Raw genomic sequence first — 72089 nt, 5'->3', positions numbered from 1 at the left:
CTCTGTTGTGGAGTATAAACTCCAAGACAATATGCTCTCTCATGTACAATCCCGAAATTTTAATTTTACGCAAATCGAAAAATATCTAATTAATATCTAGTCACCCCAAAGGTAAGGAAAATTGCTCTGAATATATTCTGTTAGAGAAAATATACAATGCCTTATTCTACTCTGTTTTGGAATATATAAACCAACTCACTATTCTCTCTCATGTAAAATACCGAAATTCTAATTTTACGTGAATTGAAAAACATCTAACTATTTTCTAGGCACCCCAATGTCAAAAACAAGATTGCTATGAATATAATCTGTCATAAAAAATATACAATGCCCTATTCTACTCTGTTTTGGAGTATTACACCAACTCCATATGCTCTGTCATGTAAAAACAGAAATTCTGTATTTAAGCGAATCGAAAAAATCTAAATATTATCTACGCACCCCAGTGTTAACAGCAAAATTTCTCTGAATATAATCTGTTCAGAAAAAATATACAATGCCATTTTCTACTTTGTTTTAGAGTATATACACAAAGTCAATATGCTCTATTATTTAAAATATGGAAATTCTAAATTTACGCGAATCGTAAAAAATCTAAATATTATCTAGGCAACCCAAAGTTAAAAGCAAATTTGCTCTGAATATGATCTGTCAGAAATAATATACAATGCCCTATTCTACTCTGTTTTGGGCTATATACACCAATTCAATATGCTCTCTTGTGTAAAATACTGAAATTCTTAATTTACGCTAATCGAAAAAAATCTAAATATTATCTAGGTACCCCAATGTTAAAAGCAAAATTGCTCTCAATATAATCTGTCAGAAAAAATATACAATGCCCTTTTCTACTGTGTTTTGGAGTGTATACACCAACTCAATATTCTCCCTCATGTAAATTACCCAAATCCTAACATTACTCTAAGTATCTCATAAAGTGCACAAGACCCCCTTGATGTTGTTTTTTATAACTAGGGGATTACAGATGACATTACTCACGATATGACTGCAGCTGTTTGCCGGTCCTGTGATAATGTTTCTAATATACAGAGAAGGAGAGGGGAATGTTTCTGCTCATAGGCAAATCCTCTGAATACGGCAAGATGAGTACACCGTGCTGTGATATTTTCACTAATGTAAATAAGAAAACAAGTATATTGAATTAAATATTGCAAGGTGTTAACCCCCCCTATAATTTTCCTTGTAATTTCAAGGGGTTGAGGAGTACATTTTTGTCAAAATGGCGGAGGTGTAACTTCAGCTATTGTCTACTATATAATAAAAAACGATAAAATTATTATTTACATATGATATGATTGCCAGTATCATATTACACCACATTTTCAAAATATCTGGGCCCCAGCAGCTGTGGGCATGGCAGCCAAGCGAGGGTGTCCCTATGAAACCAGGTTGGGCATTGCAGCTGCTACAGGCCCTTTGTGATTTGTCTGGGGGCTGCTTCGGGCCCTCTGGCGGTGGCTGTGGTAACAGCCACATAGCCAGAGGGTCTCTCAGCATCCAGGGAGGGCCTGGCGGCTGCTACTGTCACTCTGGCAGGGGCTATGGGCACAGCCACCTAACCAGGGGGTCCCTACGTAGCCAGGGTGTGGCTGGAAGCTGCTATAGGCCCTTTGGCGGGAGGTGTGGGGATACCCTGCTCTTCACAGGTACACAGTTTGCACCTATATCTACGTGTGTAGATTGTTTACATAATGGACACATATTTGTACACATGTACATATAATATTATCACAATAAACATATGTACATAATATGTGTACAATAAATATGTACTTTATACGTACCTAATATAGACAATATGTACTTTTTGGTGATATTATGTGATATCTACATATTATTGATTATATATCTTATTGTGATAATATGTATGTTACCACTGAAATTTTTAGAAGGGTACATAGAGTACACTTTATGTACCTATGCATTGTGTACACATTATGGAAATAAATAGGTACATATTTTACAGATTATGTACATTTTTTCTAAATGTGTATTTTGTACACATATGTACAGCGGAGTAAATGTACAGACTATACCTATTTTATACATTTATTGTGATATGTCAATAAATGTACACATGAGTACATTCTGGGATATAATTTTTAGCATATTAGACAGGAATTATACCGGTGACCAAAGTGGGTTTACACCCAGGTGCGCACATAGTTTATACATGTACATGTTGTGCTTATTATGTACTCATGTACAGAATGTACATGTCTACATTATATATACAAAGGTGTACGCAGCATACATAGGTACATACTGTGCACACATATGTACACGTGCATACATTGTACATCTGTACATAATGGGTACATGATGTACATGTGTACACATCATATCACAATAAATGTAAATATACATGTTTGCAATATGTACGTTTATATTATGTATTACGTTTATTGTGATTATATATGCTGTTGTGATATGATATCATTGTGACATTACAAATGTACATATTATACACATTATGTACCTATGCATTGTGCACAGATTATAGAAATAGAAAGAAACATATTTTACAGGTTATGAACATTTTATTTACTTGTGTATTGGGTACACAGAGTAAATGTACAGATCTTACTTTATACATTTATTGTGATATGCCAATAAATGTACACATTATGAGTACATTCTGTCATATTACATTTAGAATATAAGATAGAAATTACTCTGGTTACCAAAGTGGGTGTAAACTTATGTGTGCACATATTTTGTACATGTACATACTGTGCATATTATGTACTTGTGTACAGAAGGTAAATATCTATATTATATGTATGTATGGGTACAGAGTGTACATATGTACATACTATGTACATATATCTACACCTGAATTTATTGTACATCCGTACATAATGGGTCCATGCTCTACATGTAAACACATCGTCATACCACAATAAATGGTAATGTACATAATGTGTGAAATACGTACATTTATATTATGCATTACATGTGTATTGTGATTGTATATGCTGTTCTGATATCATTGTGATATTACAAATGTACATATTGTACACATTATGGACATACCTGTTGTGTACATATTATGTACACATAAATGTACATATTGTACAGATTATGTATATTTATTTTACCTCTGTATGGTGCACACATATGTACATCACAGTCAACGTACATATGGTACATATTCTGTGCATTGTTTGTAATATTTCAGTAAGAGTACACATTATAAGTATATTCTGGGATATGATTTTTAGTATGTTAGATAAAAATTACTTTCAATATCAAAGGGGGTATACACTTATGTGTGTCCCTTTTGTGATATTATCCATCATATCCTGAGTAGGTGTTTCTCTCATTGTGAAAGCAGGTTTACACTCTCGGATTGCTCCAATATCAAGGCAAACTAAAACTCGTCTGTGATGTAGTTAATAATATCCTGAGGACAAAGGATGACCATACCCTGAATATCGCAGGATGTGTACACCACCACTGTAGTATTGTTTCTAATGTTCAAAAACGGAAAGGATATTACTCCAAATATCTCAGAAAGCACACAAGCCCCCCGTGATATTGTTTCTAATAACTAGAGAGTTACAGATGACATTACCCACGACGTGACTGGGGCTGTACCCTGGTCCTGGAATATTGTTCCTAATATCCAGAGAAGGAGAGGAAAATGTTGCTGCCCACAGGGAAATACTCTTAATACGGCAAGAGGTGTACACCATGCTTTGATATGGTCACTAATGTAAGCGAGAAAGCAATTACATTGAATTAAGCATTGCAAGGAATGAAATTCCCCTATGATTTTCATTCTAATGTCAATGGGGGTGAGGATGACATTTTTGTCAATATGGCAGAGGTGTAACTGGAGCTATTGCCTAATATACAAAAAAAACAGAATAAGATTATCATTTTTATATAATATGGCTGCCAGTATCATATTACACCGGATTTGCAAAATAGCTGGGCCTCAGCAGCTGTGGGCAGAGCCCACAAGCGAGGGGACCCCTAAGCAGCCAGGGTGGGCCTGGGGGCTGCTCTGGGCTTTTTGGTGGGGTCTGTGAGCACATCGACCCAGCCAGGGGTCCCCGAGCAGCCATGGTTGGCCTGGGAGCTGCTACGGGCACTCTGGCATGGGCTGTGGGCACAGACACCTAGTCAGGGGGTCCCTAAGCAGCCAGTGTGGGCATGGGGGCTGCTACAGGCATTCGAGCAGTGTTTGTGGGCACAGCCCAATTGCCAGGGGGTCTCTAAGCAGCCAGGCTGGGCCTGGGGGCTACTATAAGGGGGGCTTTGGTAATAGCGTGCTGTGCATCGGTACATAGTTTGCACCTATTACTACATGTGTAAATAGTTTTAATATCGGGCATATATATGTACATGCGTACATATGGAGTTATCACAATAAATTTATATTTACATAATATGTGCAAAATACATATGTACCTAATGCATACCTAATGTGTACAATATGTACTTTTTTGTAATATTAGACAATATATATTACTGTGATTATATATCTTATTGTGATTAAATATATTTTATCACTAATATTTTAAGGAATGTGCATAGTGTACACATTATATACCTATGTATTGTGTACACAATATGGAAATATATAGGTACATATTTTACAGATTATGTACACTTTTTCTACATGTGTATTGTGTACACCTATGCACAGCAGAGTAAATGTACAGACTGTACCTATTTTATACATTTCTTGTGATATGCCAATAAATGTACACATTATGAGTACATTCTAAAATATAATTTTACCATATTAGAAATTACTCCATTGACCAAAGTGGGTGTACACCCAGGTGTGTACATAGTTTATACGTGTACATATTGTGCATATTAGGTACTCATGTACAAAATGTACATGTCAACATATGTATTTATGTGTACATAGTGTGCACATGCACATACTGTTCACACATATGTACATGTGCATATTTTGTACATGTGTACATAATGGGTACATGATGTGCATGTGTACACACCGTGATACCACAATAAATGTAAATGTACACGATGTGTGCAATATGTACATTTATATTATGTATTACTTGTGTATTGTGATTTTATATGCTGTTGTGATATAATATCATTCTAATATTACAATAAATGTACATATTGCACACATTTCTTACATACCTATTGTGTACACATTATGTACCTGTAATTGCACATATTGTACAGATTATGTACGTTTTTTGTAAATCTGCATTGTGTACACATATGTACATAACACTCTATGTACATATGGTATGTATTCTGCACATTGATTGTAACATCTCAATAAGTGTACACATTATGAGTATATTGTGATATATGATTTTTAGTATATTAGATAAAAATTTCTTTCTATATCAAAGTGGGTATACACCCATGTGTGTTTATTTTTTGATATTATCCATCATATTTTAAGCAGGTATTACTCTCATTTTGAAAGCAAGTGTTCACTCTGTGATTGTTCCAATATCACAGGCAAAGTACAAGGCTTCTTTAATGTACTACCTAATATCCTGTGGACAAAAGATTATTATACCCTGAATATCGCAGGAAGTGTACACTACCACTGTAGTATCGTGTCTAATATCCAAAAACGGAAAAGATATTACTCCAAGTATCTGATAAAGCACACAAGACCCCCGTGATATTTTTTCTAATAACTAAGGGATTACAGATGACATTACTCACGATATGACTGGGGCTGTCCGCTGGTCCTGTGATATTGTTCCTAATATCCAGAGAACGAGAGAATAATGTTGCTGCCCATAGGCAAATCCTCTGAATACGGCAAGAGGAGTACACTGTGCTCTGATATGGTCACTAATGTAAACAAGAAAACAATTATATTAAATTTAACATTGCAGGGGGTGAAACCCCCTTATGATTTCAATTCTAATGTCCAGGGGTGTCAGGATGACATTTCTGTCAATATGGCAGAGGTGTAACTAGAACTATTGCCTAGTATATCAAAAATCAAAATAACATCATTTCCATATGATATGGTCGCCAGCATCTTATTACACCACGTTTTCAAAATAGCCGGGCACAGCGCCCTAGCCAGGGGGTCCCTAAGCATCCAGCGTCAGCCTGGGAGCTGTTACAGGCCCTCTGGCGGGGAATGTGGTTACAGCTCCCTAGCCAGGGGTCTTTAAGCAGCCAGGGTGGGCCTTGGGGCTGCTACGAGGGGGGCTGTGGTAATAGCCTGTTCTGCACAGGTACATAGTTTTAATAATGAACACATATTTGTATAAGTGTACACATGGTGTTATGATAAATATATATGTACATATGTGCACAATACATATAGACCTAATGCGTACCTACTGTGAACAATATGTACTTTTTTGTGATATTACATGATATATATATATTACTGTGATTATATGCGTTATTTTGATTATATATATTTTATCACTGATATTTTAAGGAATGTGCATAGTTTACACATTATGTACCTATACATTGTTTACACATTATAGAAATATGTAGGTACATATTTTACAGAGTATGTACATTTTTTGTACATGTGCATTGTGTACACATATGTACAGCAGGGTAAGTGTACAGATTGTACCTATTTTATACATTTATTGCACTATACCAATAAATGTACACACTATTACTACATTCTGAATTATTATATTTTGTATATTAGATAGAAATTTCTCTGGTTACCAAAGTGGTTGTACACCCAGGTGTGTACATTGTTTATATGTACATACTGTGCATAGAATGTACTCGGGTACAGAAGGTACATATCTACATTATATGTACACATGTGTAGTGTACATATGTACATACTGTACCCACATATGTACACTTGCATATATTGTGCATCTGTACATAATGGGTACATGATGTACATGTTTACATATCATATCACAATAAATGTACATGTTTGCAATATGTACATTTATGTTGATATTACATATTACATGTGTATTGTGATTTTATATGCAGTTGTGATTACATAACATTGTGATATTACAATAAATGTACATATTGTACACATTATGTGCATACCTATTGTGTGCACATTTTGTACATATATTCGTACAAATGATAGTTTATGTACATTTATTGTACATCTGTATTGTGTACATGTATGTACATCACAGTCAATGTACATATGTTAAATATTCTGTACATTGAGTGTAATATCCCAATAAGTGTACACATGATGAGTTTTTTCTGGGTTATGACATTTAGTATATTAGATAAAAATGACCTCCAATATCACAGTGGGTATATACCCATGTGTGTCCATTTTGTGATATTATCCATCATATCCTAAGTAGGTATTTCTCTCACAATGAAAGAAGGTGTACACTCTGTGATTGTTCCAATATTATAGGCAAAGTGCAACGCTTCTGCGATGTAGTTCCTAATATCCCAGGGACAGAGGATGAGTATACTCTTAATATCGCAGGAAGTGTACACCACCACTGTAGTATTGTTTCTAATATCCAGAAACTAAAAGGATATTACTCCAAATATCTCCAAAAGCACACGAGACCCCCGTTACATTGTTCTTAATAACTAGGGGATTACAGATGACATTGCTCACGATGTGACTGGCGCTGTAAGCCGGTCCTGTGATATTCTTCCTAATATCCAGATAAGGAGAGAAAAATGTTGCTGCCCGTAGAGAAATATTCTGAATACTGCAAGAGATGTACACCGTGCTCTGATATGGTCACTAATGTAAACAAGAAAACAATTATATTGAATTAAACATTGCAAGGGGTGAAACCCTCCTATGCTTTCAATTCTAATGTCAATGGGGTGAGGATGACATTTTTGTCAATATGTCAAATGTGTAACTAGAACTATTGCCTAATATGTAAAGAACCACAATAACATTATCATTTCTGTGTGATATGGTTGCCAGTATCATATTACACCACATTTTCAAAATTGCCGGGCCCCAGCAGCTGTGGGCACAGCGCCCTAGGCAGGGGGTCCCTAAGCAACCAGCGTGGGCCTGGTAGCTCTTATGGGCCCTCTGGTGGGGTCTGTGGGTACAGCCCCCTAGCCGGGGGTCTTTAAGCAGCCAGGGTGGGCATTGAGGCTGCTACAAGCAGAACTTTAGTAATAGCCTGCTGTGCATAGGTATGTAGTTTGCACCTATTTCTGCATGTGTACATTGTTTAAATAGTAGGCACATATTTGTATACGTGTACATACGGTGTTATCATGATACATATATATTTTCATAATATTTGCACTATACATATGTACCTAATACATACCTAATGTGTACAATACGTACTTTTTGGTGATATTACACGACATATATGTATTAGTGTGATTATATATCTTACTGTGATTATATATATTTTATCACTGATATTTTAAGGAATGTGCATAGTGTACACATTATGTACCTATGCATTGTGTACACATTATAGAAATATATAGGTACATAGTTTACAGATTATGTACATTTTTGTACATGTGCATTGTGTATACCTATGTACAGCAGAGTACATGTACAGATTGTGCTTATTTAATACATTTATCACAATACGACAATAAATGTACACATTATGACTACATTCTGGGATTTTATATTTAGTATATTAGATAGAAATCTCTCCGGTTACCAAAGTGGGTATACACCTATATGTGTACCTAGTATATACGTGTATATATTGTACATACTGTGTACTCCTGTACAGAAGGTACATATCTACATTATATGAACATATGTGTAGTGTACATATGTACATACTGTGCACACTTATGTACACGTGTATATACCGCAAATCTGCACGTGTGCATGATGTACATGTGTACATATCATATCACAATAAATGTAAATGTATATAATGTGTGCAATATGTACATTTATATTGATATTATGTATTATATGTGTATTGTGATTATATATGCTGTTGTGATTATATGAAATCATTGTAATATTACAATATATTTACATATTGTAAACATTATGTACATACCTACTGTGTACACATTATGTACATATAAATGTACATATTGTACAGATTATGTACATTTTTTGTACATCTGTATTGTGTACACATATGTACATCACAGTCAATGTACATATGGTACATATTTTGTACGTTGATTGTAATATCCCAATAAGTGTACACATTATGAGTATATTCTGGGATATGATTTATAGTATATAAGAAAAAAGTTACTTCCAATATCAATGTGGGTATACTCGCATGTGTGTCCATTTTGCTGTACCTTCTATTAATCTTTGCCATTGAACATGATAGTGAGAGGTGGTTCTTTTCTCTAACAAGGTTTTCTGTTAATATAAGTCAACTCTACTACCTTGTGGCCTCTGTATCTTCCATTGTAAATTGTAATTTCCTATAAAAGAGAATATTTTGACATCACGCATCTACCTCTTGGATCCATCAGCCAGAGGCCTAAAATAAAAAAGACATTCACCCCACGAATGGTTATATAGTGGTTGACAACCCCACTTTCTTCTAGGTAAATAGTATCCTCTCTTTAACAGTAGCTACTTACAAGATTTGTGCATAAAGAATGTGACTTTTTTATCAGTATCTAGTTTATTCTTACATCAATTTCTAAAATACTGAGAGAATATTCTGATCATTGGTTATGTACTATTTTAATTTAATTTTTTCCTCTCAAATTTTATCTTAACTGCATACTCTACCCTGTTTATAAGACTGTCCTATGGTTAAATTTAGTAGGTAGTAAATTATCCTGAGCACACAGAACAATTCTTTTTGTAATCAACTCTGAAACATCATTGAAAGAGCAAGGATATGGGAATGAGATTTATCTGGCTTTTATTTCTGGTACTTACTTGCTCTCTGACCTTGGGCAACTTATGTATTGCTCTGAGTCTCATCTTCTTCATCTGTAAAATGATCATAGTAATACCTAATTCATATGCAGCTTGGAAATGTGTAATTTAGTGATTGATATAAAGTTCCTGATACAATTTCTGACAAAATAATAGACACCCCACGAGAGATAACCATAACAATCAGAGTTTATATTCACATTAACTGGGATAAAATTGATCTGAAAATACAGCATAAAAAAGCAGCCAAAAATTCACAAGCATATATTTCGCTTGCCTTTTTATACAGAGCTGGAAAATTTCTCATCATTATCTCATCCATTGCCTGCAGCACGATCCTTCCAAAACTCCTCCTAAGACCGTCTGCCAAGGTGGAACACACTGAACCGCATGTGACTCTGCCTTTTCTGACTATTTTTGCAAGATTTTTCTCATAGAGTATTATTAACAGAAAATGGGGCTGTTATCAAGGTGACTTGGAATGGTGCATCTCAGTTCAGGCTCTGATGGAATGTCTACTTGATCTGGTGCAACTCCAGCTGTGCTCTTGGCTTTCCTCACTTTTGTGGTTCCGAGAATGCAAATATTCTCCCATGGCTTCCTTATTTTGTCTTTCTCCATGAGGTCTCATTCAAGTATAAACATTCCCTTCAATTTTCTCAACTCATTTTATATTGTCTGAATAACCTAGATAATTTTCCCTTTCCTAAAGCTATAGACCTTCTTTTTGTGTGTAAGAACAGATTACTCACAAATGTTTACTGTCCGCTAAACATTTATGTGTAATCGGTCCTTAATTCTACACACAAAATATCATCTCTACCAACATTTTACAACTATAGTCTTTCTGTAGAGAACTATGAAAGGAACTTGCTCTAAAGGAGAAACTTCCAGAGCTAAACCAAGGGTCTGACAATTGTTAACAATATGTTATTCAGTAAAAATATTTTTTCAGTTAACAGAGAAGAATGCCATGGACAAAATGGCAAAACAGAACTTTTCAGCACTTATTTCTTCACAGAAACATCAATTTGAACAGCCATCCGTGCATCAAAGTGTCTTCAAAAGAGACAAGGAATCCAGGTGAGAGGTTATAGCACGTTTGTGGAGTAGAAAAGTAAGAAAAACGGCATAAAATAGAGTATAAAAGAGAGTTTTATATTATCTGCATTACCCCGCCCCTAAACCTGGGTAGTGCAGCATGGAAAGAGATACTATGTATGTGCAGAGAGGAGAGCAAATGTAACACCTGACTTCAACATCAACTCCAATGCCAGGCACAATTCAGTGAACTCAACACCAGGCAGGTTTCTATAGGCACAGGCTATGGGACAGACCCTGTCAACCCAAGCTCCAGGCCTTCCCCTATGGCTCTAAGATCTAATGCCTCCAACCTCCATGGCTCCTATAGACATAGGCTCCAAGCCTTCGCCACAACCAGGCCATTTATGGCTTCCCCAGGCTCCACACTGGTTACTATAGACTCGTAAGTGCCTGGATAAACAAACCTCTACATCGACACAGTGGAATATTATTCAGCAATGAAAGCAATAATCTTTGAATGTGGCTTTTGTTGCAGAAAAAATGCACGTGAGCTATGAAGCCATTAAAAGACATAGAGGAAACTCAAATACATACTACTAAGTGAAAGAAACCAATCTCAAATGACCACTTACTATATGAATCCAACTATATGACATTCTGGAAAAGGCAAAACTATAGAGACATCAAAACGTTCAGTGATTGCTGGGGGTTGAAAACTGGGAAAGGATAAATGGGCAGACCATAGAGGATGTTTAGGGCAATGAAACTACTCTGTGTGTTACTATAATGGTAGACACATGCCATTGCACCCTTGTCAAAACTCACTGAATATACGACAGCAAGAATGGTCCCTAATGTCAATTTTAAACTATGGGTGACAGTGATAAGTCAATGTTGGTTCATCCATTGTAACAAATGTACCTCTCTAGTGAGGAAGGCTGATAGTGGAGGAGGCTCTGCATTTGGGGAGGTGGGAATGTAGGAACTCTCTGTACTTTCCACTATGCCTCACTATTAACTTTACACTGCTCTAAAAATAAAGCGTATTTGAAAAAAGATTGAGCTGTTGATATAAGCCCAATGTCTACTTTGACGTCCAGAAATGTTTCTTTTATAACGCTAATACACAACTTCCTGGAAGAAAATATTTGTTAACAAATTCTTTTCTAGAACAATTATTTTTGTGGGTGTTCCTGTCACAACTATACATAAAAATCAGAATATGCAGCAACATCTTGATACTCTAAAAACACAATACCAAAAACGTTAAGAAAATCATTTCTAAATTTGATCTAAGCCAAAATGTGGAGAAGCAAAAGGGAAGAAAATTATTTCTGTATAATGAGATTATAGGTTGTTTCTCCGAACTCCTCTACAGTTTTCAGTATTTTCCAACTTCTATCATGGAGATATATAAATATAGAAGTAGATATGTAGATATATAGTCATTATATATATATTTATATATAATAAATAAACAGATACCATTTTTATTATTTATTTATTTATTTATTTTTTGAGACGGAGTTTCGCTCTTGTTTCCCAGGCTGGAGTGCAATGGCGCGATCTTGGCTCACCGCAACCTCCGCCTCCTGGTTTCAGGCAATTCTCCTGCCTCAGCCTCCTGAGTAGCTGGGATTACAGGCACGCGCCACCAAGCCCAGCTAATTTTTTGTATTTTTAGTAGAGACGGGGTTTCACCATGTTGACCAGGATGGTCTCGATCTCTTGACCTCGTGATCCACCCGCCTCGGCCTCCCAAAGTGCTGGGATTACAGGCTTGAGCCACCGCGCCCAGCCTACAGATACCATTTTTAAAAGATATATTTATGTATTTTATATATTTATATAATATATACATGTTCATATATACATCATGTTATCACCATTATGGATATAAAGAAGGACATTAAAATAGTGAAAAGATTAAAATAAAATGTACCAAAATGGAAACAGTGATTTAACTCTGCCTAGCTTTATGTGATTAAACAAGGTATTTTTCAAATCTATTTTTCTTTGCTTTCTAGAGGCTTTATAATAAATCTGTATTTTTATATTTAAAAGCCTAATTTTTATTAAACAAATAAAAATTCAGCAACACTGTCTTTAGAACATTTTTTAAATCAACTTGAGCATGAAGAAAATGTTATGACTATGGTGGTGAGCATTTTGAAAGATTAGCAGAAGCAGGGATAATGTGACACTTAGCTGATCTTTCAAGGGAAGCTAGACAAATGACACTTTTCGAAAAGAAAATAGTCACTAGTGTTGAAACATGGTATTGCCAGTATGATTAAGAAGGAAAGTGTCAACTTCTTCTGTGGAAAATCCTAACATTACCAAACGTAAGAAGGCAAATACTTCAACAACAGAAATGAAAAAGATCTTGATTCATTTATTTAACACTTTTTTAGAGTTTAATCCCAAAAAGTCTATTTTGAAGAAAAGAAAAAATCTTACTCGTGTATATTACCCTTTGCAGTGAACTGGCCAAATAAGTCTATCCAAGGTACGTTGAATACCGAGCATGCTGGAAACATTTTTATTGACATCATCTCTAATCCCTACAACAGTAGTGCAAGGGAAGGTTTAACATCTTCTTTTTACAGAGAGGAAAGCTGAGGCTCAAAGAGGTATAGTAGCTCATTTAACATTACACATCTAATACGTGGTGGATGTGGGACCTATACTTACATCTGTCAGACCTTAAAGTCTGTGTTCTTCTTTCTACCTCTCTGCCTCAGTCCAACAATTGGGATCTTTGCCATGATGCCTCACGAGTTCACGAGGCACTTTTCAGGAAGTTTTTGACTCAGACTTTATCACTCAGCAAGATACCTCAACTAATTTACAAAATGTGACTTGAAAAGCAGGTTGTAATTCCAAAAGCAAAAATCCAACCACAAAAGATAAAGTCTTAATCAGTAGAGCTTTACAGAAGGAAGTAATGTAGGTAGTAAGGGCACTTTCGGAAATGTCTGGAATCAGAGGAGTCGATGTATCACCTGTTAGAAATTGTACTCGCTTGGTAGCAAAACTTTCCTTGTGTTCACTTAAAATAATAGTCTTGTTGTTTTAAAACCAACGCACAGTCAGAGGGTGACTTGGATGTTTATTTTTTATTCTCTTTGCCTTCTTGTTTTAAGAATGGATTTTTCCTAAATTCTAATTATTATTGTGACTTACATAAGTGCAGCCGATTTTGCTTTTAGGGATAAAACTACATTTAAGTAGCTTTGTCTGGATTATCAAAACCAGGCCCTGAAGAAGTGAGTTCCTAAAGGGTAGGAACTTTGCTTATGTCTATATCTCAGTTGTGTTAAACAGAATAACTGGCGCAAATTAGCAAATGATGCACTGAGGAATCATAGAACAAAAGACATTATGAAGAACTAAGTTTCAGATTCAGGGTGACGCTAAGGAGCTAGTGTACCAGAGGATGGTATGCCTTCTGCAATCACAAAAGCAGCATTCAGTCTGATCTGGGCTCTAAGAAGTGCTCCTTGAGACCTGACATTTTATCCTAACACTGCCACTAACAGGTTAAGTCAGAAAGAGTTCACTTCCCAGAGCTTTCGATTTCTGGTTTCCAAATCAGCACAATGAGCAACTGAAAAGAAGGAAAGAGGAAAAAAAGAGAGGGTCAGAGATCCCTCCTGCTTGTACAATGCCATGATTTGGACACAGGGTTTGGGCAACCATGGCCCATCCACCAATTCCTGCCTGTCGTCTCTTGTCAGACAGCTCATGAGCCACGAATGTGAAAGAATTCAAAAAAGTAACAATATCTTGGGACATGTCAACAATTATATAAAATGCAATTTTCAGTTCTCATAAAAGTACTTTGGAACTCAGCCCCACTCCTTTATTACCCATTTCTATGGCTGTTTCACACCACAACCGCAGAGATGAGTAGCTGTGACAGAGACCATATGGGCTGCCAAGCCTAAAATATTTACTGCCTAGACCTTTCCAGAAAAAAAAAAGGATTGCTGATCTTTTACACAGACAATCAAGCAAGCGATCACCTGAGAACATTAAAATCTGTGTCTAGGACAAATGGGGCCTATATAAACTAGGGAATAATCTTCCCCACTACTTATGCAAGAACATTCACCCTTGAGAGAGCAGGCTACATGGCTTGGCAGCACTACTGCCACCAGTCCAGACTTCCCCTCACCTGTGCCCTATAAGTGACCAGCATTTCTAGGCATCCGTGGAGCAGCGGGGTGCATTCTCATGGCTGGCCCCACACCTTCCCTTCCTCCTGCTTCCTCACATTCTATTTTCTGAGTGGTTGTCAAAGGAACGCTGAATTTTGCTGTCACTTTTTCAGACCCCAATTCCACTTATGACGGTCTTGGTACCAGGAAGCATTCCGAGCTCCTATCTCATCACCACAACCGCCTGCTTCTCACTTAGTCCAGACGAGCTTGCCACAGTGCACTTGCTTTTTAATCGCTCTCTCTCTTCTTGCCTTCACCTCCTCTTTCTCCCTCTCTCCCTGGCTCTTTCTGTCACACGGCTGTGTGCACATACACACGTTCCGATTAGATAAAAGAAGAAACACTTTTTAAGTTTCTTTCTAGGCCTAATAGAAAATTCTTTTTTTTTTTTTTTTTTTTTACAAAAACAGAGCTGTTTTTTTCCATTGCAAAAGTGTGGGTGTCCTTCCTTTTGGAGAGTAACAATCATGTTCTACATGGCCTTCTGACACATTGCATGTTGTACATATGTGTGTGTGCACATGTGCATATGAGTGTTAGAGTATGTGTGTGTAGGAGGGAGGAAAGAGATGAAGGAGAGTGTGTATGTGCATGTTGGTTCACATGAGTGTGAGTGTGTGCATGCACGTGCCTGTGTGTGTGCACGTGTATGAGCATGCTTGTATTTGCATATAAGAATGTGCATTTGAGAGAGAAAGAAAGAATGCGTGTATGTGTGAATGTGTATGTGTGTGTATAGCAGGGAAGAAGGGGATGAAGGAGAGTATGCTAAAAAGAGAACACCTCAGAACAGTCAAATAAAAGATTCCATATCAACATCATATCTTGTTAAAATACAGGATTCCCAAGTCAGTCACCTTCAAGCTGGAAGCCTGGAGTGTAAAAAGAGTGGGTGTTCTTCTCTGACAACTTATTGTCTAAGACAATTTTATGATCAAAAATATATTCTAATAAAAGTACCGGAGAAAAGTACATAAAGAGAATATAGCAAAATGTTAACAATGGTTTTCTTTGGGTGAGAGGAAGAAGAGGCAGGTTGTGGTTGATCTGTTTCTTTTAGTTCAACTATTCTGCATTCCTCACTTTTAAATTTTGGATATTAAGCTGGAGAGAAAGAACATGAATATAAAGATGAATTCGCTGAATGGAGTAACGAATGCTGAGTTAGCCAAAAATGTATGGCTACCTTCTATATCTAATTATCTGAGGGCAAATCAAAAAACACCACTTTCAGAAAATTTTTTTTTTTTTAGAAATGAAGGTTCGCTCTTGTTGCCCAAGCTGGAGTGCAATGGCACAATCTCAGCTCACCGCAGCCTCCGCCTTTTGGGTTCAGGCAATTCTCCTTCCTCAGCCTCCTGAGTAGCTGGGATTACAGGCACGCACCACCATGCCCAGCTAATTTTTTGTATTTTTAGCAGAGACAGGGTTTCACAATGTTGACCAGGATGGTCTCGATCTCTTGATCTTGTGATCCACCCACCTCGGCCTCCCAAAGTGCTGGGATTACAGGCTTGAGCCACCGCGCCCAGCCAGAAATTTTTTAAAATGTGTTTTACGTTATTTTCCCTTTCAGCCTAAGGACTAAAAATTGAACACAACTGGATCTGCGCCATTGCCTCAAAGATTCTTAGCCTAGTTCCAGATCCATTGTCTGGACACTCCTGCTTTTTAGACAGAAAACAGGGCTAAATTCCTATTGACTTCCAAATACACAGACCCACAGATTTGTCACAGTAGCCTCTCTCTCTCACCCTGTCTCTGTTTGTCTGAGTCTCTCTTTCTTTCTCTCTCTCTTCCCTCACATCATCCCCAAATCAGAATGCATATATAAAAATTTGATTAACTGAAACATAGAATGACCAAGATTTTACTACAAGAGAAATACACAGACTTCAGCTAAGATGTTTGGTTGAATACCTGCATAAGCCTTCACTCCATCATTAAACCACATTAACATGGGATGATTAAAAATAAATAAACCAACAAAGATAAAAAGAAAATAAAGACAATCCCTTCAGCATATAGAAAACTGGCAAGCAGAAGCTGTCAGTGACACCTCACAGTAGACACAGAGATGCTAAATCCCAAGCCAGTGGCAGGAAGGCAACCAGGATCCCCAAAGGTTCAAGAGTTGGCAGCTAAATTTACCTAGGGAATTTATGTTTCAGTAGTAAGTAGATCCCAGATCCTCTCCCTAGAATAGGTGACTGCATCCCACGGTGGTGTCAGGGTGGAGGTTTCCTCTCTATAGGGTAAAATTTGGTGTCTCTAGGCAGGAGCTCTCTAGACACAAGTGCTTAAATGCACACACTGAACACTGAGATCCTCCAGGTTTTCCTACCACTGAGTTCCAATGAGGGTGGCAGATACACTTGGTCAGAAGTTAAGATGATTTTTCTCTAGAGAGAATCTCTCTTGCTCAAGAAGAAAAGGGCTGACCCAGCAAGACCACCACCCACAAAATGTTACAATCACAGAACTTCCATAAGCTTTTAGCTTTTCAGTGCTCCATTTTTTTCTAACACACACAGACAGCTAAGGGTCACCAGGCATCTGAGCAAAGCTTCTAACATGAATGGCCGAGACCAGAGCAAGAAGACACATAAATGCAGCCTGAATGAGGACTGTGCTAGGAGATAAGACCTTCTGAAACCCATATGAATGTTCTCGAAGAGATAAAAGTGTTACCATTTTCATGAAACAAGAACCAAATTTAAAGAAAAAGTAAACGCTTAGAAATTAAAAATATGACAGCCGAACTTGTGAAAAATTCTTGTTAGAATAGTAAGACAACAAAGTTGAGTAGATGAACCTTATGTCTTCCAGAAATAGCGATAAGAAAAAAGTTGAAATCCGGAAGAAAATTTGAACAGGTTCAACACTAAAATGATCAGAATTCCAAAGATAGAAATAGAGACAGACAGAGACAGAGAAAAAAGAACAGACACACGCAGCAAATAAGAAAGAGAGAGATAAACCCTAACACAGTAATTGCTGGAGACTACAACACCCAACTTTCAGCACTGGACAGATCTTCCAGACAGAAAACCAACCAATCAACATGAAATTTAATCTTTACTACAGACCAAATGGAACTGATATTCAAGGAACATTTCATCCAATGACTGCAGAATACACATTTTTTCAACTCAACACATAGATCATTCATAAGTATAGAAGATACCTTAGGTCACAAAGCAAATGCAATCACATTTGAAATCCGGACTAAGAAATTCATTCAAAACCATATACTTACATGGAAACTGAGTAACTTGCTCCTGAATGACTCCTGGGTAAATAATGACATTAAGGCAGAAATCAAGAAGTTTAAGAAGTTCTTTGAAAGTAATGAGAACAAAGGTACAACTTACCAGAGTTTCTGGGATGCAGCTAGTCAAGTAGTGTGGAGAGAAATTTATAGTACTAAATGCTCACATCAAGAAGTGAGAACTCGGGACAGCTGCGGTGACTCACTCTTGTAATCTCAGCACTTTTGGAGGCCAAGGCGGGCAGATTACAAGGTCAGGAGTTTGAGACCAGCCTGACCAACATGGTGAAACCCCATTCTACTAAAAATACAAAAATTAGCTGGTGTTGTGGCACATACCTGTAATCCCAGGTACTCAGGAAGCTGAGGCAGGAGAACTGCTTGAACCCAGGAGATAAATGTTGCAGTGAGCCCATATCACACCACTGCACTCCAGCCTGGTTGAGAGAACAACACTCCATCTCAAAAACAAAATTGAGATCTCAAGTTAACTACCCAACATCACAATTAAAAGAATTAGAAATCCAAGAGCAAAGAACACCCTCAAAGCTATGCTGAATGGGAGTGGGGAGAGAGGGCATCTTTATCTTGTGCCAATTTTTAAGGGGAATGCCTTCAGCTTTTGTCCATTCAGTATGATGCTGGCTGTGGTTTTGTCACATGTGGCTCTTATTATTTTGAGGTATGTTCCTTCAATACCTGGTTTATTGAGAGTTTTTAACACACATGAAAGTTGAATTTTATCAAAAGCTGTTTTTGCATCCATTGAGATAATCATGTGGGTAATTTTTTTTCTTTAGTTCTGTTTATGTGACGATGACATTTATCAATTTGCATATGTTAAACCAAACTTGCATCTCAGGGAGGGTGGTTGTGACCAGGAATTTATCAGTTTTTTCTAGATTTCTCAATTTTTTCAGGTTCAGTGGTTCACATCTGCAATCCCAGAACTTTGGGAGGTCAAGGTGGGTTGATCACCTGAGATTGGGAGTTCAAGACCAGCTGGATCAACATGGAGAAACCCCATGTCTACTAAAAATACACAATTAACCAGACATGGTGGCACATGCATGTCATCCCAGCTACTCAGGAAGCTGAGGCAGGAGAATAGCTTGAACTCAGGAGGCAGAGGTTGCACTAAGCCAAGATCTCACCATTGCCCTCCAGCCTGAGCAACAAGCACAAAACTTCATCTCAAAATTAAAGGAAAAAAAGTGCCTACAGTTGTACATCATATTCTCTGAGGGTGGATTGTATTTCTGTGGGGTCAGTGGTAATATTGCCCTTATTGTTTTTGATGGTGGTTATTTGAATCTCTTCCCTTTCTCCTTCATTGGTGTAGCTTCAAGTTTATTATTTTTTAACCAGTATGATTTTAATAGACCAGTTACTGGGTAGGAAATTGAAACATACAGAGTGCCATCTCCAAGAGCACTCATGATTTCATTTGGGTTCTTGAAAAATGTTAAGAAGTAGGTTGAGTTTTATTATTTTTTTCAGAAAACCAGCTTTTGAAAAATTTATGTGGAACCAAAAACAGCCAAGGCAATCCTAAGCAAGAAGAGCAAAGCTGGAAGCGACATGCTACCAGACTTCAAACTGCATTACAGGGCTACAGGAAACAACAGCATAGTACTGGTACAAAAACAAACACATAGACTAATGGAACAGAATAGAGAATCCAGAAACAAAACCAAGCTTCTGCAAGTATCTGATCTTTGGCAAACTTAACAAAAACAAGCAAGGGGGAAAAGATTCTCCCTATTCAATAAACGATGCCAGGATAACTGGATAGCCATATGCAAAAGACTGAAACTAGACCCCTTCTTTACATTACATACAAAAATTTGCTCATGATAGATTAAACACTGATATGTAAAACCAAAAACTACAAAAGCTCTGCAAGACACGAGACAATGCCATTCAAAACATAAGCACAGGCAAAGATTTCATCATGAACATGCCAAAAGAAAAGGTAACAAAAGCAAAATTGAAAACGGGTCAAATTAAAATGAGAAACTTTCACACAGCAAAATAAACTATCAACAGAGAAAACTGACAACCTACAGAATGTGAGAAAATGTTTGTAAACTATGCATTCCACAAAAATCTAATATCAAACATCGGTAGGGAAATTAAATTTACAAGAGGAAAACAAACAACCCATAAAAAGGTGGGCAAAGAACATAAACAGACACTTTTAAAACAAGACATATATGCAACAAGCAATCATATTAAAAAAGCTCAACGTCACTGATTATTAGAGAAATGCAAATGAAAATTATAATAAGATACCATCTCACACCAGTCATAATGGCAATTATTAAAGCAAAAAAAAAAAAAAACACATACTGGCAAGGTTAGAGAGAAAAACAACACTTACACACTGTATTCGGGAATGCAAATTAGTTCTGCCATTGTGAAAAAGTGTCATGATTCCTCAAAGACCTAAAGAGTGAAATACCATTTGATTCAGCAAACCTAGTAATGGGTTACTAGGTATGTACCCAAGGGAATATAAATCCTTCTGTTATAGAGACATGTGCACGCATATGTCCATGGCAGCACTGTTCACAATAGCAAAAATATGGAATCAAGCTAAATGCCCATCAATGGTAGACTGGATAAAGAAAATGTGGTAAATATACAACAAAAAACACTAGGCAGCCACAAAAGAATGCGATCGTGTTCTCTTCAGGGACATAGATGAAGCTGGAGACTATTATTCTTAGCAAACTAATGCAGGAACACAAAATCCAAATACCAGATATTTTCACTTGCAAGTGGGAGCTAAATGATGAGAACACAGGAACATACAACAGGCGGAAGAACAACACACACTAGAGCCTTTCAGAGAGTGGAGAATGAGAGAAGGAAGAAGATCAGGAAAAACAACTAAATGGGACTAGGCTTTATACCGGAGTAATGAAATGATCTGTACAATAAACCTCATGACAGACTTTACCTAAATAACAAACCTGTGCTTGAACCTTTGAACTTAAATAAAAGTTAAAAAAAAAGGCAACTTCTCAAGTTGAATAACATAACCTCCTAGGTTTAAACACATGAACACAAACTCACACCAAGGAACATTGTCTTGAAAATCTGCAATATATGACAAAGGAAAACAGCTCTCCTAAGTTTTCAGAAAAGTTTTTTAAAAAACAGTATTTACGAAGAATCAAAAATCAGAATGATTTCAGGCTTCTCAACAGCACTACCAGAAGCTGGGAAATAATGGAGTAGTATCTTTAAAACTTGAATGGGAAATTATTTTCAATCAAAAATTCGATGCCCCACCAGTCATGTAAGTGTAAGAAGAAATAAAGTCATATTTCAGAACAATTTGCTTCAGTGTATCCTTGCTTGAATAAGTTACTGGAGGATACAGTTTACAAACAAGAGATTCAGGGCACGGGGCAGTGCAAAACAAGAGTGGGTTTGTATTTGTATTGAAAAGACAGCAGCATTCGAGAGTTAGGGAATACTGGAGGAGGAGTTTTCTCCAGCATCCCTGGAGCCCACACCTCTCATTTCCACATTCCTATGTCCCATTGCTGCCCATGAATTCTGATCACCTATTCCTTTGATAGAGGTATTTCTCTCACCGGTTAGCTGTAGTCAAGTGGCTCTTTCTTGGGCTACAGGAGGAAATCTATTGCTTTTCATTAAACATCAATTGGATTAACCTAGGCTTAAGGTCAGCATTATGCCATCAGCTGTACGTTCTTGGGAAGACATCTACTCACAAACTGGTTAAAGAACGTGGCCCTCCTACCTCTGACTTGTGTGATTCTAAGCAAGCTATTTAGCACACTCTCATCTGTGAAACAAACAAAGTTCTTATCTTGGGCTCCACAAACAGAAAGTGTTGAACAAGAAAAGTTTCTTCTCCTCCAAGGCCAGACCATATGGAGGACCCTAAGACAGCCACAGTCTTGGTCAGTAGGACAAACACAAGGTTCAAATTGCACCATTAAAACTGTGGCCAAACGTTTGCTCTGCCTCTGAGTCACTCACTGTCATAAGGCTCTACCGGTTCCCATTCCAGATAGAAAGTGGGCTTTTGTTGGTTTTTGTTGTGTTTTTCAAGAGATGGAGTCACCCAGGCTGGAGTACAGTGGCATGACCATAGCTCACTGCAGCCCCAAACTCCTGAGCTCAAGTGACCTTTCTGCCATGGCCTCCTGACAGAAGCTGGGCCAACAGGGCAGCAGGTATGCATCCCCACACCCAGTAATTTTTTTTTGAGAGATGGGGTACCGCTATGTTGCCCAGACTGCTCTCAAATTCCTGGCCTGAAGCAATTTCCCCATATTAGCCTCCTAAATTTCTAGGATTACAGGTGTGAGCCACTGTGCCCAACAGGTGTTCTTAAATGCAATTTCCACACTGCTATTCTGAAGAAGGGCAAGAAGCAAAGAGTCCCTCCTTGAAACATAGAAAATAAAAGCATTCACTATTAAGTGGAGGCAGAGTTGATGATCAGCCAAAACTACTTCAACTGTAATCCAGAAGTCCCATTGATAAAGGAGTTCTAAAGAAATTATTTAGTCAGAGATTGAAAGTAAGGAATTCTTTGGTAAGGTTTCCCTTTGAATAAAAAGCAGCCCCAAAACCATTTCTAACCAAGAGCGGCCTGTAAAATCGAGCTGCAGATATAGACAAGCGAGCTGGAAGCTTGCACAGGCGAATGCCTGCAGCTGTAACAATAGGAGGCTACTTGGGTGCCAGGCATGCTCAACCTGACGGCTTCATCTTCCTTTTTCTTTATCAACCACAAGTGCAGTAAGGGACAGACAACATGCACTGGCCAAGTAGAAAACCTATATGCATAAGAAGATTCGGGTGGATAGCCAGCTTCTTCACGAGCTATGTAAAGCTCTCACCTGGTCCAACCCATATTTGGACCCTATGTAAATCAAACACCACCTCCTCAACAAGTCTATAAAACCTTGTGCAGTTCACCAGAAAACCAGAAAACACACTCAGAAGCCCCTCTCTCTCTCTGCAGAAGAGAGAGATGTTCTCTTTTATTCCTTTGCCTGTAAAACCTCCATTCTTAACCTCACTCCATGTGTATTCACGTCCTTGATTTTCTTGACATGAGGCAATGTACCTTGGGTATTACCTCAGATGGACAATGCTGCTTCATCATAGTTCTGTTTTGTTCAGGTTGTGGGACAAACGGCTCCTTTCCTCTGCAACCTCAGCTCAACCTTACTCAGGCCTCCTTCCAGCAGAATCACAGAGCCAAATGAAACCCCTTAAGTCTTCTTTTAAATTGGCAGCCGCTCCAAAGAAAGCAGCATGATGAGTTTCAGGTGGCCCGGGGTGGGGGCAGTGCTACTCTGGCTTCTCCGTGCTCAGTCCCTCTCAGTTCAAAAGCGCACCACGTGGAGCAATAGAACAGCTCCTCATCTGGGTTTTAAACATAGTGGGAGGAAAAGCGCTGTCTTCATGCTTATTTCCCTGGCAGAGGGGAGGTCATAAAACACTAATTTCTAAGCAGTGGACCAGAGTTTTACTGATCTCTTCTGTTACTTACTCATGTTTACCCAGAGAAACCACATCACAAATCTGAGTCTCCTCTGGCAAGAGAAAAAATCGGATTCATGATTCTCTCAGCCCCCTTTCCACAGTGGAGTTCTGACTCCACTTCTAAAATACTTTTCTGCAAGCCTCTGTACCTCATAAATGTTTTACTATACTCGACACAGCAAAGGGAAGCACAGATTAGCTACTGTTTTCAGAACAGTGGAAACATGCTGTCTTCTCCACGTTTGGCATTGGAGTCAAAGATCAAGCGCCAAACAGTAGTTGTCAAGAATCCTTTCATTTACAATCAGGTTCTAGACTTTTCAAATGGTGTGGGCAAGAACAAGTTTTGCCAGAATAGGTTATTATCTACCTCTTACCTTTATAGGACAGGACTAAAAATTCTCTTTTTTAAGACAGAGTCTCGCTCTGTTCCCGAGGCTGGAGTGCAGTGGCATGATCTCGGCTCACTACAACTTCTGCCTCTCAGGTTGAAGTGATTTTCCTGCCTAAGCCTCCTGAGTAGCTGGAATTACAGGGGCCCACCACTACACTCAGCTAATTTTTGAATTTTTAGTAGAGACAGCGTCTCCCCATGTTTGCCAGGGTAGTCTCCAAAGCCTGACCTTATGATCTGCCTACCTGAGCTGCCCAAAGTACTGGGATTACAGATGTGAGCCACCACGCTGGGCATTTTTTTTTAATTACACTGAAGACTTTTGAAAGGGTTGTGTGTTGTATGAACTCCCTCCTCACCCAATTCTCATGGATGGGAAAAGGCTGCTGCTTCATTTTAAAGCTAATGAGCTGCCTGAACAGAAACTTCTATTTAACCATTCAAGCTGATTAGCTCACGTCCCTGAAGGCTGGAGAACACGGGAACTGCTATCCCATCTGAATACAATCCAAAGGCAAAAGGCTGTGGCCAAGTTGAAATAATGGGGCAGATAGAAGCGATAAAGACTGGAGCTGGGAGTGGCCCGTACTTCAAGTTAAGCCAAACAAAGGTGTTTGCATGTTTTATATGGGCAAAATAGGAATTCCATAATAGAGAAAACCATTGATTTTAAGGAGGACGCTGCCCTGAAAAGCTTCCTGCCAGGGGTAAGGAAGAGGCTGCCCAGGACCGCCAGAGGCAGGTGGTAGGAGGGCTCTTAGTGGCTTCCTAGAAACTGTATTACCTGAGGTAGTGAACTGCTGTCAGAGATCCCTACCAGGAGAATTTCTCAGGAACGCATGAGAAAGGGCCCAAAACTGCATGACTGCTCCTAAAATGTGACACCATAATACAGCTGAACTATTCAATAAAGCCCTATCTGTTCCTCTGTCTCTCCTTCCTCCCTGCCCCTATCCAACCCTAGAAGAGCCAGAAAGCACTGCTAAGAAGTGAGGGTGGGTGGTCATAAACAAACACACTGCCCTCCTTTCCCTTCCCACTGTGGGTTTCTCAGGCTGAGGCTGTCACAGAGGAGGAGGGATGAAAATTGTTTTCGTTGATATTTTATCATGAACATTTATGAACGTACAACAAAGTTGAAAAAACTTTACAGTGAACACTCTAACCGTATCTTCACCAACTTGGAGTCTTGTTTTATCTCATGTCCATCCATAGATCCATCTTTCTATCCATCCAGTAATCCATTATAGTTTTTAGGCATTTTAAAGTAAATTGCAGACATCAGTAACTCAACGTGCATTAACTACAATTTGGTACCTTTCTTTTTCCTTTTGGTGTAAAGTTTACAAATGATGAAATGCAAAAATTTTAAGTATGTATTTACCGAATTTTGACAAAAGTATACATATGTGTAACCCAAAACTCTATCAAATAAAGAACATTACTATAATCCCTGATATGGTTTGGCTGTGTCCTCACCCAAATCTCTTCTTGAATTGTAGCTCCCAGAATTCCCACGTGTTGTGGGAGGGACCTGGTGGGAGAGAATTTAATCATGGTGACAGTTTCCCCCATACTGTTCTTGTGATAGTGAATAAGTCTCACAAGAGCTGATGCTTCTATAAGAGGAAAGCCCTTTTGCTTGTTTCTCATTTCTCTCTTGTCTGCCACCATGTAAGATGTCCCTTTGACTTTCTGCCGTGATGATGAGGCCTCCCCAGCCAGGTGCAACTGTGAGTCCCTTAAACCTTTTTTGAATAAAGTACCCAGTATCAGGTATGTCTTTATCAGCAGTGAAAAAACGGACTAATACAATCCCAGAAAGTTTCCTCATGACTTGTCTCAGTCTCCAGCTCTGTACCCTTGGATTTTTTTCATTGTAGACTAAGTTTGCCAACTTTAGAAATTCCACGTAACTTGAATCATGTTGTGATAACCCTATATATAAGGCTCCCTTCAGTCCACAAAATAATTTTTATATTTATCAGTCAGGTTACACATATCAGTATCTCTTTCATTTTTATTGCTGAGTAGTATTTCATGCTATGAAATAACGTAGTTCGCTACCTGATCCTCTATTTGTGGTCACCAGAAACATTTTCAACTTTTGATTATTATGAGTAAAGCTATTGTGGTCTTCTATAAGTATTTTTATTAACATGTATTTTCACTAATTGGGGTAGATTCCTAACTCGGAAATTTATTAGAGATGAGATGTATATTCGTTCTATAAGAAAATTCCAGAAATTTGACAAAGTAGTTGTACTGTTTTATAGTCCCATTAGCAATAGTTATAGTTGTGCTGTATTCTTGCCAACATTTGGTGTTTAGTCTTTCCCAACCTAGTTATTTTGTGGGGTGTGTAGTAGTATCTCACTGTGGTTTTAATCTGCATTTCCTTGATGTTAACCATTTTGTCCCACTTGTATATTATCTTTGCAAAGTGGCTCCTCAAATTTTTTCCCCTTCTAAACAGTAATTGTTCTCTTTTTTTCTTTTCGTTGTTCTGTCATCCAGGCTGGAAGGCAATGGTGCAATCTTGGCTCACTACAGCCTCTGCTTCCTGGGCTCAAGCGATCCTCCCACCTCAGTCTCCCAATTAGCTGATACCAGGCTAACTTTTTGTATTGATATTAGCCAACATACAAGGCTAATTTTTTGTACTTATACTAGGTATCAGGGTCTCACCATGTTGCCCAGACTAGTCTCAAACTCCTGGCCTTAAGCCATTCATCCTCCTCGGCCTCCCAAAGTACTGGCACTACAGGTGTGAGCCACTGTGCCCAGCCTTATTTTCAGGTTATAAAACTGCTTTCTATATTCTGGAAATCAGGCTCTTTACTGAAAATAGATTTATGACCATTTTCTGTCAGGCTGTGGCTTGCATATTCTTTTGTTTAATGTATCTTTTAATTTTCCCAGACACATTTTCTGCAAAATTCGTGTTAGTTTTTGTTGTATTTTTCAGATACTTTGTTCATTTCATCTAAGTTGCAGAATTTGTCACCATGACGTTGTTTATGATAGTCTCTTATTATACTTTTCACGTCTGCAGGATCTGTAGTGATAGTTTCACTTCGCTTTCACTTCTGATATTGATACTGACCATTTGTGTTTCCTCTCTTTTTTTCATGATCAGAGTAGCTTAAGGTTTATTAATGTTGATATTTTAAAACAACCAGCTTCTTTGCTTTGTTAGTTTTCTCTATTATTTTGTCTGTCTTCAATTTGGTTTATCTCTGCACTTTTACCTTTATTGTTTCCTTCTTACTACTTCGTTGGAGTTTTCTTTGCTCTGTGTGTGTGTGTTTTCAATCTTCTTTAGGTGAACATTTACGTCATTGATTTTAGACCTTTCTCTTTTTCTTCTATTGCAGTATAAGCATGTACGGCTATACTTCCCTCTGGGAACTCCCATAGCTGTAATTCATAAGTGTTGGCATGTTGTATTTTGATTATCCCTTAGAATAAAATATTTTATATTCTACCTTTTGCTTTCTTCTTGGGCTTGTGTATTATATTTAATCTCCAAGTACTTGGAGCTTTCCTAGTTCTCTTATTGTTAATTTCTGTTTTAATACTATTGTAGTCAGGTAACATACACTGCATGAATTCAATTTGATTTAATCTATTCAGTCTTGTTTTATGACCTAGCATGTGACCTATCCTAGTGAACACTACATGTACTTGAAACATACAGTATTCTGTGGTTATTGGGTGTCGCCTTCCATTGGTTTGTTTAAGATGGTGGAGAGTGTTGTTCAGGTCATCTGCATCTTGACTAAGATTTTGTCTAGTTTATCTATCAACTGCTTGGGAGATGGGTATTAAAATCACCAATCAAAATTGTGGATTGTTTGTTTATTCCTTTAGTTCAATTTTGTTTTGTGCAAATTGATGCACAAATTATTTTTAATCCATTTTTTTGATGAAATGACTCTTCTGTAATCATGAACTATCCCTCTTTATCTTTGGAAATACTGTTTTGACTTAAGCATATTTTATTTGGTATTAATATAGCTTCTTCACACTTCCATTGCTGACTGTTTGCATAGTATATCATTTTAAATGTACTCATTTAGGGTCAGGTACAGTGGCTCACACCTGCAATCCCAGCACTTTGGGAGGCTGAGGCAGGTAGATCACTTGAGGTCAAAAGTTTAGGACAAGCCTATCCAATGCAGTGAAACCCCAGCTTTATTAAAAATACCCCAACATTTAGGCATGATGGCAGGTTTCTGTATTCCCGGCTACTCAAAAGGCTGAGGCAGGAGAATTGCTCGAACCCAGGAGGCGGAGTTTACAGTGAGCAGAGATTGCACCACTGTACTCCAGCCTAGGAGATAGAGTAGGACACTGTCTTAAAAAAATTCAAATGTACTTATTTAGACCTACGTATATTTGTCTTCTTTTTTTCTATTCAAAGGGTGTATTTCATATACAGCACTGGGTCTTGTGGGTTTTTTAAATCAATTCTGGCACTTTAATTGGAGTATGTGGTATGATTCAATAACATTTAACGTTATTAAATATAGATTTTTTAGTGGTCGAATGATGTAATTGGATTCAAGCTTACAATTTAATGGTTTGTTTCATTATTTTGTTTGTTTTTGTTTGCATCCGTTTCCCCACTTTTTGTCCTGTCCCTTTTCTCCTGATGTTTTTTGGACTCTTTAAATACTTTTAAAATTTCATTTTAAAGTATCCATGACTTATTAGATGTAGTGGTTGAATATTCCTTATCTGAATTCCTTGGGACTAGAAGAGTTTTTGATTTTAAACTTTTTTCATATTTTGGAATATTTACATATACATAAAGAGATCTCTTAAAGATATAACTGAAGTCTAAACACAAAATTCACCTATGTTTACGTACACCTCATACACATAACGCAAATAAAATTTACATATTTTTAGCAATTTTGTGCACGAATCAAAGTTTGTATACATTGAACCATCAGAAAGCACACATATCGCTATCTCAGCCATCGATGTGGATGAATTTCAGATCTTGAAATATTTTGGATTTTGGGGTTTATGGATCAGAGATGCTCAACCTCTACCTGTTTTCATTGTTGATTATTTTATGTGTTAAATATGTAAAAAAGCGTTAAGTTTTCAGCTGAATGAGATTTTTGAGTTTGGAAATTAAACTAAACAGGATTTTTCTTAAGTTCCAGGATACAGGTGCAGAATGTGTAGGTTTATTATATAGGTATATGTGTACCATGGTGCTTTGCTGCACCTATCAACCGTTCATCTAGGTTTTAAGCTTCACATGCACTAGCTATTTGTCCTAATGGTCTCCCCGTCTCACCCTCCTCTGACCCCCAACTGGCCCCAATGTGTGTTGTTCCCTCCCTGTGTCCATGTGTTCTCACTGTTCGACTCCCAATTATGAGTGAGAAAGTGTGGTGCTTGGTTTTCTGCTCCTGTTTTGAACTAGACAGAATTTCTTAATATCTTAAATTGCTCAGTGAAATAGAAAATATCAAAGATTCTACGCAACAGGTGGGTAAGAATGAGTCCACGTAGCAACTTTGATAAAGTGAAGGGAAATAACAAACCATTTCTGATTCCTCCCTGCCACAGCCAGTGCATTCAAATTTTTACTGTCCTTTTATTATTTTTTCATTGTTCTTACAGTCATTATTATTTTTCCCCAAATGAAAAAATAAAAGTGGTGGGATTGATAGTGAGGAAACAGACTGACAGCTGCCCCTACACCTGAGTTTAACTTTTGAGAAATATAGTTAACATGATGATTTTCACACAGGGCTAGTAGGCCTTCTGCATCTGTTATAATTCCTGTTATGTTGTGGACAGAAAATAAATTTTTCTCTCCATGGGAACCTGTTAGTGATACTTGAGAACAATGTCAACTGTAGACCAAAACCGAATACAAGTGGAAATATTGTTTCATTTTTTTTTGCAGTATTCCTTTTTTAAGACCTGAGATAGGAGGATAAAAAAGGAAAGAACTATTGACATGTGCAACAACATGGCTGAATATCAAAAACATTTTCTTGACTAAAAGAAACCTTACATATGGAGTGATCACAATATAATTCTATTTCTATCAAACTTTAAAATGTGTTCTGAAAGAATATTTAAAAGTATATTTGGGCTCGGGACCGACTAAGAGGAAGCAAAACTGAACTTTCTAGTCTCTGCTGTGATCCAAAACCCATGCTATAAACTTTGTACACAGTATCTCATTTAATCCTCAAAATCACCCTAACAGGTAGTTACTGTCACTTCCCCTGCTTCAAACAGAACATAAAGCTCAGAGAATCCAGGTACTGGGTTTTTTTTTTGTTTGTTTGTTTTTGAGATGAAGTTTTGCTCATGCCACCCAGGCTGAAGTGCAATGGCGTGATCTCGGCTCACTGCAAGCTCCGCCTTCTGGGTTCAGGCAATTCTCGTGCCTCAGCCTCCCAAGTAGCTGGGACTACAGGAACGCACCACCATGCCCAGCTAATTTTTTGTATCTTTAGTAGAGATGGGGTTTCACCATGTTGACCAGGATGGTCTCGATCTCTTGACCTCGTGATCCACCTGCCTCAGCCTCCCAAAGTGCTGGGATTACAGGTGTGAGCAACCATGCCTGGCCCGGTACTGTGTTTTACACCTACTTAGAAGTCACCAATTCCTAAAGTTCTATAAAATGTTCTAAATAAAAATGAATAAAGTAGGCAAAAAAGACCATGTAAATAGCATTTCTACAAATATCTCCTGAGACAATTTTCACATCGATGTCCAAAGACATTTACAAGAATGTTTTCCACAACACTGTTTAAAATAATAGAAAACTACAAGCAACCTAAATGTCCATGGAAGAGTTAGATTCTTTCTCTTATTTCCGTATAATGCAATACTGTGCTGATGTAGAGATATCATATTCATTTTTAAAAATTACATTCACCTTCTTCTCATGGATCCAAGGAGATATGTTAGAGAATATCTATTGCATTTGGACATAAACATAAATACAAAGGAAATAGTAGGGGCTCTCTACAAGTGGTTATATATTGGAAGAGGAAGAAGAGAAAAATAAAAGGGATTATGAACTTGTATATGCTTTGGTAGTGTCTGGTTTTGTATATAACTTAAATTTTTCATAAATATATTTTACAGTCTGCATAATTACTAGGTAAGAAGACAAGTAAGTCACTTTAGTAAAAGTTCTTCCAAATACTGCAACTGATTTCTACAGCCAGAATGTTCCCAGAACCTGAAAAGAGGAAGCACTATAAATGGAAGGCAGACATACTGACACTAGAGGGCCAGAGCTGGAGAGGGTGGATCTAATGCAGCAAATCCATCAGCAGTTCTCATCGCCATCTTTGAGAAACCTCACAATTTTCCGTGCGTAATAAATGAGTTAAATTGGAAACAAATCGATGACAGTGGTGCATGAGAAAGGTTACATGTGTCCCGAATAATAAAGTCTGCGCACAATATAAATTAAAACATACCATTTTACATTCATAAGATTGACAAACAAAAAGTAAAAGCCTAGGAATATCAAGTGAAACCAAACACAAAACAAGTTTCCCCACATTTCCTGTGGGAATACCAATTGTTACAACTACTTTAAACAATTGGAAATTCATAGTAAAAATGAAGACAAGCCTCCCCTACAACTTACCAATCCCTCTTCTGGGAACACAGTAAGAGAGATTCTTCCCAAGAAACCTGTAAACAAATGTATATGGCACTATGCATGTAATTGTACATCGTGGTATTTCCATATGGTAAAGTATTATTCGGCAGGGAAAGTAAGTAGACCAGAGGTAGACATTTCAATATCAATAAGTTTTAGAAAAATAAAATGGAGTATAGGAAGCTGCAACTATATCTGTAATGCTTTGTTTTGCCAGGAAAATAAAGAAACACGTGGGGAGGACAAAGGACAACAAAAACTAAACAATCTGAAACACATGCAGAAAAATACCCATATTTTAAAATTTTCCATTGCTGCTTATATTAGTTTCTGTCTTTTCTATACGCTTGAAGTACTTGATAATCAAGAAAATATAAAAGGCATAAGAAAAAGTATTCTGGGAAAATAAATCGAAAGGTTTATGGTTATTAGATTTGGTAAGATTTTAAATGACTTTAATTTTCTTTGTTATATCTCTCTATATGTCCTAGTCATACCATATTAAATGTGTATTTCATTTATGACAATAAAAATGTATTGTTTAAAAACTCATATATATGCAGTTTTATCTGACATATGATGAAACTCTACGAAACATAGATTCAGCAAAAATACTGAGAACCAGAACAAAAATAATGATATTAAGAGTTGTTGACTTTTGGATGGAGCTATGAGTGACTTTACATTTATCTCTAAACTCGATTTTTCTATAGTGGGCAAATAAAATATTTGTGAAAGCTAGATTAAATAGAAAGCTATAGGTTTTAAATGAAAAGGAATTCAAATAATTTTCCTGCATGATAAAATGTTCATATTCCTAAATATGAACTACTTTACAAAAGCACCAGTGATTTTAAAGAAACATTAGATGATTTTAAAAGGAAGTCAGTTATGATACTGCAGTTTATAGTGATACTGAGTGTTTGCTAGCTCCACTAATCAGGATATTAAGTTAATAGTATATAATATGCCAAAAAGAAATTATATGAGCAGAGGTTACTGCAAAAGGAGAACACAATGATTTTAAGTGGGCTGGTGACCTGAATTTCTTCCAGTGAGGGGAAACATCAGAGTCATTTGATCAATGAAGTGCCTTTTATAAATCTTCAGGAAATCTCCTATGAAGGCTTTAAGAAGATGGATATCTTATTACTTCTGATGTATGTTCCCATGAAATTTTTCCATTGCCACCATGGGCCTGCCCAGCCTAAGAGATGGAAACTGTGAGTCCAGCCCACTGACGCCCACCATCAGTAAGAAGATTGCACACTGAGGAGGCCATGACCAGCCTGCTGACTGAAATCTATACTGTAAAAGGATGATGCTGTTCCAGCAATCCGGAAACCCTGCCCTAGGATCAATGCAAAGTGGTGTCAACCTTAGAATTTCAATACGCCTAGGCAGATAGTTATCTTTAAATATAAGAACAGTATCATTTTCTGGAGAAACCAAAAGAATCCAGAAAAATTCTACAGTAGTCTACTCTGCCCTTCCTCCCCGTTCCGTCTTGTTAGTAACAGCCAAATCCAGGCACAAAGATGTCCTAACTTCTACACCTGAGGTTGCCCACAACGTGTGCTAGGTGACGCATCTTATAGAGCACATATGCAAACAATTATGGGATCTGAAAAACAATAACTCAGGCAGAAACATTAGGAATTGGTGCCCCTAAGTGAACCAGTGGGAAAAAAGGAGGCTTAGAGAGTTTAAACAACTTTCCCCAGTAGCTGATAAGTTACGGTGGTCTTAGACAAGCTGACAAGAGTGGTAGCAAAAAGGCTTCAAGGATTACAAATTGTTCTACTATAAGGTTTTAAAAAGGTTTCAAAGGCAAAGAAGAGCAAATGAAGCCATGAATTTTACAATCTACATATTTTTAGCCCTTTCTTTTTTTTGCTTTTCTTGGGTAAACTAATTAGACCCTGCAAACACATTCCCACCCACAATGTTGTCTCCATTGCTTTAGGGCCTCACCTCTGAGCAGCCAGAGGAAATGCAGCTTACCCCTTATCTAGTTAACAACCTTTTATACTCTGCCCTTTCGCTTTGCTTTCTCCATGCCAACATAAGACATACAAAGATTCTTCTGCCTCCAAGATGCTGCAGCTTTCTTCTCAGCTAGTTACCCCCAGCTAAAAATAACTGTTCCACATACTCAGAGATATATGGCAATCAAGCAACCAAGTGCCCCTTTTGCCAATGACATGTTTTTAAAAAATATGTTCAATGAGCGGCTCTTTGAAAATTATTCACTTTTTTCTGAGTTTCAAAGGAAAACGAAAGGCAAATTATGGCTCTATAAGCAACTGTTTGCACAGATCCCATTAATTCGCCATCCACAGGGCTATTGACAACTAGCTCTTTTCTCTTGTCATTTCGCTTACCAGGCAGAAATGATTACAAACTTAATTTCTTTGGGGGGTTATTTAGGTTAGAGAGGGCCCCTTGATAATGCAGAAGTCATAACGGCCACCAGACACAGGAGAACAATAGCTCCCAGTGCTTCCACAATGGAGAGAGAGATAACTGAATGTCATATTCGGAAGAAATTCAAACCATCATTGATTTTTTCAGATGAAAAAACTGAGGCTCAAAGAGGTTAGGGGGTTAACCAAAGTCAGTCAGTGTTTTAGTTTGCAGCAAAGCTGAAAGCAGGCGCTAAGAATTGCAACACCTGGTGTCTTCCTTCCTCCCCTCCAACCTGCTGCTAGTAGTGTCAGTGGCAAATACAAGCCAGTTCAAGGAAATGTGGCCTCAGCGAGGAGTACTAAGGACCAAGCACCAATGCATCTTGCCATTTACAACAAATTCCTTAATTACAAGGCTTCATTTATTCACAGAAGCTCTTTTGTACATAGCCAAACACACACACACACACACACACACACACACACACACACACACACACACACAGTGTGACAGAGATAATTTATCATTATCTGAATGCACTCAGGGTGGTCAATTTCAGCCAGAGTGAAGAACAGAGAAAGGTAGGGTCAAGGGCACTATAGAAATAACTGTTCCTGCCTCCTGCTTCACTTTTCAGCCCTCCTTCTCCTCCCATCAGCCCACTTTCATTACTTTTCTCTTTGATGCAAAATCTGAAAATCTTGGTTAGGCAGCTCTGCTTATCAGTGGGTTCTTAATAACCCACTTTTATCAAACTTCATCTGATGGACCCAAAATATATTTGATCTTAGCAAAAAGTACCCTTATCAGTCCTAAAATGACACTGTCCCAAAGTGAATAGTGTTAGCAGCCAACTCTCTAGAACCAGAAAGAAGTATGTTTAAATCCTCAATCCATCACTTTCCAGCCATGCTGTCATGTCCAACTCATTCTTCTTAAACAATATCACACTAAGCACACTAGACTGTAGAAATGCACACAGATAGGGCCTTACCTTTTCTGGCTTTATTCCTGCGAGGCAGCAGTGGACACTAACATATCTGTCACTCCAGTTAATGTAAAGGTTTAACTGGTACAAGTGCTGTGCAGGCAAGTCTCTGGAACAATGAGAGCACCCATGAGAAGGCTTTGCTTTAGTTACAAAGTTCAGGAAAGGATTCCCCTAGGGAGGGACCGAGATCAGAAGCATGAGTGGGCAGTAAGTGGGCAAAGTAAGGACGATCTGGCATTCCTGGCAAATATGTGGTGCAGGGGGACCTGGACCTTGGCCAGTACAAGATGCTGAGTCTTTGCAGTGCAGAGCAGAGAGGAGGGGCACGCCATGAGGACAGAGAAATGGAAAGAAGACTGTGGCCGTGGTGAGGAGGTTTGTCCTCATTCTAAGAAGGACTGGGAGGTATGGGGCATGGTCTGACTTATGTGGAGGACAGACTGGAGACAACATGGACACAGACACACAGGTGGAAGGCCAGGAGGTAATCCACAGAAGGGCTGCAATGAGAATTTTAATGGAAAGAAAAAACAGAAGCTAAGGGATATTTAAGAACTAAAATCAGCAGGCCTGAATGGTAAGTTGGATATGAGAAGTGAGAGAGAAAGGGATAAACCAGAGCTCACTCATAGGACTTTGACTTGTGTGACTGGATAGGTGGTGGCACCATTTTCTAAAAACCAGAATGGAAGAAGGAGCAGACTAGTGACTTAAACCTCATAGCCTCAGTTTTCTCATCTGTAAAATGGGAATAGTCCTACATATATCACAATGTTTTTGAAAGCATTAGAAAATATTCCTAGAAAATGAAGCCTTCATACAAAGCGGTGTATGTTTCTCCCCCAAATAAATGGGACCTATTCTTATAGGCTTCTTTTTCTTGATCTGATTGGAAACTCAGGATCTCAGATATTCATTTCTTTTCATCCTCTTCTCTGATGGCTCTACCAAATTGCTGGTTTACTGATCTCATCACCCTAAACAACGTATAGTACTCCATACTAGTCAAATAAGCAAGTTGGCAATTGCTCTTCTGAACAAATTATTGTAAATGTCACTGCTACAGTGCAGCTCATAGTGGCTCACTTGGCTGTTCAAGTGAAAAATTCTTGCAAATGCAGCTCTTATTATTTGCCAAATGTTCATGCACAAATGCATTTATTTTACCAAGAGCGTAGTGTTGGGTCATTTAAGGAGAATGGGAAAACACCACTCACAATTGAAGAGGCAAAATAGCATACATACAGCACTCCAGATCTTGCAAACCCCTTCATATACACAATACCAATGGTACCTCACACTGACTGCGGAGAGGCTGAGATGACGAGAAAGGGCAGGTATATTTATGATTATTTTTACAAGTAAGGTTAACTTAGACAAAGTAACTCTCTCCAGGTCACAACTCAAGGAAGTAATACATTTCTGTGATGAAAATATAAGTCTTGGGGCTTCTGATTTTATCATGTGTCTATCAAAATCCCCCACCTGCCAACGTTAAGCCATACAATGTAGAACATAAAAACCATATGAAACAGAGGAGAGGGGTGAGATCAAAACTCATTTGAACTTACATAATCATATTTTATCAATTCATTATTAGTCCACTATTATCATTGTGGTCGTCATTAATAGACAAGACGTGTTGAGCAACTACTACCTGCCAGACCAAATAGGAAGGACTTCATCTGTGCTGTTTCACTGAACCTTTACTTTCAACAAAGGTGCTCTTAAAAATCAGAATTATGAAAGTACAGATGAGAAAATGGAAGCCGAGAAGGCTTGAGTTGCCTAAACCTGCTCCTAAATCCTAGCCTTTTTCCAAGGCCACTCTACTAGACTTGCTTCTGTGGGATCTATTGTATTCATAGTCAAATACCAATAAGGCCAAGACAATGAGTACTTTTGAGTTCTTCTGGGTTTTGGGGAAAATTTAAACAATGTCTCCCAATCTCCTGAATGCATTTAATGTATTCCGCCGATTCGATAAGCGAACAGGCATGAACGCTTGTCTGAGATGATACCACTCTAGTTTCACTCTAACAGTACATTTTTGTGTAGAATATTTCGATCTCAAATGCTGATCCTCATTCTGTTACTTACTGGCTGTATATCGTTGGACAAGTGGCTTAGCAGCTCAGACACTCAATTTAGTAGCCTGCGAAGTAGGGTTGACGTTAGTTCCAATAGTAAAATAAAAGTGGAACCATCTGCAGAAAGCACTTGACATGGTTTCTAGAACATGGTTAGTAAGCCACACATATTAACTATGATTATTTTTTATTTTGATGATCCTTGTGACCACAGAATAGAGGTTAGCTACATTCTACAGAGAGGAAACTGGTTCTAAGATATAAAGTGTTTTGTGTAAATTCACCCAGCTTGATAGAATAAAGATAAGGAAGCACGTCTCCTAAATGTGACAGAGAAAATTTTTGTTAGTAAAATCTCCAGCAACTCTCTGAGGAGGTGGGTCTTGGTAGCTGAAGAATTCTGAAAGTAGAAGTGGACAGAAGCTAAAATGCTCATCGGGAAAAGATAAGAAATCAAGAAACCTGAAAATGATTCAATAGTGAGCAAAGAGAAAAACAGGGGAGAGGGAGAATATGTTCAAAGGGATTTGAGAAATTTGCTCCCACACACAATGTAAATTACTATGAAAATACTGTGTTAGAAAAAATATACAAGGCCCTTTTCTACACTATTTTAAAGTATATACACCGTCTCAATATTGGCTGTCTTGTAAAATACAAAAATTCTATTTTTATGCAGTTACAGAAAATATAAATACTCTAATTTAACCTTAAAAAAATTACTCTGAAGACACTCTGATAGAAAAAATATACAATGCAATTTTCTACTATGTTTTAAAGTATATGCACCGACAATATTCTCTATCTTGTAAAATATAAAAATTCTAATTTTATGCGGTTACAGAATATATACATACTCATTTTAACACAAATGTTAAACACAAAATTACTAAAAATATAAATATTCTCTTTTTACCCCAACGTTAAAAACAAAATTGTTCTGACAATACTCTGATAGAAAAAATATACAATGCCCTTTTCTATTCTGTTTTAAGGTATATACACCATCTCCATATTCCCTCTTGTAAAACATGGAAATTCTATTATTACGTGGATAGAGAAAATGTAAGTATTTCCTTTGACTTCAATGTTAAAAACCAAATTACTCTAAAGACACTCTGTTAGAAAAAATACACAATGCTTTTTTTTACTATCTTTCTTAGTATATACACAATCTCAATATTCTCTCACATGTAAAATACAAAAATCCTAAATTTACGTGGTTAGACAAAAATATAAATATTCTCTATGCACCCCAATGTAAAAAACAAAATTGCGTGGAAGATACTCTGTTAGAAAAAAAATACGATGCTCTTTTCTACTCTCTTATGGTGTATAAATACCATCTCAATATTCTCTCTCATGTAAAATACTGAAAATCTAAATTTATGCTGTTAGAAATAAATATAAATATCCTCTATGTCCCCGAATGATATAAGCAAAATTTCTCGAAAAATAATCTGTTAGAAAAAATATACAATGCCCTCTCCTACATTCTTTTGGATTATATACACTATCTCAATATTCTTTGTCATGTAAAATACCAAAACTCTAAATTTACGTGAATAGAAAAACATATAAATATTATATATTTACCCAAATGCTGAAAGCAAAATTGCTGTAAAAATAATCTGTATGAAAAAATATACAATGCCCTTTTCTACACTCTTTTGGAGTATATACACCAAATCAATACGCTGTCTCATGTAAAATATTAAAATTCTAAATTTACCGGATAAAAAAATATATAAATATTATCTATGTACCACAATGTTAAAAGCAAAATTGCTCTAAAGAAAATCTGTTCCAAAAAATATACAATGCCCTTTTCTACTCTGTTTTGGAGTATATACACCATATCAATAAGCTCAATCATGTAAAATATATAAATTCTCAATTTACGTGGTTACAAAAAATATAAATATTTTCTTTGTACACCAATGTTAAAAGCAAAATTGCACATAATATAATGTGTAAGAGAAAATATACAATGCCCTTTTTTACTCTTTCTTGGAGTATATACACCAAATCAATAGTCTCTCTCATGCAAAATACCGAAATTCTAAATTTACGCAAATAGAAAAAAATCTAAATATTATCTAGGCACCCCAATGTTAAAAGAACAAACGCACTGAATATCATCTGTCAGAAAAAATACACAATGCCCTTTTCTACTCTGTTTTGGAGTATATACACCAAATCAATATGCTGTCTCATGTAAAATACCGAAATTCTAATATTACGGGAATCAAAAAAATATAAATGTTATCTAGGCACCCCAATGTTAAAATCAAAATTGCTCTGAATAAAATCTGTCAGAAAAAATATACAATGCCTTCTTCTACTCTGTTTTGGAGTATATACACCAAGTCAATATGCTCTCTCATGTAAAATACAGAAAATCTAAATTTACGTAATTCGAAAAAAATGTAAATATAATCTAGGCACCCCATTGATAAAAGCAAAATTTTTCTGAATACAATCTGTCAGAAAAAATATACAATGCCCTTTTCTACTTTGTTTGGAGTATATACACCAACTCAATAGGCTCTTTCATGTAAAATGCCGAAATTCTAACTTTACGCAAATCGAAAGAAATCTGAATATTATCTAGGTACTCCAAGGAAAAAAGCAAAATTTCTCAGAATACAGTCTGTCAGAAAAAATATACAATGCCCTTTTCTACACTGTTTGGGAGTATATACACCATATCAATAAGCTCTCTCATGTAAAATATTTAAATTCTCAATTTACGCGGTTACAAAAAATATAAATATTTCCTATGTACACCACCGTTAAAAGCAAAATTGCACATAATATAGTGTGTAAGAGAAAATATACAATGCCCTTTTTTACTCTTTCGTGGAGTATATCCACCAAATAAATAGGCTCTCTCATGGAAAGTAAAGAAATTATAAATTTACGCCAATATAAAAGAATCTAAATATTATCTAGGCACCCCAATATTAAAAGCAAAATTGCACTGAATAGCATCTGTCAGAAAAAATATACAATGCCTTTTTCTACTCTGTTTGGAGTATATACACCAACTCAATATGCTCTCTGATGTAAAATACAGAAATTCTAATTTTACGCGAATCGAAAATAATCTAAATATTATCTAGGCACCCCAATATTAAAAGCAGAATTGCTCTGAATATAATCTCTCAGAAAAAATCTACAATGCTCTTTCTACTCTGTTGTAAAGTATAGACACCAACATAATATGCTCCCTCATGTAAAATACAAAAATTCTAAATTTACGCAAATCGAAAAAAAATTAAATATTATATAGGCACCTCAATGTTAAAAGCAAAATTGCTCTGAATATAATCTGTCAGAGAAAATATTCAATGCCCTATTCTACTCTGTTTTGCAGTATATACACCAACTCCATGTGCTCTCTCATGTAAAATAAAAAAATTCTATAATGAAGCGAATCGAAAAAAATCTAAATACTATCTAGGCACCCCAATGTTAAAAGCAAAATTGCTCTGAATATAATCTGTCATAAAAAATATACAATGCCCTTTTTTACTCTGGTTTGGAGTATATACACCAACTCTATATGCTCTCTCATGAAAAATAACGGAATTCTACATTTACGTGAATCGAAAAATAACTAAATAATATCTAGGCGCCCCAAAATTAAAAGAAAATGGCTGTGAATATAGTCTCTCGGAAAAAATATACAATGCCTTATTCTACTCTGTTTTGGAGTATATACACCAACTCAGTATGCTCTCTCATGTAAAATACAGAAATTCTTATTTTACCCAAATTTAATAAATCTAAATATTATCTAGCCACCCCAATGTTAAAAACAAAATTGCTCTGAATATATTCTGTCTGAAAAAATATACCATGGCCTATTCTACACTTTCTTAGAGTATATAAAAGAACACAATATGCTCTCTCATATAAAATACAGAAATTCTATATTTAAGCGAATGGAAAAAATCTAAATATTATCCAGGTACTCCAATGTTAAAAGCAAAATTGCTCTGAATATAATCTGTGAAAAAAAAATTTACAATGCCCTTTTCTACTCTGTTTTGGTGTATATACACCAACTCAATATGCTCTCTCATGTAAAATACCGAGATTCTAATTTTATGAGAATCGAAAAAAATCTAAAAAATTTCTAGGCACCCCAAAGTTAAAAGAAAATGGCTCTGAATATAGTCTGTAAGAAAAAATATACAATGCCTTATTCTACTCTGTTTTGGAGTATATACACCAACTCTTTATGCTCTCTCAGGTAAAACAGAGATATTCTATATTTAAGCGAATCGAAAAAAATCTAAAAAATATCTAGGCACCCCAATGTTAAAAGCAAAACTGCTCTGAATATAATCTGTCAACAAAAAGATACAATGCTCTTTTGTACTCTGTTTTGTTTTATATACACCAACTCAATATGCTCTCTCATGTAAAATACCGAAATTCTAATTTTATGCGAATCGAAAAACATCTAAATAATATCTAGGCGCCCCAAAGTTAAAAGAAAATGGCTCTGAGTATAGCCTGTTACAAAAAATATACAATGCCTTATTCTACTCCGTTTTGGAGTATATACACCAACTCAGTATGCTCTCTCATGTAAAATACCGAAATTCTATTTTAACGTGAAACGAAAAAATCTAAATAATATCTAGGTGCCCCAAAGTTAAAAGAAAATGGCTCTGTATGTAGACTGTTAGAAAAAATATAAAATGCCTTATTCTACTTAGTTTTGGATTATATACACCAACTCAGTATGCTCTCTCAGAGAAAATAGGGAAATTCTAATTTTATGCAAATGGAAAAAATCTAAATATACTCTAGGCACCCCAATGATAAACGTAAAATTGCTCTGAATATACGCTGTCAGAAAAAATATACAGTGCCCTATTCTACTCAGTTTTGGAGCATATACACCAACTCAATATGCTCTCTCAAGTAAAATACCAAAATTCTAATTTTACGTGAATCAAAAAAAATCTAAATAATATCTAGGCGCCCCAAAGTTAAAAAAAAATGGCTCTGAGTATAGTCTGTTAGAAAAAATATACAATGCCATATTCTACTCTGTTTTGGAGTATATACACCAAATCAGTATGCTCTCTCATGTAAAATACCGAAATTCTATTTTAATGGGAATTGAAAATAATCTAAATAATATCAAGGTGCCCCAAAGTTAAAAGAAAATGACTCTGTATGTAGACTGTTAGAAAAAATATACAATGCCTTATTCTACTTAGTTTTGGATTATATACACTAACTCAGTATGCTCTCTCAGGGAAAATACTGAAATTATAATTTTACCCAAATCGAAAAAATCTAAATATGATCTAGGCACCCCAATGTTAAAAACAAAATTGCTCTGAATATAATCTGTCAGAAAAGATATACAATACGCTATTCTACTCTGCTTTGGACTATATACACCAACTCCATATGCTCTCTCATGTAAAATACTGAAATTCTATATTAAAGCGAATCGAAAAAAATCTAAATATTATCTAGGCACCTTAATGTTAAAAGCAAAATTTCTCTGAATATACGCTGTCAGAAAAAATACACAATGTTTTATTCTACTCTGTTTTGGAGTATATACACCAACTCAGTATGCTCTCTAATGTAAAATACAGAAATTCAAATTTTACGCGAATTGAAAAAAATCTAAATAATATCTAGGCACCCAATAGTAAAAAGAAAATGGCTCTGAATATAGTCTGTTAGAAAAAATATACACTGCCTTATTCTATTCTGTTTTGGAGTATATACACCAACTCAGTGTGCTCTCTCATGTAAAATGCAGAAATTTTAATTTTACCCGAGTCGAAAAAATCTAAATATTATCTAGGCACCCAATGATAAAAACAATATTGCTCTGTATATAGTCTGTAAGAAAAATTATACCATGCCCTATTCTACTCTGTTTTGGAGTATATACACCAACTTGATATGTTCTCTCATGTAATATACAAAAACTATATTTAAGCGAATCGAAAAAAATCTAAATATTATCTAGGCACCCCAACGTTAATAGCAAAATAGCTCTGAATATAATCTGTCAGAAAAAATATACAATGCCCTTTTCTACTATGTTTTGTAGTATATACAACAACTCAAAATGCTCTCTCATGTAAAGTATTGAAATTCTAATTTTACGTGAATCGAAAAAAATCTAAGTAATATCTAGGTACCCCAAAGTTAAACAAAAATGGCTCTGAATATAGCCTGTTAGAAAAAATATACAATGCCTTATTCTACTCTGTTTTGGATTACATACACCAACTCCATATGCTCTCTCATGTAAAATAAGGAAATACTTATTTTACGTGAATTGAAAAAAATCTAAATATTATCTAGGCAACCCAGTGTTAAAAGCAAATTTCCTATGAATATAGTCTGTCAGAAAAAATATACAATGCCCTTTTCTACTCTGTTTTGGAGTACACACACCAACTCCATATGCTCTCTCATGTAAAATAGAGAAATTTTATATTTAAGAGAATCGAAAATCTAAATATTATCTAGGCACCCCAATGTTAAAAACAAAATTGCTCTGAATATAATCTGTCACAGAAAATATACAATGCCCTATTCTACTCTGTCTTGGAGTATATACACCAACTCAATATGCTCTCATGTAAAATACCGAAATTCTAATTTTACACGAATCGAAATAAATCTAAATAATATATAGGTGCTCCAACGTTAAAAGAAAACTTCTCTGAATATAGTCTGTTAAAGAAATATACATTGCCATATTTTACTCTGTTTTGGAGTATATACACCATCTCAGTATGCTCTCTCATGATAAATAACGAAATTCTAATTTTTCGCAAATCGAAAAAAATCTAAGTAATATCTAGGCGCCCGGAAGATAAGAGAATATGGCGCTGATTATAATCTGTTAGAAAAAATACACAGTGCCTTATTCTACTCTGTTTTAGAGTATATAAACAAACAAAGTATGCTCTCTCATGTAAAATACAGAAATTCTAGTTTTACCCGAATCGAAAAAATCTAAATATTATCTAGGCACCCCAATGTTAAAAACAAAATTGCTCTGAATATAATCTGTCAGAAAAAATATACAATGCTTTATTCTACTCTTTATTAGAGTATATACACCAACTCCATATGCTCTCTCATGTAAAATACAGAAATTCTAATTTTACCTGAATCGAAAAAATCTAAATATGATCTAGGCACCTGAATATAAAAACAAAATTACTCTGAACAAAATCTGTCAGAAAAAATATACAATGACTAATTCTACTCTGTGTTGGAGTATATACACCACCTCCATATGCTCTCTCATGTAAAATACAGAAATTCTATATTTAAGCGAATCGAAAATAATCTAAATATTATCTAGGCACCTTAATGTTAAAAGCAAAATAGCTCTGAATATACGCTGCCGGAATAAATATACAATGCCTTATTATACGCTGTTTTGGAGTATATATACCAACTCAGTATACTCTCTGATGTAAAATACCAAAATTCGAAATTTACGTGAATCGAAAAAAATCTAAATAATATCTAGGCGCCCCAAAGTGAAAAGGAAATGGCTGTGAATATAGTTTGTTAGAAAAAATATACAATGCCTTATTCTACTCTGTTTTGGAGTATATACACCAACTCAATATGCTCTCTCATGAAAAATACAGATTCTAATGCTACCCAAATCGAAAAAATCTAAATATACTCTAGGCACCCCAATGTTAAAAACAAAATGGCTCTGAATATAATCTGTCAGAAAAAATATACAGTGCCTTATTCTACTCTGTTTTGGAGTAAATACACCAACTCCATATGCTCTCTCATGTAAAATACAGAAATTCTATATTTAAGCGAATCGACAAAAATCTAAATATAATCTAGGCACCCCAATGTTAAAAGCAAAATTGCTCTCAATATAATCTGTCAGAAAAAATATACAATGCCCTTTTCTACGCTGTTTTGGAGTATATACACCAACTAAATACGCTCTCTCATGTAAAATACCGAAATTCTAATTTTAGGTGAATCAAAATAATCTAAATAATATCTAGGCACCCCAAAGTTAAATGAAAATGCCTCTGAATATAGTCTGCTAGAAAAAATATACAATGCCTTATTTTACTTTGTTTTGGAGTATATACACAAACTCAGTATGCTCTCTCATGTAAAATACAGAAATTCTAATTTTACGTGAATTGAAAAAAATCTAAATATTATCTAGGCAACCCAATTTAAAAAAAAAATTGCTCTGAATATAATCTGTAACAATAAATATAAAATGCCCTATTCTACTCGATATTGGAGTATATACACCAACTCAGTATGCTCTCTCATGTAAAATACAGAAATTCTATATTTAAGCAAATCGAAAAGAATCTAAATATTATCTAGGCACCCCATGTTAAAAGCAAAATTGCGCTGAATATAATCTGAAAGAAGAAATATACAATGCCCTCTTCTATTCTGTTTTGTAGTATAAACACCAACTCAATATGCTCTGTCATGTAAAATACAGAAATTCTAATTTTACCCGAATCATAAAAATCTCAATATTATCTAGGCACCCCAGTGTTAAAAAAAAATTGCTCTGAATATAATCTGTCATAAAAAATATACAATGCCCACTTCTACTCTGTTTTGCAGTATATACACGAACTCAATATGCTCTCTCTTGTAAAATAGAGAAATTCTATATTTAAGCGAATCAAAAAAAATTTAAATATTATCTAGGCACCCCAATGTTAAAAGCAAAATTTCTCTTAATATAAACTGTCAGAAAAAATATACAATGCTTTATTCTACTCTTTTTTGGAGTATATACACCAACTCTATATGCTCTGTCATGTAAAATACAGAAATTCTATATTTAACCGGTCAAAAAAAATCTAAACATTATCTAGGCTCCCCAATGTTAAAAGAAAAATTTATCTGAATATAATCTGTCAGAAAAAATATACAATGCCCTTTTCCACTTTGTATTGGAATATATACACCAACTCAATATGCTCTGTCATGTAAAATACCAAAATTCTAATTTTACGTGAATCGATAAAAAGATAAATAATATCTAGGTGCCCCAAAGTTAAAAGACAATGGCTCTGAATATAGTGTGTTAGAAAAAATATACAATGCCTTATTCTACTCTTTCTTAAAGTATATAAACAAACTCAGTATGCTTTGTCATGTGAAATACCGAAATTCAAATTTTAACAAAATCGAAAAAATCTAAATATTATCTAGGCACCCATATGTTAAAAACAAAATTGCTCTCAATATAATATCTCAGAAAAAATATACAATGCCCTATTCTACTTTTTTTTTGGAGTATATACACAAACTCCATAGTCCCTCTCATGTAAAATACAGAAATTCTATATTTAAGGGATCTGAAAAAATTCTACATATAATCTAGGAAACCCAATGTTAACAGCAAAATTTATCTGAATATAATCTGTCAGAAATAATATACAATGCTTTTTTCCACTTCGTTTTGGAGAATATACACCAACTCTATATGCTCTGTCATGTAAAATACCGAATTTCTAATTTTACGCGAATCGAAAAAAATCTAAATAATATCTAGGCACCCCAAAGTTAACGGAAAATGGCTCCGAATATAGTCTGTTAGAAAAAATATACAATGCCTAATTCGACTCTGATTTGGAGTATATACACCAACTCAGTATGCTCTCTCATGTAAAATACAGAAATTCTAATTTTACGTGAATCGAAAAAAATCTAAATGTTATCAAGGCACCCGAAAGTTAAAAGAAAAATTGCTATGAATATAATCTGTTAGAGAAAATATACAACGCCCTTTTCTACTCTTTTTTGGAGTACATACAACAACTCAATATGCTCTCTCATGTAAAATACAAAAATTCTAATTTTACGTGTATCGAAAAAAATGTAAATAATATCTAGGCGCACCGAAGTTAAAAGAAAATGGCTCTCAATATAGTCTCTTAGAAATAATATACAATGCCTTACTCTACTCTGTTTGGGAGTATATACACCAACTCAGTATGCTCTCTTATGTAAAATACCGAAATTCTAATTTTACGTGAATCGAAAAAAATCTAAATGTTATCTAGGCACCCGAATATTAAAAGCAAAATTGCTCTGAATATAATCTATGAGAAAAAATATACAATGTTCTTTTCTACTCTGTTTTGGAGTATATACACCAACTCTACCTTGTCTCTCATGTAAAATACCGAAATTCTAATTTTACGTGAATCATAAAAAATCTAAATAATATCTAGGTGTCCCAAAGTTAAAAGAAAATGGCCCTGAATATAGTCTGTTAGAAAAAATATACAATGCCTTATTCTACTCTATTTGGGAGTGTATACACCAACTCGATATGCTCTGTCATGGAAAATATCGAAATTCTAATTTTACCCGAACCGAAAAAATCTAAATATTATCTTGACACCCAAATGTTAAAAACAATATATCTCTGAATATAATCTGTCAGAAAAAATATAAAATGCCTTATTCTACTCTGTTTTGGAGTATATACACCAACTCCATATGCTCTCTTACGTAAAATACAGAAATTCTCTATTTAAGCGAATCGAAAAAAATCTAAATATTATCTGGGCTACCCAATGTTAAAAACAAAATTGTATTGAATATAATCTGTCAGAAAAAATATACAATGCCCTATTCTGTCCTGTTGTGGAGTATATACACCGACTCAATATGCTCTTTCATGTAAAATACCGATATTCTAATTTAATGTGAATCGAAAACAATCTAAATAATATCTAGGCACCCCAAAGTTAAAAGAAAATGGCTCTAAATATAGTCTGGTAGAAAAAATATACAATGCCTTATTCTACTCTGTTTTGGAGTATATACATCAACTCAGTATACTCTCTCATGTAAAATATAGAAATTATAATTTTACACGAATCGAAAATATCTAAAAATTATCTAGGCACCCCAAAGTTAAGTCAAAATTGCTCTGAATATAGTCTGTCAGACAGAATATACAATGCTTTATTCTACTCTGTTTTTGAGTATATACACTATATCCATATGCTCTCTCATGTAAAATACAGAAATTCTATATTTGAGCGAATCAAAAAATATCTCAATATTATCTAGGCACCCCAATGTTAAAAACAAAATTGCTCTGAATATAATCTCTCACAGAAAATATACAATGCCCTTTTCTACTCTGTTTTGGATTATATACACCAACTCAATACGCTCTCTCATGTAAATTACCGAAATTCTAATGTTACGCGAATCGAAAAAAATCTAAATAATATCTAGGTGACCCAAAGTTAAAAGAAAATGTCTCTGAAAATAGTCTGTTATAAAAAATATACAGTTTCTTATTCTACTCTGTTTTGGAGAATATAGACCAACTCAATACGCTCTCTGATGAAAAATACCGAAAATCTAATTTTACGTGAATCGAAAAAAATCTAAATATTATCTAGGCAACCCAATGTTAAAAGCAAAATTTCTCTGAATATAATCTTTCAGAAAAAATATACAATGCCCTTTACTACTCTGTTTTGCAGTATATACACCAACTCAATATGTTCTCTCATGTAAAATACCGAAATTCTAAATTTACATGAATCGAAAAAAATCTAAATAATATCTAGGCGACCCAAAGTTAAAAAAAAAATGGATCTGAATATAGTCTGTTAGAAAAACATACAATGCCTTATTCTACTCTGTTTTGGAGTATATACACCAACTCCATATGCTCTCTCATGTTAAATTCCGAAATTATAATTTTACCCGAATCGAAAAAATCTAAAAATTATATAGGCACCCCAATGTTAAAGACAAAATTGCTCTGAATATAATTTGTCAGAAAAAATATACAATGCCCTATTCTACTCTGTTTTTGAGTATATACACCAACTCCATATGCTCTCTCATGTAAAATACAGAAACTCTAGTTTTACCCGAATAGAAAAAATCTAAATATTATGTAGGCACACCAATGTTAAAGAAAAAATTGCTCTGAATATAATCTAATAGAAAAAATATACAATGCTTTCTTCTACTCTGTTTTAAAGTATATAGACCAACTCAGTATGCTATCTCATGTAAAATACCGAAATTCTAATTTTACCCAATTCAAAAAAATCAAAATATTATGTAGGCACCCCAATGTTAAAAACAAAATTGCTCTGAATAAAATCTGTCAGAAAAAATATACAATGCCCTATTCTACTCTGTTTTGGAGTATATACACCAACTCAATATGCCCTCTCATGTTTAATAAGGAATTCTAATTTTACGTGAATTGAAAGAAATCTAAATAATATTTAGGCACTTCAATGATGAAAACAAAATTGCTCTGAATATAATCTGTTAGAAATACTATACAATGCCCTCTTCTACTCTGTTTTGGAGTATATACAGCAACTCTATATGCTCTCTCATGTAAAATACAAAAATTCTAATATTACGTGAATCGAAAAAAATCTAAATAATATCTAGGCGCCCCAACGGTCAACAAAAATGGCTCTGAATATACTCTGTTAGAAAAAATATACAATGCCTTATTCGACTTTGTTTTGGAGTATATACACCAACTCCATATGCTCTCTAATGTAAAATACAGAAATTCTAATTATACCAGAATCAAATAAATATAAATATTGTCTAGGCATCCCAATGTTAAAAACAAAATTGCTCTGAAAGTAATCTGTCCGAAAAAATATACAATGCCCTATTCTACTTTGTTTTGGAGTATATACACCAACTCCATATGCTCTCTCCTGTAAAATACAGAAATTTTATATTTAAGGGAATCGAAAAAATCTAAATATTATTTAGGCACCCCAATGTTAAAAGCAAAATTGCTCTGAATATAGTATGTCAGAGAAAATATACAATGCCCTTTTCTACTTTGTTTTTTAGTAAATACACCAACTCAATATGCTCTCTGATGTAAAATACAGAAATTCTAATTTTACTTGTATCGAAAAAATCTAAATATAATCTAGGCACCCCAATGTAAAAATCAAAATTTTTCTGAATATAATTAGTCAGGAAAAATATACAATGCCCTATTCTACTCTGTGTTTGAGTATGTACACCAACTCAGTACGCTCTCTCATGTAAAATAACGAAATTCAATTTTTACGTGAATCGAAAAAAATCTAAATATTATCTAGGCACCCCAATGTTAAAATAAAAATTGCTCTGAATATAATCTGTCAGAAAAAATATACAGTGTCCTTTTCTACACTGTTTTGGAGTATATACACCAACTCCATAGGCTCTCTGATGTAAAATACAGAAATTCTAATTTTACAAGTATCGAAAAGAATCTAAATAATATCTAGGCGCCTCGAAGTTAAAAGAAAATGGCTCTTAATATAGTCTGTTAGACAAAATATACAATGAATTATTCTACTCTGTTTTGGACTATATACACAAACTCAGTATGCTCTCTCATGTAAAATACACAAATTCTAATTTTACCTGAATCGAAAAAATCTAAATATTATTTAGGCAACCCAATGTTAAAAAACAATTGCTCTGAATATAATCAGTCAGAAAAAATATACAATGCACTATTCTACTTTGTTTTAAAGTATATAAACCAACTGCATGTGCTCTATCATGTAAAATACAGAAATTCTATATTTAAGCGAATCGGAAATAATTTAAATATTATCTCGGAACGCCAATGTTAAAAACAAAATTGCTCTGAATATAATCTGTCAGAAAAAATATACAATGCCATTTTCTATTCTGTTTTGTAGTATATACATCAACTCAATATGCTCTCTCATGTAAAATACAGAAATTATAATATTACCCGAATCGAAAAAATCTAAATATAATCTAGGCACCCCTATGTGAGAAACAAAATTACGTTGAATATAATCTGTGAGAAAAACTATAGAATGCCCTATTCTACTCTGTTTTGGAGTATATACACCAACTCCATATGCTTTCTCATGTAAAATACAGAAATTCTATATTTAAGCGAATCGAAAAAAATCTAAATATTATCTAGGCAACCCAATGTTAAAAGCAAAATTGCTGTGAATATAATCTGTCAGAATAAATATACATTGCCCTATTCCACTCTGTTTTGGAGTATATACACCAAATCCATATGCTCTCTCATGTAAAATACAAAAATTCTGTATTTAAGGGAATGGAAAAATATCTAAAAATTATCTAGGCACCCCAATGTTAAAAGCAAAATTGCTCTGAATATAATGTCAGAAAAAATATACAATGCCGTTTTAGACTCTGTTTTGTAGTATATACACCAAGTTAATATGCTCTCTCATGTAAAATACCAAACTTCAGATTTTACGCGAATCAAAAAACAATCTAAATAATATCTAGGCGCCCCAAACTTAAAAGAAAATGGCTCTGAATATAGTGTGTTAGAGAAAATATACAATGCCTTATTCTACCCTGTTTTAGAGTATATACACCAACTCAGTATGCTCTCTCATGTAAAATACAGAAATTCTAATTTTACCCGAATCTAAAAAATCTAAATATTATCTAGGCACCCCAATGTTAAAAGCAAAATTGCTCTGAATATGATATGTCAGAAAAAATATACCATGCTTTTAACTACTCTGTTTTGGAGTATATACACCAACTCACTCTGCTCTTTCATGTAAAATACCGAAATTCTAATTTTACGTGAATCGAAAAAAATCTAAATAATAACCAGGCGACCCAAAGTTAAAAGAAAATGGCTCTGAATATAGTCTGTTAGAGGAAATATACAATGCCGTATTCTACTATGTTTTGGAGTATATACACCAACTCAGTGTGCTGTCTCATATGAAATACAGAAATTCAAATTTTATCAGAATCAAAAAAATCTAAATATTATCTAGGCACCCCAATTTTGAAAACAAATTTGCTCTGAATATAATCTGTCAGAAAAAATATACAACGCCCAATTCTTCTCTGTTTTGGACTATACACCAACTCCATATGCTCTCTCTTGTAAAATACAGAAATTCTATATTTAAGAGACTCGAAAAAAATCTAAATATTATCTAGGCACCCCTATGTTAAAAACAAAATTCCTCTTAATATAATCTGTCAGAACAAATATACAATGCCCTTTTCTAGTCTGTTTTGTAGTATATACACCAAGTCAATATACACTCTCATGTACAATAACAAAATTTTAATTTTACGTGAATCGAGAAAAATCTAAATATTATCTAGGCACCCCAATGTTAAAAGGAAAATTGCTCTGAATAAAATCTGTCAGAAAAAATATACAATGCCTTTTCTACTCTCTTTTGGAGTATATACACCAACTGAATATGCTCTTTCATGTAAAATATAAAAATTATTATTCACGAATCGAAAAAAATCTAAATAATATCTAGGCACCACAAAGTTAATAGAAAACGGCTGTTAATATAGACTGTTAGAAAAAATATACAATGCCTTATATTACTCTGTTTTGTGGTATATACACCAACTCAGTATGCTCCCTCATGTAAAATACCGAAATTATAATTTTAACAGAATCAAAAAAATATAAATATTATCAAGGCACCCGAATGTTAAAAACGAAATTGCTCTGAATATAATCTGTCAGAAAAAATATACAATGCCCTTTTCTACTCTTATTTAGAGTACATACACCAACTCCATATTCTCACTCATGTAAAATACAGAAATTCTAATTTTACCCGAATCGAAAAAATCTAAATATTCTCTAGGCACCCCAATGTTAAAAACAAAATTGCTCTGAATATAATCTGTCAGAAATAATATACAATACCCTATTCTACTGATTTTGGATAATATACACCAACTCCATATGCTATCTGATATAAAATACATAAATTCTATATATAAGCGAATCGAAAAAAATCTAAATATTATCTAGGCACCCCAATGTAAAAAGCAAAATTTCTCAGAATATAATCTGTAATAAAAAATATACAATGCCTTTTTCCACTCTGTTTTAAAGTATATACACCAACTCAGTATGCTCTCTCATGTAAAATACCAAAATTCTAATTTTACGTGAATCGAAAATAATCTAAATATTATCTATGCACCCCAATGTTAAAAGCAAAATTGCTCTGAATATAATCTGTCTGACAAGATACACAATGCCCTTTTCTACTCTGTTTTGGAGTATATACACCAACTTAATATGCCCTCTCATGTAAAATACCGAAATTCTAATTTTACCAGAAGAGAAAAAATCTAAATATTTTCTAGGCACCCCAATGTTAAAAGCAATATTGCTCTGAATATAATCTGACAGAAAAAATATAAAATGGCCTTTTCTACTCTCTTTTGTAGTATATATACCACGTCATTATGCTCTCTCACGTAAAATACAGAAATTCGAAATTTACGTGAATCGAAAAAAATCTAAATAGTATCTAGGCGCCCTAAAGTTAAAAGAATATGGCGCTGAATATAGTCTGTTAAAAAAAATATACAATACCTTATTCTTCTTTGTTTTAAAGTATATACACCAACTCAGAATGCTCTCTCATGTAAAATGCAGAAATTCTAATTTCACCCAAATCAAAAAAATCTAAATATTATCTAGGCACCCCAACGTTAAAAAAAATTGCTCTGAATATAATCTGTCGTAAAAAATATACAATGCCCTATTCTACTCTGTTTTGGAGTATATACACCAACTTCATATGCTCTCTCATGTAAAATACAGAAATTCTATATTTAGCGAATCAAAAAAAATCTAAATATAATCTAGGCACCCCAATGTTAAATACAAAATTGCTCTGAATATAATCTGTCAGCAAAAATATACAACGCCCTATTCTAATCGGTTTTTGCGTATATATACCAACTCCATATGCTCTCTCATGTAAAATACAGAAACTCTATATTTAAGCGAATCGAGAAAATCTAAATATTATCTAGGCACCCCAATGTTGAAAACAATATTGTTCTGGGTATAATATGTCAGAGAAAATATACAATGCCCTTTTCTACTCTGTTTTGTAGTATATACACCAACTCAATATGCTCTTTCATGAAAAATACAAAAATTCTAATTTTACCCTAATCGAAAATATCTAAATATTATCAAAGCTCCCCAATGTTAAAAAAAAACTGCTCTAAATATAATGTGTCAGAAAAAATATACAATGACCTACTCTACTCTGTTTTGGAGTACATACACCAACTCCATATGCTCTCTAATATAAAATACAGAAATTCTATATTTCAGTGAATTGAAAGAAATCTAAATATTATCTAGGCACCCAAATGTTAAAAGCAAAATTGCTCTTAATATAATCTGTCAGAAAAAATATACAATTCCCACTTCTACTCTGCTTTGGAGTATATACACCAACTCAATATGCTCTCTCATGTAAAATATAGAAATTCTATATTTAAGCGAATAGAAAAAAATCTAAATATTATCTAGGCACCCCAAGGTTAAAAGCAAAATTGCTCTGAATATAGTCTGTTAAAAAAAATATACAATGCCTTATTCTAATCTGTTTTGAAGTATATACCCCAACTCAGAATCCTCCCTCATGTAAAATACCGAAATTCTAATTTTACTTGAATCCAAAAAATCTAAATATTATGTAGGCACCCCAATGTAAAAAACAAACTTGCTCTGAATATAATCTGTCAGAAAAAATATACAATGCCCTATTCTACTCTGTTTTGGAGTACATACACCAACTCAATATGCTCTCTCAAGTAAAATATCGAAATTCTAATATTAAGTGAATGGAAAAAACCCGAAATAATATCTAGGCACCCAAAAGCTAAAGAAAATGTCTCTGAATATAGTCTGTAAGATAAGATAAACAATGCCTTATTCTACTCTGTTTTGGAGTATATACAACAACTCACTATGCTCTCTCATGTAAAATAGAGAAATTCTAAATTTACGTGGATCTAAAAAAATCTAAATATTATCTAGGCATCCCAAAGTTAAAAGCAAAATTGCTCTGAATATAATCTGTCAGAAAAAATATACAATGCCCTATTCTATTCTGTTTCGGAGTATATACAACAACTCCATATGCTCTCTCATGTAAAATACAGAAATTCTATATTTAAGCGAATCAAAAAAATCTAAATATTATCTAGGCACCCGAAGGTTAAAAGCAAAATTGCTCTGAACATAATCTGTCAGACATAATATATAATGCCCTATTCTACTTTGTTTTGAAGTATATACAACAACTCAATATGCTCTCTCATGTAAAATACTGAAATTCTAATTTTTCGTGAACGGAAAAAAACCTAAAAGATATCTAGGCACCCCAAAGTTAAAAGAAAATAACTCTGAATATAGTCTGTAATAAAAAATATACAATGCCTTATTCTACTCTGTTTCGGAGTATATACACCAACTCAGTATGCTCTCTCATGTAAAATACCGAAATTCTAATTTTATTCGAATCGAAAAAATCTAAATATTATCTAGGCACCCCAATGTTAAAAACAAAATTGCTCTGAATATAATCTGTATGACAAAATATACAATGCCGTATTTTACTCTGTTTTGGAGTATATAAACCAACTCTATATGCTCTCTAAGGTAAAATACAGAAATTCTATATTTAAGCGATTCAAAGAAAATATAAGTATTATCTAGGCACCCCAATGTTAAAAAAAAATTGCTCTTAATATAAACTGTCAGAAAAAATATACAATGCCCTATTCTACTCTGTATTGGAGTATGTACACCAACTGAATATGCTCTCTCATATAAAATACAGAAATTCTATATTTAAGCGGATCGAAAAAAATCTAAATACTATCTAGGCACCCCAACGTTAAAAGCAAAATTGCTCTGAATATAATCTGTCAGATAAAATATACAATGCCCTTTTGTACTCTTTTTTGGAGTATATACACCATCTCAATATGCCCTCTCATGAAAAATATCGAAATTCTAATTTTACCCGAATCGAAAAAGTCTAAATATTTTCTAGGCAACCCAATGTTAAAAGCAATATTGCTCTGAATATAATCTGACAGACAAAATATAAAATGCCCTTTTCTACTCTCTTTTGTAGTATATACACCACCTCAATATGCTCTCTCACATAAAATACAGACATTCAGTATTTACGTGAATCGAAAAAAATCTAAATAATATCTACGCACCCAAAGTTAAAAGAAAATGGCTCTGAATATAGTCTGTTAAAAAAATATGCAATACCTTATTTTACTGTGTTTTACAGTATATACACTAACTCAGTATGCTCCCTCATGTAAAATACCGAAATTCTAAATTTACGCGAATCGAAAAAAATGTAAATAACATCTAGACGCCCCAAGTTAAAAGAAAATGGCTCTGAATATAGTCTGTTAGAAAAAATATACAATGCCTCATTCTAATCTGTTTTGGAGTATATACACCAACTCAGTATGCTCTCTCATGTAAAATGCCGAAATTCTAATTTTACACGAATCAAAAAAATCTAAATATTATCTAGGCACCCCAATGTTAGAAACAAAATTGCTCTGAATATAATCTGTCACAAAAAATATTCAATCCCCTATTCTAATTTGTTTTGGTGTATATACACCAACTCATTATGCTCTCCCAGGTAAAATAGAGAAATTCTAAATTTACGTGAATCTAAAAAAATCTAAATATTATCTAGGCACCCCAATGTTAAAAACAAAATTGCTCTGAATATAATCTGTCATAAAAAATATACAATGCCCTATTCTACTTTTTTTTGGAGTATATACACCAACTCCATATGCTATCAATTTGAAAATACATAAATTATATATTTAAGTGAATCAAAAAAAATCTAAATATTATCTAGGCACCCCAATGTAAAAAGCAAAACTTCTCTGAATATAATCTGTCAGAAAAAATATACAATGCTTTTTTCCACTCTGTTTTGGAGTATATACACCAACTCAGTATGCTCTCTCATGTAAAATACCGAAATTATAATTTTACACGAATCGATATAAATCTAACTAATACAGGGCCACCCCAAATATAGAAGAAAATGGCTCTGAATATAGTCTGTTAGAAAAAATATACAATGCCATATTCTACTTTGTTTTGGAGTATATACACCAACTCAGTTTGCGCTCTGAAGGACAATAGAGAAATTGTAATTTTACCCTAATCAAAAAAATCTAAATATTCTTTAGGCACCCCAATGTTGAAAACAAAACTGCTCTGAATATAATCTGTCAGAAAAAATATACAATGTCCTATTCTACTTTTTTTTTTGGAGTATATACACCAACTTTATATGCTCTCTCATGTAAAATACAGAAATTGTATATTTAAGCAAATAGAGAATATGTAAATATTATCTAGGCACCCAAATGTCTAAAACAATATTGTTCTGGGTATAATCTGTCAGAGAAAATATACAATGCCCTTTTCTACTCTGTTTTGTAGTATATACACCAACTCAATATGCTCTTTCATGTAAAATAAAAAATTCTAATTTTACCCGAATCAAAAATATCTAAATATTATTAAAGCACTCCAATGTTAAATACAAAATGGCTCTGAATATAATCTGTCAGAAAAAATATAAAATGACCTATGCTACTCTGTTTTGGAGTATATACACCAACTCCATATGCTCTCTAATGTAAAATACAGAAATTCTATATTTAAGCCAATCGAAAAAAATCTAAACATTATCTAGGCACCCAAATGTTAAAAGCAAAATTGCTCTGAATATAGTCTGTCAGAAAAAATATACAATTCCCTCTTCTACTCTGCTTTGGAGTATATACACCAACTCAATATGCTCTCTCATGTAAAATACAGAAATTCTATATTTAAGCGAATCGAAAAACATCTAAATATTATCTAGGCACCCCAAGGTTAAAAGCAAAATTGCTCTGAATATAATCTGTCTAAAAAAATATACAATGCCCTTTTCTACTCTGTTTTGGAGTATATGCAGCAACTCAATATGCGCTCTCATGTAAAATACCGAAATTCTAATTTTACACGAATCGAAAAAATCTAAATATTATCTAGGCACTGCAATGTTAAAAACAATATTTCTCAGAATATAATCTGTCACAAAAAATATTCAATCCCCTATTCTACTCTGTTTTGGTGTATATACACCAACTCAGTATGCTCTCCCATGTAAAATATAAAAATTCTAATTTTACGTGAATCTAAAAAAATCTAAATATTATCTAGGCAACAAAATGTTAAATGCAAAACTGCTCTGCATATATTCTGTCATAAAAAATATACAATGTCCTTTTCTACTCTGTTTTGGAGTATATACACCAACTCAATATGTTCTCTCAGGTAAAATACCGAAATTCTAATATTACGTGAACCGAATAAAGTCTAAATAATATCTACGCGCCCCAAAGTTAAAAGAAAATGGCTCTGAATATAGTCTGTTAGAGAAAATATACAATGCCGTATTCTACTCTGTTTTGGAGTATATACACCGACTCAGTATGCTCTCTCATGTAAAATACAGAAATTCTAATTTTACCCGAATTGAAAAAATATAAATATTATGTAGGTAACCCAATGTTAAAAGTAAAATTACTCTGAATATAATCAGTCAGAAAAAATATACAATGCCCTATTCTACACTTTTTTGGAGTATATACATCAACTCCATATGCTCTCTCATGTAAAATACAGAAATTCTATATTTAAGCGAATCAAAAAAAATCTAAATATTATCTTGGCACCCCAATGATAAAAACAAAATTTCTCTGAATATAATCTGTCAGAAAAAATATACAATATCCTATTCTACTCTTTTTTGGAGTATATACACCAACTCCATATGCTCTCTCATATAAAATACAGAAATTCTAATTTTACCCGAATCGAAAAAATCTAAATATTATGTAGGCACCCCAATATTAAAAGCAAAATTGCTCTGAATATAATCTGTCCGAAATAATATACAATGGTCTTTTCTACTCTGTTTTGTAGTATAAACACCAACTCAATATGCTCTCTCATATAAAATACCGAAATTCTAATTTTATACGAATCGACAAAAATCTAAATAATATCTAGGCGCCCCAAACTTAAAAGAAAATGGCTCTTAATATACTCTGTTAGAAAAAATATACAATGCCTTATTCTACTCTATTTTGGAGTATATACACCATCTCAGGATGCTCCTCATGTAATATACAGAAATTCTAATTTTACCCGAATCGAAAAAATTTAAATATTATCTAGGTGCCTCAGTGTTAAAAAGAAAATTGCTCTGAATATAATCTGTGAGAAAAAATAAACAATGCCCTATTCTACGCTGTTTTGGAGTATATACACCAACTCCATATGCTCTCTCAAGTAAAATAGAGAAATTCTGTATCTATGCAAATCGAAAATAATTTAAATATTATCTAGGCACCTTAATGTTAAAATAAAAATTGCTCTGAATATAATCTGTCAGAAAAAATATACAATGCCCTTTACTTCTGTGTTTTGTAGTATATACACCAACTCCATATGCTCTCTCATGTAAAATACAGAAATTCTATATTTATTGGAATTGAAAAAAATCTAAAAATTATCTAGGCACCCCAATGTTAAAAAAAAAATTTACCTGAATATAATCTGTCAGAGAAAATATACAATACCCTTTTCTACTCTGTTTTGTAGTATATACACCATCTCAATATGCTCTCTCATATAAAATACCGAAATTCTAATTTTACGTGAATCGAAAAGAATCTAAATAATATCTAGGCACCCCAAAGTTAAAAGAAAATGGTTCTTAATATAGTCTGTAATAAAAAATATACAATGCCTTACTCTAGTCTTTTTTGGTGTATATACACGAACTCAAAATGCTCTCTCATGTAAAATACAGAAATTCTAATTTTACGTGAATCAAAAAAAATCTAAATATTATCTAGGCACACCAATGTTAAAAACAAAATTGCTCTTAATATATTCTGGCAGAAAAAATATACAATGCCCTATTCTACTCTGTTTTGGAGTACATACACCAACTCCATATGCTCTCTCATGTAAAATACAGAAATTCTATATTTAAGCGAATCGAAAGAAATCTAAATATTATCTAGGCATTCCAATTTTAAAAGCAAAATTGCTCTGAATATAATCTGTCAGAAAATATATACAGTGCCCTTTCCTACTCTGTTATGTAGTATATACAACAACTCAATATGCTCTCTCATGTAAAATACCGAAATTCTAATTTTACGTGAATCGAAAAAAATCTAAATAATATCTAGGCACCCCAAAGATAAAAGATAATTGCTCTGAATATAATCTGTTAAAAAAATATACAATGCCTTATTCTACTGTTTTGGAGTATATACACCAACTCAGGATGCTCTCTCATGTGAAGTACAGTAATTCTAATTTTACCAGAATCGAAAAAATTTAAATATTATCTAGGCACCTCAATGTTAAAAACAAAATTGCTCTGAATATAATCTGTCATAATATATACAATGTTCTGTTCTTCTCTCTTTTGGAGAATATACACCAACTCATTATGCTCTCTCATGTAAAATACTGAAATTCTAATTTTAAATGAATCGAAAATAATGTAAATATTATCTAGGCACCCCAATGTTAAAAAAAAATTGCTCTGAATGAAGTCTGTCAGACAAAATATACAATGCTTTTTTCTACTCTGTTTTGTAGTATATACACCAACTCAGTATGCTCTCTCATGTAAAATATAGAAATCCTAATGTTACACGAATTGAAAAAGATCTAAATAATATCTAGGTGCTCCAAAGTTAAAACAAAATGGCTCTGAATATAGTCTGTTAGAAAAAATATACAATGTTTTATTTTACTCTGTTTTAGAGTATATAGACCAACTCAGGATGCTCTCTTATGTAAAATACAGAAATTCTAATTTTATGTGAATCAAAAAAATCAAAATATTATCTATGCACCCCAATGTTAAAAACAAAATTGCTCTGAATATAATCTGTCAGAAAAAATATACAATGCCCTATTCTAATCTGTTTTAAAGTATATACACCAAGTCCATAAGCTCTCTCATGTAAAATGCAGAAATTCTATATTTAAGCAAATAGAAAAAAATCTAAATATTATCTAGGCACCCCTATGTTAAAAGCAAAATTGCTCTGAAAATAATCTGCAAGAAAAAATATACAATGCCCTTTTCAACTCGGTTTTATAGTATATACACCAACCCAATATGCTCTGTCATGTAAAATACAGAAATTCTAATTCTACCCGAATGGAAAAAATCTCAATATTATCTAGGCACCCCAATGTTAAAAGCAGAATTGCTCTGAATATAATTTGTAAGAAAAAATATACAATGCTTTTTTCTACTCTGTTTTGGAGTATATACACAAACTCAATATGCTCTCTCATGTAAAATACCGAAATTCTAATTTTAGGTGAATCAAAAAGACTCAAAATAATACATAGGCGCCCGAAAGTTAAAATAAATGGCTCTGAATATAGTCTGTTCAAAAAAATATACAATGCCTTATTCTACTCTGTTTTGGAGTATATACACCAACTCAGGATGCTCTCTCATGTGAAATACAGAAATTCTAATTTTACCCAAGTCAAAAAAATCTAAATATTATATAGGCACCCCAGAGTTAAAAAAAAAATTTCTCTAAATATAATCCGTCAGAAAAAATATACAATGCCCTATTCTTCTCTGTTTTGGAGTATATACTCCCACTCCATATGCTCTCTCATGTAAAATACAGAAATTCTCTATTAAATCAAATCGAAAAAAATATAAATACTATTTAGTTACCACAATGTTAAAAACAAAATCGCTCTGAATATAATCTTTCAGAAAAAATATACAATGCCCTATTCTACTCTGTTTTGGAGTATATACACCAACTCCATATGCTCTCTCATGTAAAATACAGAAATTCTATATTTATGTGAATCAAAAAAAAACTAAATATTATCTAGGAACCCCAATGTTGAAAGCAAACGTCCACTGAATACAATCTGTCAGAAAAAATATACAATGCCCTTTTCTACTTTGTTTTGGGGTATATACAAAAACTCCATATGCTCTCTCATGTAAAATACAGAAATTCTAATTTTACGTGAATCGAAAAGAATCTAAATAATATCTAGGCACCCCAAAGTTAAACGAAATTGGATCTGAATATAGTCTGTTACAAAACATATACAATGCCTTATTCTACTCTGTTTTGGAGTATATACACCAACTCAGTATGCTCTCTCATGTAAAATACAGCAATTCAAATTTAAGTTAATCAAAAAAAATATAAATATTATCTACGCACCCCCATGTTAAAAACAAAATTGCTCTGAATATAATCTGTCAAAAAAAATATAAAATGCCCTATTCTAAACAGTTTTAAAGAATATACACCGACCCAATATGCTCTCTAATGTAAAATACAGAAATTCTATATTCAAGCGAATCGAAAAAAATCTAAATATTATCTAGGCACCCCAATTTTAAAATCGAAATTGCTCTGAATATAATCTGTCAGAAAAAATATACAATGCCCATTTCTACGCGGTTTTGTAATATATAAACCAACTCCATATGCTCCCTCATGTAAAATACAGAAATTCTAATTTTACACGAATCGAGAAAAATCTAAATAATATCCAAGCACCCCAAAGTTAAAAGAAAATGGCTCTGAATATATTGTGTTAGAAAAAATATACAATACTTTATTCTACTCTGTTTTGGAGTATATATACCAACTCAGTATGCTCTCTCATGTAAAATACAGAAATTCTAATTTTACGTAAATCGAAAAAAATCTAAATATTATCTAGGCAACCCAATGTTAAAACGAAAATTGCTCTGAATATAATCGGTCAAAATAATTATACAATGCTCTATTCTACTCGTTTTTGGAGTATATACACCAACTCAGTATGCTCTCTCATGTAAAATACAGAAATTGTATATTTGAGCAAATCGAAAAGAATCTAAATATTATCTAGGCATCTCAATGTTAAAAGGAAAATTGCTCTGAATATAATCTGTCAGAAAAAACATACAATGCTCTTTCCTACTCTGTTTTGTAGTGTATACACCAAATCAATATGCTCTCTCATGTAAAATACAGAAATTCTAATTTTACCTGAACCGAAAAAATCTAAATATTATCTAGGCACCCCAATGTTAACAGAAAAATTGTTCTGAATATAATCTGTCAGAAAAAATATACAATGCCCTCTTCTATTCTATTTTGTTGTATAAACACCAACTGAATATGCTTTGTCATGTAAAATACAGAAATTCTAATTCTACCCAAATCGAAAAAATCTAAATATTATCTAGGCACCCCAATGTTAAAAGCAAAATTTCTCTGAACATAATCTGTCAGAAAAAATATACAATGCCCTAATCTACTCTGTTTTGTAGTATATACACCAACTACATATGCTCTCTCATATAAAATAGAGATATTCTATATTTAAGCGAATCGAAAAAAATCTAAATATAATCTAGGCATTTTAATGTTAAAAGCAAAATTGCTCTGAATATAAAATGTCAGAAAAAATATACAATGCACTTTTCTACTTTGTTTTTTAGTATATACACAAAATCTATATGCTCTCTCATATAAAATACTGAAATTCTAATTTTACACGAATCGAATAAAATCTAAATATTATCTAGGCACCCATATGATAAAAGCAAAATTGCTCTGAATATAATCTGTCAAAAAAATATACAATGCCCTTTTCTACTCTGTTTTGGAGTATATGCACCAACTCCATATGCTCTCTCATGTAAAATACAGAAATTCTATATTTAGGCGTATCAAAACAATCTTAATAATATCTAGGCGTCCCAAAGTTAAAAGAAAATGGCTCTGAATATAGTATGTTAGAAGAAATATACAATGCCTTATTCTACTATGGTTTGGACTATATACACCAACTCAGAATGCTCTCTCATGTAAAATACAGAAATTATAATTTTACCCGAATAGAAAAAAATCTAAATATTATCAAGGCACCCCAATGTTAAAAACAAAATTGCTCTGAATATAAACTCTCAGAAAAAATATACAATGCCCTATTCTACTCTTTTTTTGTGTATATTCACCAGCTCTATATGCTCTCTCATGTAAAATACAGAAATTCTATATTTAAGTGAATCAAAAAAAATCTAAATAATATCTAGGCGCCCCAAAGTTAAAAGAAAATGGCTCTGAAAATAGTATGTTAGAAAAAATATACAATGCCTTATTCTACTATGTTTTGGAGTATATACACCAACTCAGGATGCTCTCTCATGTTAAATAATGAAATTCTAAACTTACGCAAATCGAAAAAAATCTAAATAATATTGAGGCGCCCAAAAGTTAAAAGAGAATGTCTCTGAATATAGTCTCTTAGAAAAAATATACAATGCCTTCTTCTACTCTGTTTTGGAGTATATAAACTAACTCAGTATGCTCTCTCATGCAAAATGCAAAAATTCTATATTTAAGCGATTCTAAAAAAATCTAAATATTATCTACGCACCCCACGTGGAAAGCAAAATTGCTCTGAAAATAATCTGTCAAAAAATATACAATGCCTTTTTCTACTTTGTTTTGTAGTATGTACACCAAGTCCATATGCTCTCTTATGTAAAATACCGAAATTGTAATTTTACGCATATCGAAAATAATATCTAGGCGCCGCAAAGTTAAAAGAAAATGGCTCTGAATATAGTCTGTTAGAAAAAATATACAATGCCTAATTCTACTCTGTTTTGCAGTATATTCACCAATTCAGTATGCTCTCTTATGTAAAATACCGAAATTCTAATTTTATGCGAATCGAAAAAATTCTAAATATTATCTAGGCGCCTTAAAGGTAAAAGAAAATGGCTCTGAATATAGTCTTTTAGATAAAATGTACACTGCCTTATTCTACTCTGTTTTGGAGTATATACACAAACTCAGTATGCTCTCTCACGTAAAAAAATTAATTCTAATTTTACCCGAATCGAAAAAATCTAAATATTATCTAGGCACCCCAATGTTAAAAACAAAATGGCTCTGAATATAATCTGTCAGAAAAAATATACAATGCCATATTCTACCCTGTTTTAGAGTATATACACCATCTCCATATGCTCTCTCATGTAAAATACAAAAATTCTATATTTAAGCGAATCGAAAAAAATCTAAATATTATCTAGGCACACCAATGTTAAAAGCAAAATTGCTCTGAATGTAATCTGTCAGAAAAAATATACAATGCCTTTTCTACTCTGTTTTGAAGTATATACACAAACTCAATATGCTCTCTCATGTAAAATACTGAAATTCTAATTTTACGTGAATCGAAAAACATCTCAATAAAATCTAGGAGCCCCAAAGTTAAAAGAAAATGGCTCTGAATATAGTCTGTTAGAAAAATTATACAATGCATTATTCTACTCTGTTTTGGAGTATATATACCAACTCAGTATGCTCTCTCATGTAAAATACCGAAATTCTAATTTTACATGAATCGAAAAAAATCCAAGTATTATCTAGGCACCCCAATGTTAAAAAAAAAAATAACTCTGAATAGAATCTGTCAGAAAAAATATACAATGCCCTATTCCACTTCGTTTTGGAGTATATACACCAACTCCCTATGCTCCTTCATGTAAAATACAGAAATTCTATATTTAAGTGAATCGACAAAAATCTAAATATAATGTAGGGACCCCAATGTGAAAAGCAAAATTGCTCTGAATATAATCTGTCAGAAAAAATATACAATGCCCTTTTCTACTCTGTTTTCGTGTATATACACCAACTCAATATGCTCTCTCATGTAAAATACAGAAATTCAAATTTTACCCGAGTCGAAAAAATCTATATATTATCTAGGCACCTGAATGATAAAAAAAATTTTTTTCTGAATATAGTCTTTTAGAAAAAACATACAATGCCCTATTCTACTCTGTTTTGGAGTATATACACCAAGTAAGTGTGCTCTCTTGTGGTGTTCGCGCCAAAGGCTCGAGACAGTTAGTTGATTAGTCTCAGTTTGGCTGCTGGACCTGTACTGCATTTCCTCACCTCGAGGCCATAAGCTGACTCACTAAAAGCAACAACAGAATGCAAAGCAAAGGCCTGCAGTTTATGAGGACATTGTGCTGTCTGCTTCCATGTCCCCCTTCAGTCTCTGTGTAAGCAATAAACTTGCTGCAATTGAAATGTCTAAGAGGAGCAGAGACCTCTGCCCATATTTTCCCTGGAGCCAAGCCTTTGTTTTAGCTCCTGATGCAAAACAGGTTTAACCAGCCACCTTAAGGGTGCCATTGTATCTTTGGAATGTAAAATCATTGAAATGTAAACTACTACCACTAGCCCCCTTAAACTGCTTCCTGAGCAGGATATCAAGCCCCGGATATCTATTTTATGGAGTTTTTGTTTCCTTTCTGTTTTCCCCTTTGTTTCTTTCTGCTGAGATGAGGTAAATGTAAACAAGACAAAAGGTATAAAAGCTGTAACCCACAAAAATAAATTTGCTGCGTTTTGGCCATAATCTTCACGCAGCCCTCCAGACTCTACTTTTCTATGTTCTTTCTTTTCCGCGCACTCTCTCTCTCAGGTTGAACGAGACATCTACGTTGGCGGTCTCGGGGACTCCCGCGGGTCGGTAGTCCCCCAGCAGACGTGCCGGACCCCGACATCTGGCGCCTTGGAACAGGGACCTGAGTACGAGAGGTGAATCTGGCGCCTTGGAACAGGGACCTGAGTACGAGAGGTGAATCTGGCGCCTTGGAACAGGGACCTGAGTACGAGAGGTGAATCTGGCACCTGGGAACAGGGACCTGAGTACGAGAGGTACAGTGACGCACCCCAAATCAAAGGAGACAAGGTAAAGCCGCGGTTCTTGTAGTTCTGGACTCAAAATTCATCTGGAGTAAAATGGGGCAGTCTGAGTCCAAAAATAAGTTAATGTTCACGAAATTATTACATCAAATGTTAAGAAAGAGAGGTGTTGATGTAAAAAAGAAACATGTTTCTAAGTTTTTAGAGATTGTTTATGTATTGTGTCCGTGGGTCCCTGAGGAGGGATCGTTAGATGAATCGACGTGGAGTAAAATAGGAACTAAGATTGAGGAATATGCCGCCGCTCATCAATTTTCCCCGCAGGCAGAATTGCTTCTCTCAGTCTGGCCTCACCTGCGCCAGGCTATCTGCCTGCCTCACTGCTCCCCTGGTGTTTCTCTTGCTTCTAGTTCCTCTTCTTTTTCTTGCAAATCTAACCCTGATGGTGGAGGGGGCGGCGGTAATTTACCACCTTGCAATCCTCTAAACGAGCCCGATTCCGCTCTCAGAGTCGGACCTGAAGCCAGAAATGGGGGAGCTCTGGACGAAAAGATCGGAGCCGGAGCAGAAATCAGCGCTTCAGAGAGTGCGCAGGTAAGGGCTTCAGCTGTGCCCTCAATTTCTACCCTCGAGGAATTATCCAGGCTTCTGGCTTCGCTTTCCAAACCTCAAGCTTTCCCTGTTGTTACTACGCTTTCCTCTAAGCCTGTGGTGTGCTCTACGCCATGAGAACCTATCCTTGCAACTACTTATGCCTTTGAGTCTATGAAACAGGGATTTCCTGATTCTGACCTTCACCTCGTCTGTCCTGTTATAGAGGTGACCAATCAAAACGGCGAGATTGTTCGCCATTATGAACCTATTCCACCAAAATTCATGAAAGATTTCAAGGAGGCAGTGACTAATTATGGACCCACTGCACCTTATACTCTCTCTTTACTCGAAAATTTTGGCACTCAGGCCATGACCCCTGCAGATTGGCATCGCATCGCCAATGCCTGCCTTTCAGGTGGCGACTACTTATTGTGGAAAGCTTATTATGATGATGCCGCTTTCGAGTTGATGGAAAGGAATGAGAGACAAAGAGTGGGAGTTAATTTACAGATGTTAAAAGGTACAGGTGATTATGAAAGTGTTCAGGCACAAGTTGCCCTCCCAGAAGCGGCATTTGGGCAGGTAAACGCTTTAGCTTTGCGTGCCTGGAGAAAGCTTCCCACTCATGGAGAATTTACTGATGAAATTACCAAAATTAAACAGGGAAATGAGGAACCCTACCAAAATTTTATCTCTCAATTAATGCAGGCAGTCAAACGGCAATTTGGAGATAGCGAGTCAGCTCAATTATTTACAAAACAATTGGCCTATGAAAATGCTAATACTACTTGCCAGTCCATGGAATACTCCTATTTTTGTCATTAGAAAGAAATCTGGTAAATGGAGACTTTTACAAGACCTTAGGAAAGTGAATGAAATTATGGAAATCATGGGACCACTGCAACTTGGTCTCCCTTTGCCTGTTGTTGTTCCTCAAAATTGGGAATTACTAGTCATTGATTTGAAAGATTGCTTCTTTTCCATCCCCTTGGCACCTCAAGATTGCTGCAGGTTTGCCTTCAGTGTTCCTGCAACCAATTTTGACAGGCCTTTTGAGCGCTATGAGTGGACAGTTCTTCCTCAAGGTATGGCGAACAGCCCTACCTTGTGTCAGAAATTTGTTGCTCAGGTAATTGCACCCATCCGTGAACGCTATCCGGATGTCCTTTTGTTACATTATATGGATGATCTCCTTTTGGCGGCTCCCTCCCCTGGCCTCCTACAGGAAGCCTTTCAGGATTTAAGTGACCTCCTTACAAATTCAAACTTAGTTATATCTCCTGACAAAGTCCAAAAGGTAACTCCTTTCCATTATTTGGGTCGCCTCATTGACTCCAATCAAGTGTCCTATAAGACTCCTGTCTTATCTACTGCCCATCTCAGTACGCTGAATGATCTCCAAAAGTTTTTGGGAGACATTAACTGGATCAGGCCTAGTCTTAAATTAACTACTGGTCAGCTTAAGCCTCTTTTTGATATGCTCAGAGGCCCCGCAGACCCAAAGTCTCCCCGGACACTTACTAATGAAGCTAGACATGCCTTGTAATTGGTGCAAGATGCTCTCTCAGAACAAAAACTAAACCGTGTCACTACTGGAGTGTCTTGATGTTTATGCATTTTATGCACCTCTTACACCCCCACAGGTCTTTTCTGGCAAAAAGGAATCTTAGAGTGGCTCCACCTGTCTGCCAGTCGGCCTCGTATTGCCACTCCTTATCACGATTTAGTATCTATGCTAATCGCCAAAGGCCGCCTCAGGGCACTCACTCTCTTTGGCTCTGACCCACCTATTGTGATTGTTCCTTACACCACCCAAGAACAATCTTGGTTGTGGTCATTTTCTGACTCATGGCAATTAGCTCTTGCAAATTTCACAGGGCAGCTTTCCTGCCACTATCCCAAAGACAAAATACTGCATTTTTATTCCAGATGTAATCTTATTTTCCCCAAGACATGTTCTTTGCAGCCAATTTCTCAGGCCGCTTTGGCATTCACAGACGGTTCCTCAAACGGACTTGCTGCTGGACAAATTGATGATGTTCCCTTTTCTTTCCAGACACCTGAAACTTCCGCCCAAAGGGTAGAATTGCTTGCTGTTCAACATGTGCTCTCCACCTGTGGTCAATCAGTTAATATATACTCTGACAGTCAATATGTAGTTAACCTGATCAATTTGCTAGAGACAGCACCCTTGTCATTTTCTGACAGTTCTGCTATAATACACCTACTTCTTCCTTTACAGCAGACTATCCGCAAGCGGACTCATCAATTCTTTATTGGTCACATTCGTGCACATACTGATTTACCCGGTCCTCTCTCTGCAGGCAACAGGAATGCTGATGCTCTCACATGCCCGGTAATTGCTTCTGCCCTCTCTCCTCTAAGACAGGCTGAGATGTCCCATGCCCTGCACCACCAGGGCTCCCGTAGCCTGCGACTGCAGTTTCAGATCACCAGAGAACAAGCTCGTGCCATTGTTAAGCAGTGCCCTGCTTGTGTGACTCATTTACCTCAACCCACACATACCGGAGTAAACCCTCGTGGTCTACAACCTGGCCACAGATGGATGTCACCCATATTGCTTCTTTTGGTCGTTTAAAATATGTGCATGTAACTATTGACACTTTTTCTCATTTCATAATAGCTTCAGCCCATACAGGAGAGGCAGTCAAAGACGTGACTGCTCATTGTCTACTCGTGTTCTCTAACCTAGGTGCACCAAAAATTTTGAAGACTGATAATGCTCCAGCTTACACCAGCTCTTCATTCCAAACCTTTTGTTCTCAATTTCAGGTGATTCATAAAACAGGAATTCCCTATAATCCTCAAGGACAGGGAATTGTTGAACGTGCTCATGCCACCCTTAAAACTTTATTACTTAAACTAAATAATTCACCTCCTTCCTTTTACAAGTCTCCACATGATGTACTTCGACATGCTCTTTATGTTCTAAATTTTTTAACCCTTGATGCAGAAGGTCACTCAGCAGCTGATTGTTTCTGGCACCCAAAGAGCTCAGCCACGCCTATGGTGTTATGGAGAGATTTATTTTCTAATCAATGGAATGGCCCTGACCCTGTATTAGTTTGGGGCAGAGGTCACGTTTGTGTTTTTCCTAGGTCTGCCCCCTCACCTATCTGGGTGGCTGAGCGACACGTCAAGCATGCCCTGAAGAAGACAGTCCTCTCTGAGGCCAGTGACCATCCCTCTTCCTCGACTGACATCTCCTCGTCAGCCAAGCCCTCAGATGTCTTCACTGAACTCCCTTCCCCTGAGAATCCGATGTCTACGCCTACGGAGGACCACATCCCGCCGTGTCCATCGCCAGCGGCACCAGCTGACACCTCCTCAAAAGGTTCCAGTCCCGACCTGGACCCAGATGCGACACCTAGTGGCTGATGCGTCACACATTGTTCGTCAGCAAGGACATTCTCTTAATCCGGTTACTCTACTTTTAGCCATGGTAGCCATTTTTTCTTGTGATTCTACGTCGGCAATTATAGCCATTGTGTCTGTGGTAACTTCTACAGCTACAGCTGCTGTTAGTCTTTCAAAATCCATTAATACTGCTGTATATGTGAATCATTTAGCCAAAAATGTTTCTATTGCTATAGGATCTCAAATGTCTATTGATGACAAGTTAGAAGCTAAACTGCATCATTTAAAGTTAGACAGTAAAATAGGCGTTAGCTAACATATGAGGTGTTTGTACAAGAAAAAGAGGCACACAGAATGTCAGTCCTAGCAGAGGTGATGGGCTCAAGCTGAAGAAATGTGGGTGCATGTGCTCCTCAGTGACATATAATCTAATAACACTTGCAAGGCCATTAGCCTCTAAAGATAATATTGACTATGATGCTGGACCTGAAGGGATGGCTGGTTAGCCAATGACGGGTAAGATCCTCAGGGGAGGACAACCTAAGACAGGCACAGCCGCAGTAAGGCCAGCATACACCAGGGATGTGCCCAGCTGGCAATCCCTCCTGAGGCTTTTGAGCATTACCCCACAATGCTGTAAATCTAGCTTGTCTTCCTAGTGAAGGTGACAGCTGCCACTGACTGCTGCTTGGACATGAAATTCCTGTGTGGTCTGTTTCAATGTACTACACCCTACATATTAATAATAGTAATGCTTAATGTTGTGCCTGCCATGTGTCTTCCATCTTGTGTTCTCCACCCTCCGAGACATGCAACTGAAGCTGTTTACACTTCATTTGCAAAGTAAAAAAAACGGGAGATGTGGTGTTCGCGCCAAAGGCTCGAGACAGTTAGTTGATTCCTCTCAGTTT

Source organism: Callithrix jacchus, chromosome 20 (genome assembly GCF_049354715.1).
Source record: "Callithrix jacchus isolate 240 chromosome 20, calJac240_pri, whole genome shotgun sequence".
Taxonomy (NCBI): Eukaryota; Metazoa; Chordata; class Mammalia; order Primates; family Cebidae; genus Callithrix; species Callithrix jacchus.
This window is presented reverse-complemented; position numbering follows the sequence as displayed.